The sequence below is a fragment of the Juglans microcarpa x Juglans regia genome, chromosome 5S (assembly GCF_004785595.1).
Source record: "Juglans microcarpa x Juglans regia isolate MS1-56 chromosome 5S, Jm3101_v1.0, whole genome shotgun sequence".
NCBI classification, from domain to species: domain Eukaryota; kingdom Viridiplantae; phylum Streptophyta; class Magnoliopsida; order Fagales; family Juglandaceae; genus Juglans; species Juglans microcarpa x Juglans regia.
Genome location: NC_054603.1, coordinates 13,103,802 through 13,175,890, shown reverse-complemented (window position 1 = coordinate 13,175,890; position 72,089 = coordinate 13,103,802). Strand labels below are relative to the sequence as shown.

The 72,089-nt window shown below is 38.4% G+C and overlaps 2 protein-coding genes across 2 annotated transcripts; both read right to left on the bottom strand.

Moving 5' to 3' along the window:
* Positions 1-20,637: 20,637 nt before the first annotated feature.
* On the bottom strand, positions 20,638-21,287 carry LOC121267115 (60S ribosomal protein L12-like; the record flags this gene model as incomplete). Its single annotated transcript, XM_041170988.1, has 1 exon — positions 20,638-21,287. A coding segment is annotated over one exon (495 nt), but the record flags the coding sequence as incomplete, so codon positions are not given.
* A 22,337-nt stretch (positions 21,288-43,624) lies between these two features.
* Positions 43,625-44,946, bottom strand: LOC121267500 (probable LRR receptor-like serine/threonine-protein kinase At3g47570). Its single transcript, XM_041171388.1, has 2 exons — positions 44,464-44,946; positions 43,625-44,235 (listed from the first exon to the last, which is right to left on the bottom strand). Exons 1-2 carry the CDS (start codon positions 44,900-44,902, stop codon positions 43,883-43,885), a joined length of 792 nt encoding a protein of 263 aa, XP_041027322.1. The 5' UTR covers positions 44,903-44,946; the 3' UTR covers positions 43,625-43,882.
* Between the last annotated feature and the right edge of the window lie 27,143 nt (positions 44,947-72,089).

Sequence of the window (72,089 nt, the reverse complement as noted above, 5' to 3'; positions counted from 1 at the left end):
AAAAGTGACTAGGGCATCTTTTCCACTGCAATGAGTCCACTTAGATATCTGTGGTCCAATGAGTGTGAGGGCAAGACACGAAGGCGTCTACTTCATCACATTTATAGATGATTTTTCACGTTACGGACATGTCTACTTAATCTCCCATAAGTCTGAAGCATTGGATTGATTTAGGTGATATCTAAGAATGGTTGAGAATCAGTTAGATAAGAGTTTAAAAGTTCTAAGAATTGACCGATGACAAGAATATCTCTCTGAGTAATTTAAAAGGCTCTGTGATAAAAAAGGAATCAAAAGACAGTTGATGATGCCGAGTATGCCATAGCAAAATGGCGTGGTGCTACTCGGCGTGGTGGAAAGGAGAAATTGAACACTGCTTCAGATGGTTAGGTCAATGATGACGAAACCTACCAATTTCTTTTTAGGGTGATGCACTTTTGACTATTACCTACATTCTTAACCAAGTGCCCTCCAAATCAGTAACTTCCACCCCATATGAACTATGGACCGGCAGGAAATCCAATTTGAGTAACTTGCGGCCATGGGGTTCAACGGGGTTTGTTCAAGATCTTTCTCATAAGTATGGGAAGTTAGGCCCTAGAGGGAAGAAGTGTATCTTTATAAGGTACTCAGAACACTCTAAAGGGTATGTGTTAATAGGTGAACAATCCGATGAAAGTGTGACTGAGATTGAGTCACGCGATGTGGATTTCATTGAAGATGAGTTTCCAAGTAGAGGTGAGGTTGATAGGAGTTTAGAACTTCATGAGATTGTGGAACAAGAGGAAATTACTCCAAGGAATTTAGTTGAGAATGAGGAAGAAATTCTTCAAACTCCTACAAATTATAAAAAGAATTTGAATACGAGTAGGAGCACACCACTTGTCAATCAATCACAACAACCTCAGCCGTGTAGAAGCACACGTGAAAGTATTCCCCGTCGTCATTTTGAGATTGAAGGGGAAGATTTTATGGTAGCTCCGCATGATGATGACGAACCTAAAACAATTGATGAGGCTCTCTCCACTAAAGATGAGTGGATGAAAGCTCTTAATGATGCGATTGTGTCTATAAAGACTAACCAGGTCTGGGAACTGGTTGATCTACTGACAGGGCGTAAGACTATTGGGAACAAATGTGTTCTTAAGGTCAAAGGCAAGTTAGATGGATCGATAGATAAGTACAAATCTCACTTAATGGAAAAAGGATATACCCAATAGGAGGGTATAGACTATGAGGAAACATTTTCACCAGTGGTGAGGTTTGCCTCAATTCACCTGATTCTAGCTATAGTAGCAAACATGGATTTGAAACTCTACCAGATAGATGTTAAGACAACATTTCTCAATGGAGAACTAGATGAGGAGATCTATATGGATCAACCAACGGGTTTTGTGGTCAAAGGTCAAGAGCGCAAAGTGTGCAAGCTCAAACGATCTATATATGGCCTAAACCAATCATCTAGACAATGGTACCTCAGATTCCATTGAGCCATTCTCTCGAATGGGTTTACGATGATCACAGTGGACCATTGTGTCTATGTCAAAAGATCTAAGAAGAGTTTTATTATGTTGTCATTGTATGTTGACGACATACTACTAACTGGAAATGATAAAGGGTTGATAGTCGCCACAAAAGAGTGGTTATCCTTCAATTTTGAGATGAAGGATATGGGTGAGGCAAAATACATTCTGGGAGTTAAAATCTACAGAGATCGCTCAAGGAGACTTTTGTGTTTGTCTCAACAAACTTACATAAAGAAAGTCCTCGAGCGCTTCCTAATGAGTAGATGTAAACCCGTTGACACCCATGTTGTAAGAAGCGAAAACTTGTCCAAAGAGTTTTGTCCTAAGACTCAAAGAGAAAAGGAATAGATGGCCCGTGTCCTTTGTCCTAATGCTGTGGGGAGTATGATATATGCAATGATGTGTACTCGGCCTAACATATGCTATGTAGTTGGCTTAGTGAGTAGATTCCAATCTAACCCTGGACTGTCTCACTGGAAGGCAGTCAAGAGGATTATGTGATATCTCAAAAGAACTGCGGACTGTGTGCTGTGCTATTAGGGTCCAGATTTGTAGCTGAGAGGTTACAGTGATGCCGACTGGGGCAGTGACCTAGATGAGCGCAAATCAACCACTTGGTATGTCTTTCTACTCAACAAAGGCACCATTACATGGAGCAGCAAGAAACAACCCTATATAGCTTTATCCACCATGGAAGCAGAATACATAGCTTGTTCCATAGTAGTTCAAGAAGCTGTTTGGTTACAGAGATTCCTCAATCATTTAGACATTAGCACGGATACTTCAGATTCGGTGATGATATTTTGCGATAGCATGACAGCTCTCGCATATGATAAGGACTCAAAGTATCATGGAAGAACCAAACACATATATCAGATATCATTACATCAGAGACATGGTAGTACAAAAGGAAGTGGTTCTGAAACACCTTTGTATGAGTCGCATGGTTTCTGATCCCTTAACGAAGCCTATTGCAAGAGATGTCTTTGAGGCTCATGTTAGGAATCTGGGACTGCGTAGACTGTAAATGTAATTTGTATTTCAAATGACATTGAGATGTAACCTTTCATTTGGGATATTAATACAATATGATTAAGTTCTTGTATTTATCGTATTGTTTTTCTAAATACACACACAAAATATATGTCAATAGGCTAAGATCAGCTCACTCACACGAGCGATCACCTCTAGCGCTTGAGTAGCGAGTAGGAATGAGACATTGTATCCCTAGGTACTTGTCCTAAGGGATAAGTTGGTTAATATAAACATATGTCACCTTAGTGGGAGCTAAGATGACGTCCAATGAGAGGACTATGCATGAGTTACTCACCATCCATGTAGTCTGTAGTTAGCTAGATGTGAGATCCTCTTTGACGCCATGGAGGCATGCAAATAGAGGAATTCGGGTTAGACGCTTAAGGAGCGGCTAGACTAAGATCTATACGGTGTTGATATGGACATATGCTCTTTGAGAAAGAGAAATCCACCATAGCATGTGTTTCATATTATATGTGCTTATACGATCATATGAGTAAGTGAGTAAAATGTTCCCCTCTTTTTCACTGTGTAAGTCTCATTTTTTAAAATGTCATTTACTTTTGACTATGTCACGAGATAGAGGTTGTGATGCCTACTACTTTGGCATGTTGTCTATGGCCATGATTGACACGGTCTAAAGAGGCATTGTTGGGAAAGCGGTTCGACCAAAATTGAGTGATATGAGTGCAAAAGAAAGACTCTTCGATATTGTATCTTCGGTAGTGTTTGCTAACATCAAACTATGACGCTACATTTTGGTAGTGGCTAAAGGTTGTGAACACATTGAAATGATTTGAAAGTGGTCAAGCATTGATCTGAGTTTTTTTAGCTCAAGAGGGTTCGAAAATACTTGATCTTGATGCGATCGAATGAGTCTAGGACATGACCAGATACTTTAGGGATTTTACTATGCTAGTCTTCTCTGTGAGAGATTTGGTGTATGTACTCCCACCTTTCTACAGATGTACTTGGTGGTCGCACGATCTATTTATTTGTATGAACAAGATTAAGAACATTAGAGAGATGCAGACCTGGGGTCATGCCCACTGTGTGTGAGTGGGAGATGTTAGACGGAGGGGCACCCACGTGAGGCTGACCCCATCCTTAAAAAGTAATAAATCTGTAAATCAGTTTAAGAGCTTTTGAGTTGAGCTATTTAGATTTCTTTAACTCAAAAAGTTTCTAAAGGTCAAAATATGTACTATATGTTTCCTAAAATGAACAGTTTATATCTATTATATCTTAGTGTAGTCAATTTTTTTCTTTTTCTTTTTTAAAATCTTAATTTTGAAGGGAATTATGAATTTCTCATTTGAAGAGAGAAAATCATACTTTATTATTCATGATCTGTTATTGCCACCACAACATGGGTGAAAGTGAAACAACTTGAATGCTTGTAGTTTCGTTTCAGTACTGACAAACCAATATACATCATATTCAAAATGTTATTAATGGAATAGAAGTTTTGACCCTAAAGAGAGATCATTTCTGGCTCTGTGACTACTATATACACAACTCTAAAATGGGCAATTCCAGATCCCTCAAGGCACCCTAGATTCATGAAGAGTGTAAAATCCAGTAAGGAGACTTACCCAAGCTGCAAAAACCAGGAATATTATTGAGATTCCCAACTTCAACCCCAGTTTGCTTCTCTCATGCAATGTTGGGAGCATGTCTACACACAATGATAGATATGTTACAGTCCAATCAACAGTAAAAGGAGAAGAACCCCTATTATTATTCAACAATGACTTTGTTTTCCTTCATTGCTCTTATATTTGTAGACTTCTATTTGTGTGTATTTTAACAAGGTAATGGGTTAAACAAGTCTCATGAGAGGAATCCCAAGGCTTCTACATTATTTGGGCAGCCTCAAAGACCCAAGATTTGTAAGTAAGGTTGTAACTCATGAACTTGACTTGATTTTTGTCCTTTTAAGAAAAACATAAGTTTTGACAAAAATCTAGGCTCGACTTATGATACAAGTCAAACTCGTATATAAACCTGGACAACTTCAAATTTATTATTTGGTAGATATTATATTAAACTTTATATCAAGCATTCATAAGTATTTAAAAATATAAGAGAGAATCATGTTCTTAGCACCATGATATGATTTTATCATTTGAGTCAATATGAATATTATAAATTATTGTATAGATATGTATTTATAATAACTATATTATTTATATTAATTCAAAGTTGTTTTGACACAGTTTGTAGATAGAGTTAAGAGATTTTGTGTATTCGCGCGCCTTTATTCCTAGAAGTTCAAGGACTTGTTTATGTGCTAGAAGTTCAATAACTTGGAAGCTTACAAGCTGTCCACCTATGTTAGTCTTGGACTTGGGATGGGCATTCCTAGATGTTGGGCTCTAGTGGATTTATCTGGGTCTATAGCTTATGCCCAAAATAGAGCCCTTTTGAAAAAAATTAGGACACCTTCAAAGTTGTAATTTAAGATGTTGGGCTCTATAGTTGTCATTCTAAAGTGATGCATGCAAGTCGAGTCTTATACTTGGAATATAGAAGTACTATAGCTACAAAGAGATTATAAAAAGAATCATACAAATTGATGTGATTTTATGTGATCCGTCAAATTTATTTTACAATAAAAGTAATTTCACAATCTGATAAATCACATTAAGTCAAATCAGTTTGTGGGATTACTTTTGTATAATCTTTTTGTGGCTTGAATATTTATTTTAATTATATATATATATATCTGAATTTAATATAGTTGTGATCTTTGACTGATTGCGGTTGATCTCTTCAATTGGTTTTTTGTCGCTAAAAAACATATGTAAGTGATAGGATGATAACTAAATGTAGCTTCTCTATCAATAATTGAATTTGTTATTCTTAAAAAAAAGATTTGATCTAATGGTGGATATATAGACATGATATCACATCAATACGACATAATACTTATACAAGATATGATATATACCAGTACTCTTTCATCTTATTTTTATCAAGTGTCTGAGTACATCATAAGATACATCTAGAAGGACTATAGGGATGTTACAATAATGTCCGAATGGGTCCATTTGGCAAAGTTTGTAAAGAAATTGACATTTTAGAATAGAGTAATTCTACATACAACCATGAATTGCGTAACCGCCGCGTAATCGCTTTGAAAAAGAGTGGGGTCCACTATTAAAAAATTAATTTTTTTCATGTGGGTCCCATGTTTTATTCATTTTTTTCAAAGCGATTACGCGGTGGTTACGCAATTCACGGTTGTAAGTATCTTTTCTCTTTAGAATAAGGTTACTTTGAACAAAGATTGTTACTCAAATATTTTCTACAATTTAAATCGAGATAAATATAATATGTAGATCATTATAATGTATTTAATATTGAAATTGATATTACTCATGAGTACTAATATATATATATAGTGCTGTGAGCTCGTACATATTTGACTCTACTCGTGAGAAATATGTATGTGTGATGAGGCTTATACTTTTTTGGTCACTGTCAAATTTTTGGTCTCGTCATCTCACAGCTTGCAATTCTTGGACCTGTCCCATTACCGATCTTTATGTGAAAATTCCAAAGCCCTCGACTGCTTGGACTAATTGCCATTTAACGATGAGAATTTCATGGTTGTGTAGCTTTTAGAGAGAGCTTGAGCTGCAATCGAGTTAAGTTGAGTCAAGTTAAAAAAATAATAATATATAATAAAAAAATAAAAAAAAAAGGAGGTAGCTTCTCAAAAGAATAAAAAAATACACTAGTATTTTGGATTGGTATTGGTCGGTATAAACCATTGAGAGATCTTACTAAGGGGCATTTGTGATTGGTATTGGCTGGTATAAACCAGTGTTTTGGACTCCTCCTTTGACTCTTTGACAAACTAGACATCTTTGGCCATATCTAGCTACATCATTCTTCATAGCTGGCAAAAAATATCATTGCTTGGAAAGAGCTTCTATTTTATCTCTTCCAAAGTGTCTTTCTAAGCCTCCAGCATGCAACTCTGCAATAACAAACATCCTCAATGATCATTCGGGAATGCAAAGCTAGTTTCTTTTGAAGAGGTAGCCATTGATCACGTATTGTTTTCATTATTCGACTCTTGCAAGATTTTTGAAAAGAAAACATCCAAGGCTTAATGATCTGATAATAACTCAAAGCCAGTGACTTTAAAAGAAAGAGTAGTGAGCAAAGTGTGGCTTAATGCATCAGTCACTTTGTTAGAACTTACAGGTTTGTGTTGTAAGACAAAGTGGAACTTATCCAAGTATGAAGCCATGCTAGATTTCTTGAATTTAACTTCTTTTGCCCCTTTAAAAATCTCAAAGGCTTATGGTCGGAGTAGACGATGAATTCGACTCCAAACAAATACTGCTCCCAATGCCAAAGTGCTTGCACAATGGCATACAACTCATTGTTATAAGTTGAGTACTTCTACCTTGTACCATTGAGTTTCTCATTAAAATACGCCACTGTGCTCTTCTCTTGCATTAACACAACTCCAATGCCAACATCTGAAGCATCACATTCTACTTGAAAAGGCTTGGAAAAGTTAGGGAGGATTAACATTGAAGCCTCAACTAGCTTGGACTTGAGTTACTCAAAACTTATTGCAACCTCTTTTGTCCAATGGAACTCCTTTTTCACCACTTCCATCATTGGAGCAATGATGGTGCTAAAATTGCAAATGAACCTCCTATAAAAAGAGGCTAAGCCATTGAGCTTGGGGATAGGCCACTCAAGAATAGCCTTCACCTTGTCTTCATCCATATGCATCCCATATGCACTCACAACATATCCTAAGAAAACAACTCAGTTAGTCATGAATGTGCACTTCTTAAGGTTCACAAACAGTTGATTCTCTTGGAGGACTTAGAATGCATTGGTTAAGTGCTCCAAATATTGATCCTGGATTTTATAACACCCCATTCCCGTAGGCTAGGAGTGTCATGTGTTTTTTATAAAACAAATTCGGCAAGAAATATTATATTTAATAACATGAAATTAGCATTTATTTCATAAAAGATTTGTCTAATAAAATGTCTTCTAAAAACTTAAATGTATAAACTGAATAAATTTATGTCATAAAAGCAATTTTATTCTCGGAAGTCTGAAACTAAATCAACTGTTGCTTCTAATCCTGGCATGTTTGCTCGTGTTCATCATCCTCACCTAGGTGGTTAAAAGACATGAAATAAACTAAAATAAGTCGAAGACTCGTAAAGAAATTCATCACAATGTAAACATTATAAACATAAGATTTTCATAAAAGTTTCTATACTAAGAGCTTAAATTCATGACTGTTCATACTGATGTTTATGTTATACATGACTGATTTATCTGAATTAACTGACTGATCTGACTGGCCAACACTCTTAACCCTTTGTGGGAGGTTGTGCACAGGCCCTACGTCCCGCAGCTACGAGAGGAGCCGCTGATAGTATTTTGGCATACTATGGTGGAGCACGCTTGAGTCCGTGGCTTGCACATCCATCCTAAAACTGAATTGCATTTGTACCATGCATCTAAATGACCATCTAATTAACTAATCTGATCTTATATTGCAATTAAACTTAAGATAGCTTACGTGTCTTATGCACATGAGATGCATGACATAATACATAATTATAATTTTTGAATCTAAACATGATGGGGAATGACATGATCGTATGCTATGTTGGATGATATGTTTGCATATGACATGAGTAGTACATAAAAATGGCTATCAAAGAATTGGCGCTAATAATAATCTATATAAGATAAACTGTAATGATCCTAATTTGTGAACAAATTACTTACCTCTTAGCATTGTTTTCTGAATCTCACTTCGTAGCTCGTCACTTATACGAAGTATTATAAGTCACTAAATCTGTCTAGGACCTATGTCCAAATATTCCATTTGACTAAAATCATATTTAATTACACTTGGATTAATACATAATAATATTATTCAAAACTCAACATATTCCTTAATTTTTTTTTTATTTAAGGTATAACATAATAATTTTATTAAAATCCGACTAAATAGACAAAAGGGAATATTAACTAAAATAATAGGCTCAATAGTATACTTTAAAATACATTTCAAATTCCCTAAACATTTTCTTATAAAAATGAGCCCATGACTAATATATTTATTTAAGTAAAAACTCAATTTAAAATATTAAGCTCAACCCAACTGCAAATAAAATAAACAAGCCCACATGAGGAATCAGAAACTCTTGGCCGGATGGGCTTAAGGCCCCAAGGCCCATTAAAATTCTAACGATTGTTCATAGAAACAGAGGGCTCAGGGGTTTACCCAACAAGGGTCAAGGACATCTTTGTAATCTTATTAACATTGTATGTAGTAAACTGAAAACCTAAAAATAAATCTTTATAATATGAAGAGAATTAGAGGCTCGGGAGAGTGGGAGAAAGGCTTGCGGCAGAGCTTACAGAGAGGGAGGAGGAGCACGTGGCTGAGTTGGGTGAGACGACAATGGCTAAACTGAGGTTGGTAGCGCTCGGCGACTGCCTCAGGTCAGGGTGGTGCGACGCTGAGAGAGGGAGAGAGGGTTCTGTCACACCGAAAATCAATCGAGAGAGAGAGGGGGTGACGGAAATGGGTGGCCTGAGAACGTGGTGGTGTGAGGCTGATGTGGAGTGACGTCTTTTTGTGGCTTGTGGCATAATATGTGATGGCTCCCTGTGGTGGCTTCCGGCGTGGGAGAGAAGGCTAGAGTGCTCTATTTAATAGGCGCACAGAGGCGATTTAGGCTCATGGTGGTTGACTTTCGAAGCTGTTAGCGGCGTAGGTTTACGTGGATGGCGGGGTGGAAGAGTTCTTTGGCTACAACTTGTTCGTGGTATAGTGGTTTGATCACAAGTGGCTCACTGTGGTGGTGATCAGCATTTTCCATGGCATGGGCGTGCTTTGTTCCGTGAGTGTAAAAACAAAGACATGCTCTTTTGCTTGTTCCATTTAACGGTGGTTTTCATCTTGGCCTAACGAGGTCGATGGCGCTATTGGTGGGTGCAATGCGGATCGACTTCAACATGGGGGCTTGCTTTTATTCTAGAGGATGTGGTTTGTTGCGAAGAAATATAAAGAGAGCTTGAAAGCTTTCAATGCGGTTGGTTACAGACTGATAAATGTACATATCAACTCAGAACATGCATATCCATGATTCATGAAGAGGAAAAATGTGAGGCGGATCTATTTCACTACATTCATTCTATTAATGGATAATAAAATAACCTCAATTAAAATTATAAATGTTACTAATAGAATTTGATAAATAAAAAATTCATAATAGTAATATATGTTAAAGATAAAATATTTTTTATAATACTTTAAAATTTAAAGAAATAAATAATATACTGTCTAATTTAGGCTTAACATGATACAAATCTAAATAAATAATAGCCCATCAACATCCGATAATAATGACCCATTCCTAATTTAGATCCAATAAGATTATCTATATTCCAACCATAGAAATATTAGTCCGAGTCGTTACAGCTTTTGCTGTGAATTAGTATATCATTGAACTATTCTTCCAAATATTTACCCATTCAGTTTCTCAACACTTTACGATGTGGTACGGTGTCATGGCGACCTTACCTGGCAAGTTATCTATCTTTGTTTTGCTTAATTTGTTCTCATCAAATCCACCAAATCCATTGTATCCATCCTAGTAGATTTTGGGCTACCTCAAGTCGAACACCTTAGGATGTCCAAGACCCCAAGCCTATTCAGATTCCCCACTAAGTCATAACACTAGAAGCTCATCCCACTTGGACTTGCTCCCCACAAAACCCTATTTATAGAACCCTAGAAGTCGGCACATACACTTTGCCTCTCAAGATTTGTGTTGCACCCTTGCACTCAGTACAAGTGACACATTTGGCCACCACAACCTAGCCTTTCCATGCCACCCCATTGCCATAGGCAATTTTTCTTACTTTTCCCTCACACCCACTCACAACATGCCATGAGTTGAACCACTACATACATGAGCACTCACACATATGCCAAGCACAATACCATCCACCACCAACACCATCATCATGGCACCATAACCCTCAACCACAGATCCACTATATGTTCCAGCTACTAAGGTATGGAGTACCTTCTTTACACATAATTTTATAGTAAATTGTAAAGTTTCTTTTTCCAAAAGTATATCTATGTTGAAAATGTTTTACAAAGGTAAATATGTATTTATGAACTCTTCATTGTTTTCCGTTTTTATGAACTCTATGTATGACTCGAGATGTTTTATGATTTAGAATTGCATGACTGATGTGACTAAGTATTATATTATATGAATGTTTATTTTAAGGAATGAAAGGTAAGGCAATGTTAATGTAAAGAAAAGAAAATGAATGGTATGACTGCATGTGTTTGATGAGGTTAATGAAATGACCATATGAGGTTGAGGATGGCAACATGAAGTTGGGGTGAATGGAAACGCTGGAATGCATAATTGGAGGTGCACCTAATGATTACCCATTGTTAAGTTCGATTCTATTCCGCTAGCTACGGCTAAAACCATTGATCGCAAAGGTTGCCAACCCTAACACATGGGGGTTAACAGTGTGTAAACGACCATTGAGGATAAGGTTAAGGTAACAAATGATTTATGATTGCGGTTAAAGAAATGCTTATGCTTCTATGGTTGAGGTAAAAGAATTCTTCTTAAGGCTTTAAGATGAATTTTTAAGGATGCTTAAAGGTAATTTTTCTTAAGAATTTTTTTTTTATCAGTAAAAAGTAATTTTCATTAATATGAATGAAAATAGTCATGGAGTATGTACACAGGGAGTGTACAATAAAAAAACACCTAAATACATTCTTAAAGAGCTAAATTAGAGCTAAGAACGTACACTATTTCCATTAAGAACAAGGGCTGAAAACCATAAGAGTAGAGGTGTAGAAAAAAATTATGAAACTCCTCCATTGTTCACTCCCTATCTTCAAAACACCATGCATTCCTTTCTATCCAAATACACCACATAATACACAACGGGATCATCTTTCAAGCTGTTGCTACCTGGGAACAACCTTGTAGACCCTTCCAACAAGCAAGCTGGTTAGCCACCTTTACCGGCATAACCCAAGCAACATCCACCCTGCTAAATATCCCATTCCACCACTCTCTCATCACCTCATAGTGCAATAGTAAATAGTCCACTGACTCTCCATGTTTTTTGCACAAATAACATCAATCCATTAAAATGAGGCCCCTCTTCCTTAAATTATCCGTGGTTAGAATTTTTCCAAGTGTTGCAGTCCACACAAGAAAAGCCACTTTGGAAGGTACATGTGACCTCCAAACACTTTTCCAAGGGAAATGTGCATTACCTTATGATGCCAGAATTTTATAATATGTCTTGATTGAGAACTTCTTACTGCCCTTGCACCTCCATTGTAACCTATCGTCCTATGCCGTTAATCTTTCTGAAGAGTATATCAAGCTAAAAAATTCTGAAACAGTAGACAACTCCCAATCATAGTTAGCCCAAGTGAATAAGATATTCCACTGATAAGAGTCTTGGGCAAACACAAACAAATCCGTTATTGAATCCTCCTTATTAGCCGCAATGTTATAGAGAGCTAGGTAGGCCCTCTCCAAAGAATGCTCTCCACACCAAACATCCTGTCAAAACCTGATGTGAGGTCCCTGTTCGACTACAAATCTAACAATATTTTCAAAGCATTGCCATCTCCCCCTTATATATCTCCACAAACCCACACCATACCCACCCCCCCTCCCACTTCATTAGTGCACCAACCCCCCCAAGCACCTCCATGTCTAGAGTCTACAACTTCCTTCCACAAAGACTCCCTTTCTTCTTGATACCTCCATAGCCACTTTCCCAAAAGAGCTTTATTGAAAGTCCTCAAATTGCGCACACCCAAACCACCACTCAAAACTAGGGAGCAAACTTTATTCCAATTAACAAGATGGAATTTGGTTTCTTCCCCCATACCACCCCACAAGAAAGCTCGGAATAACTTCTCGATTCGATGCGCCATGCCTACTGGCAACGGGAATAGAGATAGGAAATAAGTTGGGAAGTTAGATAAAGTGCTAGTGATCAATGTGAGTCACCCTCCCTTCGATAGATACAACTGTTTCCACCCAGCTAGCCGTTTCTCCACTCTCTCAATAATCCTTTCCCATATACCTCAAGCTTTGAAAGTGGCCCCCAAAGGAAGGCCCAAATATTTCCTAGGCAAAGAACTCACTTCACACCCCAACGTTTCTGCTAGTGTACTGATATGGGGCACCACACCCACTATCACCATCTCAGATTTGCCCAAGTTTACCTTGTGAACCGTCACGGCCTCGAAGCACAACAAGAGTGCTTGTATGGCTTGTATTTGACCCACCTCCGCTTCACAAAAGAGAAATGTATCATTCGCAAATAAACGATGTGAGATCATGGCAGAACCATAAGTACCATTGTCTGCTGAAAAACCCAATATATAACCTCCATCTACAAGTACCTTCACCATTCGGCCAAGAGCCTTCATAACAGTTACGAATAAAAATGGAGACAATAGGTCCCCTTGCCTCAATCCACAGGAGCTATTAAAAAAAACCCATCGGAGTACCATTAACTAGCACTGAGAAATGCACAACAGTTATGCACTATCGAATCCATGAAATCCACCAGTTACCGAAACCACATCTCCCAAGTAAGTAGAAGAGAAAATCCCAATTTACATGATCATAGGCGTTCTCCATGTCAATCTTACATAGTATGCCTAATTTACCCTCCTTTAATCTCTAATCCAAGCACTCATTGGCAATAAGAATAGAATCAAGTATCTTCCTCCCCTGAACGAAGGCATTTTAAGGCTTCGTAATGATTTGCTCGATTACCACACTTAATCGATTAGCCAGAACCTTCGAGATAATTTTGTAAACCCCAATCACTAGGCTAATAGGATAGAAATCATCAACTTCCAACACTCCCTGTTTCTTCGGAACAAGGGCTATGAACATCACATTGAAGAACTTTTCAAATTTTTGGAAAGCATGGAATTCAATAATGACCCGCATAACATCACATTTCATAATCTCCCAACAATGTTGGAAAAACCCCATCGAAAACCCATCCAGCCCAGGTGCTTTGTCTTTCGCCATGCTTATAATGACCTTATGCACCTCATTTTCTTCAAAAGGTATTTCCAACCAGCTCACACTCTGCATATGAATGGCCTCAAAAGGCAAACCATCGAGCTTTGGCCTCCAACAATTCAACTCCATGGGCAAATTCTCATAGTAGTTCACAATATGGTTCTCTAAATCAGGGGGGAAGAGAGAACTTGATTACCTGCCCTAAGAGACTCAATAGTGTTGTTGCGCCTATGAGAATTGGCCACTCTATGAAAAAACTTCATACATTTATTCCTTTCTTTTAGCCAAAGAACCTTGAATTTTTAGTGCCACGATGTTTCCTCCATCAACAAGACCCTCTCCAATTCAGTCACCACCACACTCTTTCTCAATAATGCATCTTTAGAGGCATTTCCCATCAAACACTGTTTCTCCAAGTCCAGAATCTCCTTCAATAGGATAGTCTTCTAGTTGTCAATATTGCCAAAAACTTCCAAGTTTCACCTCCGTAGGTCTTGCTTTAAAGCCTTAGTCTTCTAGGAGGTCTACCAGGTACAAACTTTCTCAGCAAAACCGTCCACTGCTAACCACATATTTTTGAACTTGAAATACTGGTGACCCCTATTAATGCCTCCACAGTCTAACATAATAGAAAAATGATCCGAGCAACACCGAGCTAGCCTCTTTTGATGTAACTACAAATAGTGGGTTTCCCAAGAAGGAGAAACAAGAAACCTATCCAGTCCCGACCACCCCCAACTAGTAGATCATGTGAACTCTCCCCCAACAAGGTGACGATTCATTAGATCCAAATCAAATCTAAACTCGGAAAACTCCTCCATGGCTAATGAGTGGCGAATATTCCCTGATCACTCGTTTGGAAAATGAGTGATATTGAAATCTCCACTGTGGCGCCCCCAATCCCCCTTATATAAATACACAGGGATCGAGACGCCAGGATGGTGACAACACGGTCACACATCCCAACGAAGTGCCAGTGTGTGTACATGCAACAGTGTACAAATATAATAACGCAGCGGATAGTCAACTAAGTACCAGAATTTAAATACAAATATTTAAAACAATTTATTTTTAAAAAAAATTATACAGTCATCCCAAATATAATACAAAAGGTGAATACATAAACTGATAAAAACACATAACTCACTAAACAGGAGCAATCCCAGATCACTCCTCCAACGGAGCCAAGCTAAGGCTCGACATCATCATCTGCATCAAAATCTGCGATACCATAAAATGGTACCACAGGTAAGTATAAACCAAACAACTCTCGGGATAAAAATACATTAATGCAACCAACAATATAGCAAAATACAGTTAACCATAAAATACCATTTTTTCCCAGAAAAATGATTATTTCCAACACACGCCAAAAATCCCATTTTGGCCCAAAATATCCGTAACACATTTTCCCATAAAATGATTCACACAAACAATCCAGTTATCGGACACTGTAGGCGGGAATCGCAGGCGGGACTCTACCACCGTCCCTGCTTACCACCATCCCTACCGCGTGCACCGTAGGCGGGAATCACAGGCGGGACACAACCACCATCCCTGCTTACCACCATCCCTAACGCGTGCACCGTAGGCGGGAATCACAGGCGGGACTCTACCACCATCCCTGCTTACCACCATCCCTACAGTTCCTTTACACACAATAAATACTTAACAGAGCACTGTAGGCGGGAATCACAGGCGGGACACAACCACCATCCCTGCTTACCACCATCCCTACAGTCTCTTTTCCTTTTACTCACATGAAAATCCAAATCCAATAAATACATGAACATGTATGCAATCATGCGAAAACCCAGTTTTCTTTATAAACATGATCATGCATGCAATATGCGATGTACGTGAACAAGTCATAACCAACAACCAACAACCACAATGCAAACAAACACAACTCCGTCCACAATCCATCCGACCCCCGAAACTCCTCGGACTCAGTCCGGCAAAACAACCCAATTCACAGATAATATGCGTTAGTGCAAAAATATATTTAAATCACGAAAGTTCTTTAAGGAAAATACTTACAGTGCAATATAATAATTTCCGGAGGATCTCGAAGTTGCAAGTGGTGATTTCTGAGCAACACCACAGTGTAAAATACACTGTGGCCGTGGGTCACATTTACCAACTTTTCAACGAGGACAAACGAAGACCCAAGATTGATAGGGTAGGGCCTAGGGAGGTCGGTGAAGCCAATGGTGGTGGTGGTTTGCCGTGGGTGGCGGCGGAATGGGCGGTAGAAGACCAAAATGCCCAAATCGGAAATGTAGTTGGTGGAGCTTCACCGGTGACGGATCGGAGGTGGGGTTGGGTCCAATGGGTTGCCAAGAGGTCGGGGATGAAGTGGTAGGAAGATGGTGGCCAATGGTGGTGCGACGGCGGCGCTACGGCGGAAGGAGTGCCGCGGCTTCGAAGAGCTACTGGTGGTTAACGGCGGCACGGATGGAGGTGAGATTGGTGGGGTGAGGTCGCCGGCGGCTGGGGAAGCTAATGGGCTGGGCGGTGAGGGCCACCGCCGGCTCACGGCGGCGCTGGCGTGAAGGTGGCCCGCGGCTTCGTGGGGGGCGTGTGGGCTACCGTCGGCGAGGTAGGGGCTGAGGTTTGGGAGGTGAGGTCGCCGGAGGGAGGGGGAGCTGGTCGGCTGGGCGGTGTCGCGCACGGCGGCGCGACGGCGGCGCTGGGAGGAGACGAAGGAAACGGGCGGAGGAGAGGAGAGAGAGAGGTCGCGCGGGAGAGGAGAGGAAATAAGGAAAAAAAAGAAAAGAAGAAAAGAAAAAGGAAGGAAAGAAAAAAGGAGGGAAAAGAAATGAGGTCCAATCCTCATAACTTGGGTCACAAAAAAGATCCAACGGAGACGATTTTAAAACCACAAGTTAAATAAAATAATTTAAACGTAATGGTAAAGTCAAATTGAAATAATTAAATCCCACAGTAATTAATTTAAATATTAAAAGCAATTTAAATGCATAACAATAAATAAATATTTAGAAAGCACATAAAATTAATTTTCACCAAATAAAATCATAGAAATAAACTTACTAAAAATCCAACCAATTTTAAAATAAGAGGATAAATTTTTGAACAATCAAAAATAATCCTTCAGTAAAAATACACTGAAATACGGGGCGTTACATCCACCCATACACCACGACACATCTCATAGATAATATACACCCACCAACTCCTCCTACAACCTTCTCCTTTCTCTATCTAGATTTGGTCCATAAATGCTTGCTTATGCCCACTCCCACCCATCTGCTACATTTTTGAATAAATAAGCCACCGAAAATGTCCCAACACACTTCCACCTACTCCACAACTCTTTTATCCCACATCAAAAGCACCCCACCAGACAGTCCTTCCGAATCCTTAGTTTTATTTCTTGAAGACACACCATATCCACCTTCCACATACGCAACAAGGATTTTATGCAAAGGCGCTTGTTGCGATCATTAAGCCCTCGCACGTTCCATGAGAGAATCTTAGGTTTCATGGACAATGGTCACACCTCTTCCTTTCGTTCTATCCCTACCGCCACTTCCCTTCTTCACTTCATAATTTATAGAGCATTGTAGTCTTTTAAGTTCCCCATCTCTCTTTGTAGACGACTTCAATCTACTCTCTTCAATGGCTATAAGAAGAGCCTTAAACTGCTCTTCAAAACCTGTACAAGACACCCCAACACAAACTTGCAACACCTCCACTTTCTTTAATAACCAATCTGGAATAAATCGTTCCGAGTTGGGACTAGGAGGGAGCACTCGTAATGGTTCAACATCTCTTATATCTATGCATTCCCCTTTGCATATGACCAACTGCATATCATCTCCTTTTAACTCCTTCATAAAAGGGTCCTTTGTGGACTAGTCTGAACTTTCTTCTCCATGCTCCCGTAAAGGTGATGGAATTAGATCATCACTGTTTGGGTCCACGACTTCACCAACAACTGGTGCTGATTTCTGCCCAGCAATGATTTCTCCAGCCGCCACTTGAGTTGTGCCTGAGGGGTCGCTGTCAATCCTCGGGAGGTTATGTGCATCCTCCATAGTTGGCCCCTGTAGCAACCCACCCGTGGGAATGAAACCAGTGAAAATATTCCCCTCAATCGCAAACGCTTCAAGCCCTATGGATGTCTTAAAGGTGCCGCCAGCCTCCGTCGCACCTTTTTGTGCGAGGTCCGAGACATTTGCATCAATGACGGTGGAGTTATCGCACACTCTTAGGGCATCAGACACTATAACGATTGCTACTCGAGCCGTTACCTCCACCGTAAGGACTACCCCCTTCGGCAAGGTTGTTTGAGGCAACGCTGGGAGCGGCAGCTCGGCCCCACCCCCCGATGGGCCAGCTTCATCCTCTTGGAAGCTGTGGCCCATGTTCCTCCAGAAAGGGCCAGATCTCTTTTGGGCCTTACTGGGCTGAGGCCCAACTTCATGGCCCGTTATCTTTCCCTTCCCCTTACCTATGGGCTCCCAGGCCCAGTCCCTGGCCCGTTGGTCTTCAACTTCCCGTCCCTGGCCCAGGCCCAACCCCATCATCCCTTTTAGTTCGACACATCATTTTAACCATCCCATTCTATTTGTTAACTCTCCCAACTGCACTTCCAATTCGCATAGAGCCTTCAACATGCTTTCTTCTTTCAACACAGCAAAAACTCTGCCATCTCCATCCCACAATTGATCAGTACCCAAAGAAGTGACAGGAACTTGCTTCAACAGAACTACTTTCTCTACACAGTTCACGTCTCGAGGCCTTTCCACCTCTCTGCTACCTCGAAGAACATCATTGTATGGTCGGAAATCTGAGTTCTGCGAAGTCGTGGGTGGTGATAACAATCGCTCTAAACCATCAACACTTCCAGCTTCCTTCAGCGCCACCACAAGTTTCCTCCAACCCACTCTGTCCTTGTCCCCTAGTATGAAGATGAAGTTTCGGCATCCCCCTCCAATACTCCACCAACGCCATATATTCTCCACTATTCATATTTGCTTCAATATTTCAAAACTCATGTTTAGGCAATAAAGTCTTGTTTGGTTATACAGATGAGATGAAAGTTAAAAATTGAATAAAATATTACTAGAATATAATTTCTTAATATTATTTTTGTTTTAAAATTTAAAAAAGTTCAATTGTTCATTGTATTTTTTTTGAAAGTTTGGAAAAGTTGTAATGATTAGATAAAATGATTTGTGTAAATAAAGTAGGCATTAGATCCATGCTTAGAAGTTGTCTTTACGCACATGGACGCCTTAACCCTCGTTTTACAGGCTATGACCAAAACATGCATGGTCATTTTTCAAGATTTTGCTTGCTATGACAATATACATCATGTTTTCATGCTTTAAAGCATTAAACACAAAATAAATTGCTAAATGTTAGAAAAATGCTAGTGAGATACTTGGGATGTTAGAGGGCTTCCCTCCAAGCTTCCATAGTTGCTCTAGAGCTAAAGAGGCTTGTAATTTGAGATATAAAGATTGTTTCCGTGGTGGTGCGAAAATTGAAAAAAGTGCAAGAAAAATGTGGGAAGGGATGGTCGGCCAAGAAGAGGGAGAAGAAATAGCAAGAGCATTAGAGTGTAAAATGGGATTGTATGGGTTTATAGGGCTGGGCGGATTCCACTATGCATATAGTGAGATTTGCTACCTACCTCATTTACGAAAAACTCTATTTATTATTCTTTTTCTCATCATCTCATGATATTAAATAATAAGTTTACAAATGAAATATAATAAATAATATCTAATCATCTAATGACACATTATAAAATAATGAGAGGATGATTAGAATTGAGATGAGTAGTAACGTTACTCCTCATTTATTGTTGTTATTGTTGTTCCAATTATTATCATTTTTATTGTTATTATGCTAAGTTTAATTTCTAAAATAATTTCCCATCTTTATGATCTGTCTCTTAGTTAATGCAAACAGTAAAAAACTGTTAAAATTAGGGATCCGTGTACGCGGGCCCGTGTCCATATCATTTTTTTAGGGAAAAACGGTAGATTACTACTGTTTTTGACCAAAATGTATGCTACAAATTGCTCCTAACGTTTCTAAATAATTTGGAGAAAAAAAAAAAAAAACAGAGCTTGGACGGGGATAAACGGTTCGATCTCCAACTCAGAGACATTACATTATTGTCTTTCAACTTTGACCTGCTTTAATATATATAATAAGTTATTAAAATTATTAATTAACACCTCAATTAATTATCAAATCCATTAAATTTGGTAAAAATCCGGTCATATGTGTCATTTTTATGGATTTTAACGATTAAATTTGAACTCAGAGTGTAAATTTCTAAACTGTATGTAGTTATGGATATCATTACCAGTTTTACTAGTTTAGAGTACTGAATATTTAAAAAACAGAAATGCTACGTACAACCGACATATACCACCTTTGTGTAACCGGCTGACAATTGGGTCCCACTTCAGCCCTTCCTTCCTCCTATTTCTCTCTCACCCTTTCCCCTTTTTCTTCTGTCACTGAAAAGCTTAAAAACTTGATCAATATTTATCGGTAATTCTACGAGCTTCGCAGCTTCTCTACCTCTCTGTCAGTCCCTCTCTCTCTCTCTCTCTCTCTCTCTCTCGGTCTCTAGTCAAGTCCTCCCTAACCACACTGCACCTTCATCTCTATCTTCGTTTGACTCTATAACCACAGTAACCACCGATTCCACTACCGTTTAGCAACCTGTTTCAATATTCTCATAATTTTGCTTGGAACATAAATAAAATTTCCTCAAGTTTCAGGCAACCTGCATCTCTCTCTCTTGATTTCTTCCCTTCCACTGCCACCACCAGCCAGCCTCAAGCCATGGCAGGCCATCACTCACAAAAGACCCAACTTCACTGCTAACCTCCATCGCAGTAAAATTCAAGTACAAAAACTTATTTTTTTAACAATAATCAATCACCCAGCAAAAGAAATCACACTAACACCATAACTCCATCAACATAATTAAATTAGCATACAAATCCCTGCAAATATTCTAATTTCTAAAACATAGTAAACCATACAATCTCCAAATTATCCAAAAAAAAAAACAAATTAAAACTATATTTGAAAAAAAAAATCCTCAATTGAGAACTCAGTCTAGAGGGATTTCGACATCACCATCAATGATCTCCTGCTGCAAGTCCTTGGGGTCTTTCCCGTCGACTGTACAACCGACGGACACGCACATACCGAGGATCTCCTTGACAGTCCCAGAGAGGTCCTTGGCCATGGACTTGTGCCGCATGACCTTCGCGATCTTGATGACGTCGTCGAGAGAGATGTTCCCGTTATGCTTGATATTCTTCGTCTTCTTACGGTCGCGCTTGAGCTCCTTAAGGGCCTTGATAACAAGGGCAACAGCGGAGGGGACAATGAAGACCTTGGCCTGAAGGTTCTGGATCGTGAGCTTGACCGTGACGCAGAGGCCCTTCCAGTCCTTGCGGTCTCCTTGGCTATGAGTGAACGAAAAAAACTGATAGAGAGAGAGAGAGAGAACGAAATGAGAAAGTGAGAAAAAATAATAATTTTTATGCAACCGGTTACGCGGGGGTTTCCCCAGCCGGTTGCAAGTAGGCTTTTTCTTTAAAAAAAACCATCAAAGTAGCTATTAAATGCAATTTCGTTGAGGAATCAAAGCAACAAAAAAATAAAAATAAAATAAATTAAGAGAAAAATGTAGAAAACTAGACATAATTTTGCATAATCTAATATAACAAAGAAAATCACTCAAAAAGAAAAAAAAAAAAATCTTCCAAACTTGGCTTGATATATGTTATATTGTAATGAAGAGAAATGTATATATTCCATGCAACGTCAGTTGTGATATTGTTCATATCTCCAAAGGAAATCTGGAAAACTTTTTCCCAAACTCCAATCTGCAGGCTTATACTCTACAACAAAGCGTCTAAAATCAAGACTGCAGAAAGCTAACGATGTTTTTGACAAAATTGCTTGAAAAAAGTGCACACTTTAATTCACTTAATTTCGGCATTAAACTTCCATATCTAATTAAGTAATTAATTGTATGCCAAACCTCTATACTTTGTGCCATGTTCTTTATCTTCTCTTTTTGTTCTTGAGATAAGCTTCATTGGATGCTCAAGTTTTATCATGGTATTACAGCAATACCTTCCGCAATTGATCAAGATGTCAAGTTTCTTGTAAAATTCTCTAATGCTTCTCTTCTCTTACTTTACTGTTCTGAATCTTTGTGATGATACTCCAAACTTTTTTTTGTTTTTTTTTTAATCATGGATAAATTCAGAATCTGTGCTGGTCTTTCATTCAGGGAGGCAGTCAGGGACCATTGATTATTGATTGAGATGCATAATTGCATATTTTTATACATTTAGAATAAATATATTTTTAATTATTTTATTACATTATTATTAGTTTTAAGTGGATACATGGTTAAGAGATATAAATTTGAGTTGTGACTTAAATTAGTTAATAACATAATTTATGCTTAATTTTATAACTTGTAATTTAATTATATCTTCACATGCACGACTATTTTTAATATTTTATTCTTTATTTTAAATTTTCTAATTTTTACTTTTTCATATAGGCCAAAGACATGATACAAGAGGGGAGAAAAATAACCAAAAAAAAAGGGAGAATTCGGGAAGCATGCGGTTTGCTTTGATTTACGGAAGCAAAAAAATAAATTAAAAAAACAGACATGCGGGACCCATATGTTTTACAATTCCTTCCATAATGGACTTATAGTTTGTTGAAAGTTTTTATTTTATTTTATTTTATTTTTTAATTATTAAAAAAATTAAAAAATATATAATTTTATTAATAATCAATTCCTTAACTATTAACTAAAAAAAAAAATCAAATACAAAAAAAATAAAAGCTACCGCATAAAACGTTTGAAGGAAAATCCATGCATGATGCCTATTGGGACCCACCTGATAGTCTTTCCATTCCAAGTCTCTCAATTTCGTTGACTTGGGATCGGTCCCAACTTGGCCACCAATGTCTTTATGTAATGAAGGATATAAAGAGCACCTCACGTGGTGTCTGAACCAAAGGAGGAAATAAAAAGCAAGAAACAAGCACTCACGTACGCGGCAAAGAAATAAAAAAATACAGTAAAATCCTGAGTGGTTTGAAATAAGTTAAAATAGTTTGTAAATAATATAATAAAATATTCTTAAAATATTATTTTTTAATATTATTATTATTTTAAAATTTAAAAAAATTAAATTGTTTCTTATATTTTGTATATAAATTTAAAAAAGTTGTAATGATGAGATGAGATGAGTTGAGTTAGATTTTAAATTCAAACGAGATAGAGATCCCTTTTTAGAGAGAGATTCTCTATCTTCTCTCTAAAAAACCTCTGCCATTCGTGAGAGTCAGTACCAGAGAGGAGGGTGGAGCCTCCTCTCATTCTCCTTTACATTTCTGCATTGTGCATACACTTTCAAGTGTTTTTTTCCTCCTCCCTCCATCGGTTCGGTTTTGGTAAGATTTTCCACTCTCCGGCTGCCATTCGACTACATGTGTCCCACCACCCCATCCTACATCCACCAATATGCTGGGATGGAGCGGAGTTGCTCCAAAAAGCTCAGCGCGTAGCCCTCACGCGCGGCTTGTTTCTGTGCATGTTCCTCACGCGCCGCTCAACGACGCTTTCGACAGCTATACGCATCGTACTAGCAACTTCGTCTTGCCAAGATCTTCCAAATCTGGGGCCATCTTGTCTCCATCCCATAGGCACATGGTTGCCATGCGCCATCACAGGAGTACGAGAAATTAGATGATTAGCAGATCAATCCACCTGATGCCGAATTTTCCACTATGTTACTGCTTTCCCTAAACCTTGATCTAGAAGAAGGGTTTGAGGATCTCTCAAAAAATTATCTCAAGACAACAAGCAAAAATGCACCTGCCACTCTCACCGCTTTCAGCGGAGGTTCCACCGCTACTAGTGGTGATTCTATATTCGCAATTTGTTGTGAACAACTTATTTCCGTATTTTAAGACGGCATCCTTTTATGACATGGGAGAAGACCAAAAAATTAGTCTTCAAAACCCGCTTTTTTCTTTTTATCCACCACTTTGCATTCTTGTTATTGTTTTGGGGTGTTTGTTGGAGAACTCCACCCCTCCTCTTATATCATCTTATCTAATGAAATATAATTGCTTGCTTAAAAAAAAAAAAAAAAAAAACTTCTTGGTTTTGGTGAGGAACGGAAGACACAGAGAAACAACTGCACTTAGTGAGACACAAACAATCATGCACATGAAAAACCAGCTGGAGTAATTTCGGGGAGACAGCCATTGCGAACGTGGACGCTGAAAGCAGGCAGTGGAATAAAAATTTGATTGTAAAGGGACGAAGAAATTCATTAGAGTTTTCGGATCAAAGTTCGTCAGTCAGTTTTTATTTTTGGTTTTAGTTTTTCTTTAGTTTGTGGAATAAAAGAGGGCATTTTGGTCTGGGGGAGGAAAGCAGGGCAATGCAATTGTAGAGCTTAAAGCCCAACTGTCGTTGCCCAGCCTTCCTCCTTCCTCCTTCCTCCAAAAAGCAGACATATGAGAGTTAGAGGTGAAGTCTAATGAGTTAGATGTTGTTTTGGATCAATAATAGAGTTTATATTGTGAGTTTGATTGATTGAATGGTGTTATTATTTGATAGTTTGATTATCTATATATTTATCTTGATCCATTGTGATTTCCGAATACATTGGATGCTTGAAAAACTCCTATGATATTCAAATGGGTTTGCGAATGTTTCTATCATCAATTATTCAAATTTAATCTTTAGTAATTAGTTTTGTTGGGCTTAATTATTAAATTTTTCAGTTAGACGGAATTATTATTCTAGTTTAACTGAGCTAAATTGATTGGAAACAATTCTCTAAATTATTAGACGGATCCTCGAAACCTTCGTCATTCTCCATATTGATTTATTTTATCATTCCAGTTATATTTTGTTCCTTTTAAATTTATTCTATTTTTTAATTTTATTCTCTTTATCACATAAGTCAATCTCTATGGATTCGACCCTGTTAGGTACTACAACACCTGTATACTTGCAGGTAAAACTGCTCTAAATTTTGGGTTCACTATTTTGAGTGAAAGTTCAGGTGCAACAATTACTATCCTCTGCTGCATGCTTCGACCAATTATTATCCTGGCTACTCAATTCTCTTTTAAAGACAAATTGCTTCTACTGTCATATATGAATTGCTACTGAAATCTGGAAAGATTTGTTAAAAGTAAAAAATCTGTAAATTAGTTTAAGAGGTTTTGTCTCTAACTCAAAAAGTTTCTAAAGGTCATAACATGGGTGAACGTGAAACAACTTGAATGCTTGTAGTTTTGTTTCTTTATTGACAAACCAATATACATTATATTTAAAAAATTATTAATAAAATAGAAGTTTCGACTCCAAAGAGAGATCATTTCTGGCTCTGTCACTACTAGATACCGCACCGATAGAGCAAGCTGAAGCAGTGGACGACCAGGAGAAATAAAGAGAAAAAATCTTCCAAACTTGGCTTGATATATGTTATATTGTATCTGCCTTATAATGAAGAGAAATGTATATATTCCATGCAATGTCAATTGTGATATACTCAGAAAGCTAATGATGTTTTTGACAAAATTGCTTGAAAAAAGTGCACACTTTAATTCACTTAATTTCGGCATTAAACTCCCAAATTCAGAGTCTTGCAGCACCCGTCGCCCTATCTAATTAAGTGTATGCCAAACCCAGTTGCTCTCATAACAGAATGAAATTCTATTTTTCTTCTCGATCTATTTTTCATTCCTCTGTACTTTGTGCCATGTTCTTTATCTTCTCTTTCATGTCTTGAGATAAGCCTCATTGGATGCTCAAGTTTAATCATTGGTATTAGAGCAATACCTTCGATCCGCAATTGATTGAGATGTCAAATTTCTTGTAAAATTCTCTAATGCTTCTCTTCTCTTACTTTATTGTTCTAAATCTTTGTTAGATGAAATAAATGTCATTATTGAAATTATATATATATTCTCCAATTTTTATTATTAACAAGTTACATTATTTAAATTAATTGGTTAGGTACATTATGTATGAAAATCTTGTAGTCGTAACAATTAAACCATTCATAACTTTTTATCACAAGTTTAGAAGAACTAGAGTACTCGAACGGCTTCCTACATATCTATATATATATATATATCAATGATTAAATTGAGATTTAAATGATTACATGGTATATGGATGATGAGTAGATAAATTCAATTAGTTTAAGAAGAATAAAACCAAAAATAAAATAAAAAATAAAAATAAGTATGGCACGTGGGGTTATGAATAACAAAGCTCATTCCTAAATATTTAGCTAAGCTAATGGCTATAACACCCCGCTCCTTTCTGACTTGCTTTCTTTCTTTTTGACGTAAGGTTCTCTCTTTCAGAAGTAAGCAAGTTCCAAGGATGGAAATTATGTAACCGTCTGCCCTTTCTCTTTAGCGACTGTGAGCCTCGTTATGTGTGCTGAACCTGATGGCGTGTTTCTAAAGATATTATGTGAATTCTAAGAGTACGCCCAATATTTTAAATGTATTGAAAATATTTATATGGGGTATTTCTAGTGTTATTGAACTAAGCTTGATTTTAAATACGATAATCATAATATTTTTTTAAGAGCTCCAAAAATATTATAATTATCGAAAATCATTTTAATATTAATTATTAAAATGATTTCAATTATTTAAAATATTATGATAATTAAATTATGTTGAAAACTCTAATTAAATTAAATAGTTTTATTCTCTTAAAGATATTAAATAAGACTACATCATTTTATTAATGATGAAGGAATATTATTTAATAAACTAAAGTGTAGTTTAAATAATATTCTACCTTAATTTCTCTAAGTGTTTTTAATTAAGTTAATGTTTACGTATTTCCAAATCATTGTTTTAATCTCCCACTGTTAGATCGTTTTGAAGATCCCAAGACGAAGGGATTGGATTAAATACCAAGAACCCTCTCTTTCTCCCTCACTTTTCCCTCCCCTCTCTCTCTCTCCCCCCTCTCCCTCATGTGTACGACGTATGCCTTCCCCCTCTCTCGCCCGATTCATCCATGGCCTAGCTCGACGCCGCCGCACGCCACCTGGCCTCACCGCCACCACCACCGGCGTCCCCTCATGCTGGCGAGCAAGCCAGCTACCTCCAACTGCCCCCACGTGCAACCTTCCCTCTCCTTTCACGGTGAGTAACCGAAATGGGCTTCACCCATTATCTCCTCCTTCCACTGCCGTGCGTAGCCACCCACAGCCACAGAGCACCACCATGTGCTTCTCCTTCCCTCCCCCTTCTGCCTTCACCTAACCCGAGGCCTATAGCCTCCCTCCACTGCACGGGCTCTCTCCCTCACACGCACATGTTCCTTACCCATTTCCCCACCGTGCGCCACCGTGCACAGCTACCCAGGCCACCGCACCTCCACCACCTCACACTGATGACCACCCCGCACGAACCCAAGCCACGACAACCTCCCTCTTCCCCTCCGTCGCACGCACTCACGAATCCCATAAATGGGTTTCACACAGGTTAAGGCCACTAATAGCCCTAACGCCGCCGTGTGCCGGTGTTAGCTCCGCCAAGCACCTACCCTGGCCACCGTGACTCCTCCTCGAGCTCCTACAAGCCAGCCACACTCTCCCTCTATTTTCCCCATATTGAGACCCACGACCTTAGCTCCTCCACGACCCACCGTGTCTCCGACGAGTGCCACCTCGGCACCACCACAAGACCACCACTCCAAGACCACGACCCGACCCTCCTACACCTAGACCCGCACCTCTAGCCACCTCCAAAGGCCAAGGCAGCCACTGTGTGTGGCTAACCGCCATTGTACACGACTAGATATGCCGTGTTATGCCCCTTACTGCTACCACGAGGCCACCACGAGCCCTTCCAAAACCACACCTATCTATCCAAACGCCCAAACAACCACTGTACGTGGGTTAGTCGCCACGCACACCCTTCCGACATCATCAACAGTGACGATCAGCGAACAACGCATGGGTCAATCCCGTTGATGGTATAACTCTCTATTTCCTGTTATTTATGTTAGATGTTAATTAGTTGATTAGGTTGTGGCCTGTGCTATTAGTATTTGTGGAGTTCGTTGTATTGTGATGTGCTATGTATGTGAAGTGTTGGGTGTATCTGTGTAGTGCGCTGTGAAGTGTTGGGCATAGTTGGCATGTGTGGTGCAGTGTTGTGGACTATACTGTGTAGTGTTGTGGACTGTACTGTAATGGTGGCGTGGCATCATGTGGATTGGGAAGAGAGGGTGTACTCTCATGGCGTAGTGTGAGATAAGGAGAGTATATGTAAAATATACCCTCCTGGCGTAATGTGGATTGGGAAGAGTACATGTTGAGTGTACTCTATGTGGTGTAGCATGTATGAAAGGAGTACACGTGGAGTGTAGTCCATGTGATGGAGTGATGCACCATATGCATGTAAGCCATAGTAGTGATGTGGCATAGTGTGTGAGAAGGGAGTATACGTGGAGTGTATTCCATGAGGCATAGCGACATACGTGTGGCGTGTCGCAGAGATAAGGACGGTTGTGTGGTTGATGGGCGTAGAGTGTGGTGAGTAGTATTGGGAACTGTGGAACAGTGTCCCGAGGTAGTTATGATGTGGCCTGTAGTCTAAGGTGACATGTGTGGTACTATTCGACTTATGGCTAGAAGTATGGGTGAAGTAGCAGAACAAGTGTAAGAGTGCGCAGTGGAAGCGTGACGGGGAATGTCACGAAGTGACATGACTATTGGCAGCCGTGCTTTTGATGGGTGATGCGTTAGTTTTGGAGTAGCGTAGAGAAACATGAGGAGATGTCACGATGCGATAGGAGTACATGAGGGACTGTACTCGTGATGAGTTAGGAGCTGGTGTAGAAATGACATAGCGGTATGTCGAGTGACATGACACGGTCACGGTGTAGCTTGGGAGTAGTCTCGAGTTATATGATGTGACATAAGGCATAATTGTGAATAGAGTCTTGTCGTGCTAAGTGTTGGGATGAACTGTCAAAAGGGACAGGTAGCATGAGAGTCAGGCTAGCCGAGTTAAGAGAAGGTTGGTATTGGAGTACGGTGCTTGTTTACACAAGCAGGTGATCAACGTGTTATATGTTGATCTTAGGTGATAAAGGGGTAAGGTACATGTGTAATCTGATGAGACACATGTGCTGGACGGATTCACCATATATAATAGGTAATCTGTTCTAAGCATAGTTACACGGTGCTTAAGCCTCAGAGTTGGCTTAGAGCCGTGTGGCTTGTATGGATGGGAATGAGGATTTAGTGTGAGCTAAGGTGCATGAAGATAGTGACGGGTGTATTGTCTAGGATTGTGATGCATGATTTCATCGGTCGGAATCATGCGTCGGAATGTGGTTAGTAAGAAGAGTAAGATGAAGGTCCTAATGTCTTAATCCTAAGGTGAATCATGGGTTCACTTTAGTGGATGAGCAGTCGACGCAAGACCTTGAGTTGGACGATGTGGTGACCGTAAGTAGATCCTGAAGGTTTTAGCGTAGTAAAGGGCACGTTAGTGCGCGAGATAGAATGAAAGTGTTTTCAAATGAAGTATAGCTCTATTTATAGTTTAAGTTGCTTATGCACTAGATAGAGAATGACGTTAAGGTTATCTGTATGCATGTAAATTGCCAGCTGACACATACATGAATGGACTGCATGATATCCAAGTAGCATGGAGTCCAGGTAAGTATTACATTCATACTCTTCTAGAGTTTTCCAAACTATATGAAAATGAAAACGTAACGCTTTCCATTACGATGCCTTACGAAACGACACGAAATATGTTTTTACGAAAGCATGTTCAGTGTTCAAAGGTATAAGTATGTAAGGCCCCTCCTTGGCAGCTCCTTTTTACGCAACCAATGTATTAATTGTACGTATGTGAATGGATGACTATATGCAGTATCTATTATATGTATTTTTCCAAGAAAAGAAAAGAAATGTGGTGGCCTATGCCTTGAGCTTTAAACTGATGCTTTGATTTACGCAAAGAAAGTGTTTTAAAGGGTCCCCATGAACTGATGTTAAAACATCCCTATGAACTGATACTTTAAGGATGCCATGAAAGATGATGTTTAAACTTTTGCTTTTAAAATGATGATTTTCTATGAATGAACAGTTAAATGAAAAGGTCTGAAAAGGAAATGACTGAACTGAAGTAAAAAGAAAAGACTGAATGAAATGAACTTTTACTGTATGAAAATACGTAACGACCATATGAATGAATGGAAAGGGTACCAATGAATGGATAGATTGCAATGCCTGATAAGTAGTACTAGAAGTGCACCCAGTGCTGTTCCCAATGAAAGGGATTTCCAACCCGTGGCCATGGCAGAGTTCGGGTCCAAAGGAAGACCGCTAACCCCAACACACGGGCCATAACAGTGTGTACCGGCCAATGAAAGTGATAAGAAAGAATGTATGAAGGCATGAACTCTTTAAAAAATTAATTCTTGAAGAAATGAAGACACTGACAGGAGAAACGTTTTATGAAAAGAAAGCTCATTTTCAAAGAAAAATCTCGTCCAGTGATGTTTTCAAAAGAACGTATGTATGCATGTACGTATGGTATGTATAGAATGATGAATGCATGCCCCTCCCCCCACAGGAACCGAATGAAGTACGCGTCAGGACGAACACTGCCCATGGGGAAGAGCACGAAAGTTTAGGCAAGAGAGTTTAAATTTATGAGGCCTTTTTATTGTAAAAATTAATGTTTTCCGTTGTAAACCTCTTTTATTCATAAAGTACATTTTATTTTATAACACCCTAGGTATGGAAGTAAAAAGTTTTAAATCGAACGGTAATTTCCGTCGTCCTTTCTAAAATCATTTTATAAATAGTCTTACTACAAGGACAGGTGTTACAATGGCATAACTAAATCCACGCGGTACAAGATGTCAAAGAAGTAAATTAGACGTCATGGCCGTGGGCACAAATTTCATGGGGCACGATATAGAAGATTTGCATGCCAACAACAACAAATTAACAGGAGAGGTGTCGGCAGAATTTTTCCGTGCTCATGCTTCTAAGTCATTTATGGTGGTTAATGAGATGAGACTTTAGGATGGAATGCTATTATCATCTTCGGAAGAAGTTCATGAAGGGGCGGTAGGTACTTTGAGCAAGTCTTGGCACATAAACAGGTTCATTCTCTTCTTGATGTATCTTCTATAGTTAGTAAGACCATTTCTGAGTGTGATAATGATATGATATATCAGCTCCCTTCAATCCAAGTTATTAAAGATGCACTTTTTACATCCCTGTGAATAATAGTCTTGGCCAGATGGATTTGGGTCAGGTTTTTTCAAGCTTGTTGGAGTATTGTGGAGAGGGATTTTGTTTGTTTGTGCATGATTTTTTTCAAGGAGTGGAATTGCCTTCTTTTTTTTACTTCATCAGCTCTAGTACTTATTCCAAAGGTTGAAAACCCGATGACCTTTTATATGTTTAGGCTGATTAGTTTATGTTCTGTGTTTTATAAAGTGTGCTCCAATATTCTTGTAGATCGTTTGGCTACTATTTTGCCGTGCATTATATCCCAGGAACAATGTGTTTTTATTAAAGAAAATAGTATATTTGAGAATATTAGTCTTACTCAGGAGATGGTCCATTGTATTAACAAATTTGTGAGGGATGGAAATATTATCCTTAAAATTGATATGGCTAAAGTTTATGATAGTGTAGATTGAGAGTTTTCGTTCCATGTGTTGGAGGGTTTTGGTTTTTCTGAGTTGGTGTGTGATTGAGCTTCATTATTGTATATTTTATTCACTTAAAACCAATAAATTTTTAATTATTTCATTATTTTATTATTAGTTTTAGATGGAAAAATAATTAAGAGGGATAATTCTGAATTTTGATTTAAACTAATTAGTGGAATAGTTTATGCTTGATTTTAATACTTGTGATTTAATTTGATAATGTTTCTTCACATGCACATTCAATACACCTTTAATATTTTTCATTTTGTTTTTGTCAAGTTTTATTTTTGTCTTTATTTATTTATTTTATTTTTGTTTATCTAGTTTTATTTTTGTTTTTATTTATTTATTCATTTTTTTTGTTTGTTTAGTTCTATTTTTGTTTGTCTTGCAGCTAATCTAACACACGGGCGCACCACCAGCAACGGTGCACCTCCACGGTTGCTCCAACACAACCCGTGAACCATGCATGCACCATTGCGCAACTGCAGCCCTGGTAGCACCTCCACGTAAAAGCTACATCACCACGAAGCAACCTCCTCCACACGGCCTCCACCCGTTGCCTAGCACCAACTCACACGAAGCCATCGCCACCACCTTACCTCCACGATGCATTGCATGCACACGTCCTTTGCCCAATCCATCCACTGCCGCAACACTTCCAACAGTTCACTACCTCTGCGAACCCACAAGCATGGCCAAAAACCACAGTGCACCTCCTCCCATCGAAGCTCCATGCACAGCACAGCTGCACCTGTCCACCAGCCTTGAACCACCTTGCCTGCAGCGAACTCCTCCTCCGCGTGAAAACATCCGATGCGTTGCACCGCGTACACAACAGCACAACCGTGAGCCAGCTGTGAGTTTCTCCTCTTTTTTTCTACCCTAAAACAGAGTATTTCATTTTCCTCCGTGAGTCGCTACGCCTTCCATGAGCTTCTGCACCTTCTGCCCACTGATACGTGGTGACGACGTCGCTAACTCAAGAACCACCCAGTTGTCCATGAGCTCCACCTTCCCCAGCCCCACGTTGCATGCATGAAGCAGAAACTCCTCTCGCGCTCGCCACTGTTGCCAAAACAATTAGCCCTCAGTTTATCCCCCTACGTAAACTGATGCAAAGGATCCGAGTGATATGATGCTGAGTTGTCTGCATGTTAACTGCGCTGAAATACCTTGAGGTAATAGATCGATCTTTTCTTAATTGGGATAGTTTTGGGCACTCAATATATTGTCTATAACTTTAGCTACGTGTATCATAACTGCACATATAACTCCAATTTGGAAAGCTTTTTTCAGCACGCAAGTTGTGGGCACCAAGCTATGCTCAATCATTTATTTTTCCTTGCACCTTGAATTTCTGTTTATTTAAATTACTGTCATTTATTTTTCTTGCACTTTTAATTCCGTTATTTAAATTAATGTCATTTATTTTCTTGCAACTTCAATTCCTGCTATTTAAATTAATGTAATTTATTTTTCTTTTTCCTTTAAATTTCAGTCTATTAATTTTAGCAATTTTAATTTACTTTCTTACATTTTAATTCCTTACTTTTTATCGCTACACTCAAATCCAACAAATATGAATCTGGTTCACGATTAGTAAATTTTCATTTTCATTGCACTCCTCAATTCATTGTACATATCACCTCTTTTATTTTTTATTTTCTCTTTATAAATATTTTCACCATTTCACACGAGTTTGATTTTTAAGCACATTTCCAAAGGAGACAATCTAGGAATTTAATTCTAATTATTACACTACACTCTCCTGCACTTGGAATAACCTTTGTACTACTCATTTTTTAATGATTCAAGGTTTTGGTTTCGTTGTCGGGGAATAGTTGCTTGGCATAAATCTAAACTTGTGATTTTATTTTAATTTTTATTCGTTGTCCTCCTTATTAATAAAAAAAAAACATTTTCACCTACAACTCTGTCACTTGAATCTTCCCTTTACTATTTGGACTGATGTTTCATGTCTTGGGTGAGTAACAGTTCAAATAGATTGTGTAGAGTTGCATCATGCACTGAAAGTAATTTACACAGCTTAGAGATAATACCCTTTCTGTCTCTCCTACAAGCGACAACTCTGAAACCGAACAAGCCACGGTTGCACCTACACCACGCACTCTTAGAGATTATTTGTAGCCCACTCACACCTCTACACTTTCATGCATCGTGTTACCTAATGATGCACCTAATTTCTCTATAAAGCATGGCATGATGTCTGTAATACCTCAGTTCCACGGGATGGATTCTGAGAGTCCTTACCAACACCTGTCGGATTTTGAGCTGGCTTGCACGAGTTTCATCAATAGGACCAATACTGATGAATACAATAGACTTCATTTATTTCCTTTCTCTCTAAAGGACAAAGCAAAAATTTGGTTTAATTCTTTGAGGTCTAATTCTATTTCTAACTAGTATGATATGCAACATGAAGTTTTATAGAAATTCTTCATTTTTAAGAGAATTGAGTTGATATAAGAGAAAATCAGCCAGTTCAATCAAAGACCCGACAAAACTTTTTAGAACAGCTGGGAAAGATTTAAGGATTTGATAAATATCTGCCCACATCACAATTTTGAATCCTGGAGGTTGGAGAATTATTTTTATACCAGTCTCACTCCAGAATGCAAGCAATTTGTCCAAATCATATGCAACGGAGAATTCTTTAGCAAGGAACCTAATGAAGGACTATCATTTTTTGACTATCTTGCCGGAAGTGCCCAACAATGAAACACTCAGACTGATCGAGTTTCATCGACCGCACAACCACTGAGGGCAATTGCCGGTGGAGGCAGATATGAGCTAAAGGAGGACACTGATGTTGAAGCCCGAATAGTTGCATTAACCAGAAGATTGGAGGTCATGGAAATGGAAATGGAAAAAGTAAAGGTCGTGAAAGCTGTAGAGGCTTGCTCTTTATGCGCGGATTCCCACAAGACCCAATGCTGCCCAATCATGCCAGTATTTCAAGAGAATGGGCCTGAACAGATGCAATTAGCTAACTGGGTCAACAGAGCACAAAATCAACCATTCTCAAATACATAGAATCCTGGGTGAAGGAATCACCCAAATTTCTCATGAAGGAATGATTAGCCAAGCCGGTCTCCACCATATTCTGAGCAGGCATTTCATCAGGTTGTTCTTCACCTCCAGTAGCAACCATATCAGATTCTTCAAAGTTATCCTTTTGCAGCACCTCCTGGATTTCAGTCTCATGCCACTGCACACTGCAAAGAGTTCTTAGCTTCAATCATCTGTGAAGAAGTCTCTAGACGACAGATGGCACAGATGACCAGTACGCTTAAGCAATTCATGCATATCCAAGCCACCACAAATAATCAAAACCCTCAGGCCATAAATGAATTGTGAGGCACCATAAGTAAGATGAATACACCACTGAGAACTCTGGAGAAAGGGAAGTTTCTGGCACAGTCTCAACCTAATCCTCAAGTGTCTAGGCAACAACCACATGTACATAATGTCTCAGGGGATGTTATTGAGACAACAAAGGTCGTTCTTACTTTCGGAAGTGGAAAGGAAGTCCCTAACCAAAAATGATAATGGATAGACAAGAAGTTGCCCTTACACCTGAAGATGTAACGGAGCCTGAAGAAGTTGAAAAGGAAGCAGAGGTGGTGAGACTGGAGTCGAAGAAGCTTGAAATTGCCCAAGCTGAAACAAGTTGAGGGTACCAACCTGTGGTTCCCTATCCTCAGAGATTGACAGCTGGCCAAAAGAATAAATATCACACTGAGATCCATGAAATCTTCAAACAAGTGAGGATTAATATTCCACTATTGGAAGCCATACAACAAGTTCATTCATATGCAAAATTACTAAATGACTTATGCACAGTGAAGATGAAGCTTAATGTAAAAAAGAAAGCTTTCCTAACAGAACAAGTCTATGCATTGATAATGAACGAGACTCCTCAAAAGTTTGGTAATCCCAACTCTCCCAGCATTTCCATTATGATCGGTGAGTCACACATTGGGAGAGCTTTACTTGATTTGGAGAGTAGTATGAACTTTCTACCGTTCTCGGTATATGAGCAGCTGGGACTGGAGGAGCTGAGAAAGACCTCCATCATGCTATAGTTGGCTCATGCAAGGTGGAAGGAAAATGTCAACGGTTCAATACTACAATTCCAACAATCTTATGTGGCATTCGTACTGTAAAACTCGCAATTCCATTTAGTAAGGCACCGAGTGAACAAATGGGAATTGTAGAGTGGAAGCGAAACGTCAAGCGATACAAAAGAAAATATATTCCACTATAAAATGAAAACCAACGTTGGATTGCTCTTCTGATTCCATACTATCATCCTCTCTTCATTTTTGGATTTCCATTTTTCGCTACTATGGTAGCGAAGTTCTTGATATGACTATGGTAGCAAAACATTCAACACATGAACAACAATGACCCATAAAGAAAGATAAAAAAAGAGTAGAGAGAAAGCAAAACCTCCTTATTCAAAAGAGAGACCCTCTTGCTACCGGAGGAAACAATTGAATTTGAGGTCCAATCCAAGTGCTGCTTCTTGCCTATCAAAGAAGGGGATGTGTGTTCCATGGGAAATGATGGTGCGTCAGAAAGAAAGTGGTTGGTAGAGTGAATGAGGTCAAAACCACTCGGGGACAAAGATCTTCATTAGCTAACAGTTTTTAACCAACCTTTTGGATCTAAGATAGTGTCTTGGATGAACAAACATAAAATACAATGGTTTTTTTTTAGTACATGTAGATATTATTTCAGAGAATTATCAGATGACACCCCCGCCAAACTACTTCGGAACCTAAAGAGAAGTGAGAAATGAGAATCCAACCCTCCCCACGTAAATCTAAAAGATACCAAACATGGCGCGTGATTTTCTTATAGAAGATATATTCTTCTATCCTCTCTCTGTGGTCGAGTGAGAGCGTTTCCTTAAATTTGAATAATTTGTCAGTCCTAGACTCCAAATGCTCTAATGTTGTCACATCTTAACGATAAGCTCTATGCAAACTCTCTCAAGTATAGGTTCATGTTCGGCTGAGAGTCCGCCTGCAAGGAGCTCGGTGACTTGATTGAAAAGGTTCACCGCGGAAACACTGATTCTGTTACTTCTTTTTCTTTGCTTGAAAAATAGATTGACTGGTGCATAGCATAGCAATTGCATACACCTCCTTTAGCTCGCCTTTTCTTATTGAATCCCAAAACTCAGTCACCGACATACAAATTACCAACTCCCCTCTCTTTATCTTCCTCAAAGTCACGATTTTTCATCACATTTTGACATGGGTATGTGAAGTCTTTGAGTTTGATTGAGGATTATTGGTGTCTTCCAAGGCTTCTTTTGGGTTACCCTTTACAAATGGGGATCTGGGTGTGGTAGAACACGGATGTTATATGCAATTTCTCTCCAAATCTGTGTCTGGGGTACTGTAATCTTATCTGGGTGTTAGTGATTTCGACGACAAATGCGGAGTGAATGCATATATTAAATAGAAATAGATTTATGTGTTGAATAATTTAAAGTTAAACTAATCGTTACATCTTCTATTTGTACACACACATACTATTTTCTAGATATGTATTTGAATTTTAAGATATATCCAGTATATGTATTATTTTCAAGATATGAGAAATCGAAAAAACTAACGGGAAAGAGATCTACCATTGGCACATTTGTTTTTTGGATTAAATTAATAGTTTTAAGTTTGTGACTATTTCTATTCGTTAGTAAAACTAAAAATGGAAAATTCTAGACTAGAATGTCGTAGAAGACGAATGATTATAAATGATTTGTGCCACTACTATTGATAAAATAGTTATAAGTTATTTAATTTATAACTTAAATAAATTAATTGTTTTAAGTTTGTAACTATTTCTATTCTTCAGTAAAATTAAAAATGAAAATGCTAGACTAGCACGTCGCAGAAGACGAAGGATTATAAATTATATAGGAAGTGGAGGAAGAATGTGTCTTGTTGGTAAACAAAGTAGTGAGAATATAAGTGATGACATAGTCGTGCAACGTTGAAGACGAACGATAATGGATGATATAGGAAGTGCAACAAGAATGTGTGTTGATGGTGAACGAAGCAGAGATATTGCAATAGAAGAATATCTAAATATATATCTATAAAATCCAACATAAATAACGGTCTGCGCATTGTGCGGGTTATAGGCTCGTAAATATAAAGTTTGGGATACACCCATGTGATGCATCTGCAAATTTGTTAACTAATCATACACAGGTGTTGTCTCCATTTTGTGACACGTGTGTAGACGATGCACATAAATGAATCGATTTTGTAATTTGAATAATACTAGATATAGTTATAAATTGTGTCGTATTCTTATTTTGAAAAAAAAAAGTTTACTACTAAAAAAATTATTTTTTTACATAGGTCTCATATTTATTCATTTTTTTAAGAAAAGATTACACGATGGGCACTCCGTGATTGTAAATATTATTTCTGTTATAATTTATCCAAAGAAATAGTAAAAAATTAAACAAAAAGATACAAAAGGTTCATGCTTTACATAAAAAGAGAAAGAAAAAGAGAAAAAGGGTAGCTCTAATTAGTTGCATTTTAAAATGAATCTCATTGCAAAAATTTCTTCTACATGGATTACTTAAACTTTTAATTACAATTTTATTTACAAGACTCATTTTATTAGTTTTCTTTTGAATTTCAAATTTTGAATTTCAAATTTCATGATTTTCAGCATATCAATAATTGACATGTGAAGAAGTAAGTTTTTTGTAAGTTTTTCTTAAGTAAATTTAGCATTTTCCTTCTTTTTCACGTAACTCATAAGAGTTTCCTCTGCTTTGCATAGATTTCTTGGAATTAAGAAGCTAGAATTATTCTTCGGTTTTGTCATTCTTTTTATTTGGTTTGAAAGTAGGTGAGGATGGATTGGGCTAAATAATGACCACAACCCAATGCAAGATTCCTGAAGCCCAGATAGCTGTAATAAATTCTAGCCAATGAAAGGAGAAAACATCTTCTATTCCTCTGAAAGGAAAAAGACCACAAAAGTTAGAAAGTAGAGGATTAACACTCAGCAGCGATAGACTACTGAGACTACTACATGAGAGAGACACAACTACAAGATGGAGGGTATAATACCAGGCAGGGGTGGCAATATGTGACACGATCTATTAACCTAATATGAACACGATACGAGCGAGTTTGAATTTAGTCTTAACGGGTTTGAGTCAAAACAAGTTAACTCATGAAGACATAACTGCTTAACAGGTTGATAACGAGTCAATCTTGCGGAAGTTATAGCCCTACGAAGAGGGATTGAGCATTGTAAAAGATTGGGACTTAATAATATAATTATTGAAATGGACTCACTTTTGGTTGTTAAATTGGTTCAGAAAGGAAGTTATAGTCTTTGGTACTTAGAGGATTTTTGGGAAGACATTTTGAATATGTTGGCAGAGATGAATTTTTCCATTAAGCATATCTATCAGGAAGGGAATAAGGCTGCAGATTTTTTTGTGCGGCTGGGCAGTAATGGGGTCTCTCATAAGTGGTTTGGGCAGATGGAAGTTCCTCATCTATTAAGAGGTATACTTAAAACATATTCATGTGGGTTGGGTTATCTCAGGAAGTGTGGATGTCTTTAGCATGGGTAATACATTTTAGGAAGGACGGTATGCGTGTTAGTTGGATAAGTTTTTTATATTGTCTGGTTAAAACCTTTATATAGGCATGTGTAATTTGTTTTGGTACAAGTATAGGCTTGGTTATATTGTTTGAATTGTTTTGGTATCTGGTGCTTGGGGCTTAATTAGTCTTTCATATTACTGTAAAACCCGAGTACATTGATTGTTACCACGGTATTCATCTACCACAAGTGACTACTCACTCTTTAATATATATAAAAAAAATAAACTTGGGTGGAGGTCACTATTGGACAGGTGACTACTCACTCTTTAATATATATAAAAAAAATAAAAAAATTCTGTTTTGATTTGTTATAACTCGTTATGACACGTTAAGAAAGTTAAAGTTACAAATATACCATTATACCTAAAAGTAAAATTGTTGGGATTTTAATTTTGATATTTTTATTGTTTGAATTGTAATTTTGGACTTGTAGTTAGTTTTATAATTTTTTTTTATAGATATTATGATTTTAATATTTATATAAAATTATGCTATACTTAATTAGGTTAAACAGGTTAATTCGGGTTTGTTCGACTTATTTACATAAACGGGTTGAAACGAGTTAGGTCGTGTTGTATTAAAATATTTATTAGTATTCACTAACAGATCAAAATGGGTCGTGTCGTGTCAACCTATTGTATTAATGGGTTAGGTTAGGATTTGAGATTTTGATATGATAAGCTTAACGGGTCGTGTTCGGGTTGACGCATATAATATAATATACATGCCAAGACACGATACGAAGTCAACCTGTTAACACGATTTGACACCTCTAAATTACTAGGAGTGTTGGATCTATAAAGAAATTCATTTCTCTGGTTTAATTTGATATGTCATATCCACTTTATAATAAAAAAAATATTTTATTATATAACATATCATTTTATAAATTTTTAAATTTTTTTATAAGATTTTTTAATAAATCAAGCATTTTTCATAATCAAAAGACTCAGTAACAGAAAAAATGATCCAAACTAGTGTACCAAAGACTGTATAAATGTGTAAGAGTGGCATTGGGAAAACTCCCTCCCTATTATAAGACTATGCTAAGAGTTAGTTTGGGAACACATATATTCTCAAATATTTTCATATATTTCCTCTCAAACATCATTCAAATGCAAAATATTTTTCAATTTCAAATTTTTATTTCTTTCATCTAATCATTATTGAGCTATTACAATTTTCACAAACTTTCAAACAAAATACAAAAAGAAATACTACTTTTTCAAATTTCAAAATAATAATAATATTAATAACTATATTAATTATATATATATCACTACAAGAAAAACAAGTATTTGCGACAGATTATTTGCGACGAGAATAACTATTTGTGATGAAAACGTAGTCATTTTAGTAGAAAATAATCATTTTTGCAAGAAATAGCTGCCCACAAATAAGTAATTTTTTGTTCAATTTTTTCTCTCATTTCCTAAAACTTAACTAAACATCATAACTAAAAATCATTTTATTACTATTCATAAATAATTTTATTACTATTTATAGATATTTTGAAATATTCTAAGTGTCCAAACTAGGCCTAAGTGTCGACTTGATTTATGTTTTAGATGAGTACGACTTTTTTATCCAGTTTGATTTAAAATATCGCATATATTGTCCAAGCTTCAACTATTGCTAGGAACATTTACATTATTGTAATAGAAAGGTTCATTTGCCGGTTGGCTTGTCGTTTGCAACAAACTAGCAAGAAACTTGATGAAGCTTATCAATGAGAGGCCGGCGTTTCAGGTTGATAATAATGAAGCTGAAATTATGTTTAAAGTAGCTTTATTGTGCACTAATGTATCTCCATCACTTAGGCCGGTCGTGTATGTATGCAGTTAATTTATGTTTAAACTAGCTTTATGGAAGGATAAATGATTGTTTTGGACCTAACCCCAGTGGCAAACATTAGTATAGTGAAGATCTGAGGCTTAAGGCCATGCGAGACCTCCACTGTGGCGCCCCCGACCCCCTTTAAATAAAAACACGGGGATCGAGACGCCCAAATGGTAACAGCACGGTCACACCACACTGGTGTACAACAAAAATAACGCAGCGGATAGTCAACTAAGTACCAGAATTTAGATTCAATGTAAACATCAGTAGAGGTTTAATTAGTAATTATATAGTCATCCAAAAATTAAAATACAATGCATTAAAATAAATTAGTCAAGTGAGTGATCCCAGATCACTCGTCGGGCGGAGCCGTCCCCTCAGGCTCTCCCTCATCCTCCTCTGCATCAAAATCTGCGTTACCAAACTTGGTACCGCAGGTAAGTACAAACCAAACAGTCCTCAGGAATAAAATGCATTTAAGACAACCAACATGCATGCACATGATAGAATATGCAATATTCTCAAAAACGTCATTTTCCCCGAAAATGAATAATTCCAACGCACAACAAAATCCCAGTTGGCCAAAATATCCGTAAAACATTTTCCCAGAAAATGGTTTACACAAAATCCAACACACGCTATTTTCCCAGAAAATAGTCTATTTTTAGTGTATGCACCATGATCTCCCCTATAGGTCATCCGCACACTCTGGCTTCGTAGCAATGCCCACTTACGCGCCAAACACGTTCGGGGGAAACATCAACTACACAACGAGCGATGTCCAGTTCCGCGCCCAGCGCGTACGTGGCCAAGCATCCTCTAGTCCCCACCAGCAGAAGGACCACGGAGTCGGCACGAGACCCTCTCGTCCGATCGGATTGTCGCCCGGCGACAATCCAGGGGATGTCACTTAGTATATTACGCTCCCGAGTGATCAGAGGAGCTCCACCGAGATAATACCCCATCTCGGCTTGGGGTTCATGATACACACGCACCCAAAAATATTCTCACATAAAGTTATAACGTTTCAAACCACACATGAGCATGAATGCAATACACGAAAACCCAGTTTTCTTTACAAACATGATCATGCATGAAATAATGATATGTACATGCACCAACACTGATCTAACATCCATCAATAAACAATCCCAACAATTCCAATCAAACAACTCATCAACAACCAATACCAATTCAACCAAACCAACCAAACAACTCCAAACACAAATCCATCCGACCCCCGAACTCCTCGGACTCAGTCCGGCATGCCAAATAAATGCAGTGAAATGGGTTAGTGCAAAAATACATAAAATTCATGAGAATTCTTTGGAAAATACCTACAGCGCTATATAATAATTTCTGGAGTATCACGGGTGCGCCCGAAGTGGAAAAACAGCTGCCGAACAGTGTAAAATACACTGTGGCCATGGGTCACAAATACCCACTTTTCAACGGGTGCAAATGAAGACCCAAGATTGGTAGGGTAGGGCCTAGGGAGGTCGGTGAAGCTAGTGGTGGTGGTGGTTTGCCGTGGGTGGCGGCGCAGGGGGTGTTTTTAGGCCAAAAATACCCAAAACTAAAATGGAGTTGGATGTGCTTCACCGGTGACGGATCGGAGGTGGTGTTGGGTCCAATGGGTTGCTAGGAGGTCGAGGATGATGTGGTGAAGAGATGGTAGCCGGAGGTGGCGCAACAGCGGCGCAGTGGTGCAAGGAATGCTGCGGCTTCAATGGGCTCGTGGTGGCTAACGGCGGCACAAGGGAGGCTGAAAATGGAGGGGGGTGATAGCCGCGGCAGGGGGAGCGGAGGAACCGGGCGGTGTCGACCACCGCCGGCGGACGGCGGCGGGCTGGGGGAGAGAAGGTTCGGACGGAGAGAAGGAGAGAGAGAGCTCGCGCGGGAGAGAGGAAGTAGAAGAAAGAAAAAGAAAAGAAAGAAAAAAGATAAAAGAAGAAAAAGAAAAGAAAAGGAAAAGGAAAAGAAAAAATATAGGGAAAGAAATGAGGTCCAATCCTCACATCTTGGGTCACAAAAATGATGCAACGGAAACGATTTTAAAACCACAAGTTAAATGAAATAATTTAAACGTAATGGTAAAGTGAAATTAAATAATTTAAATCCATAGTAATTAATTTAGAATAAAGAGATTTTAAACGTATAACAATAATTTAATAATAAGAAAGTACTTCAAAATATAATTTTCACAAACTAAAAATCATAAAAATAACCCACTAAAATCCAACAATTTTAAAATAAGAGAATAAATTTTTGAATCTATAAAAATAATTCCTTTAGTAAAAATACACTAAAATACGGGGTGTTACATCCACTAATAGAGGAAAAATTAGAATTTTTGGGTTGTCCTATTTTTAAAACTTGGTTGCCTAGTGTAAACAGAGGGGCTATATATAGCCCCCTCCCTTCAGATGATTGGTACAAATAGAGTCTCTCTCACATGTGTGTATCTCTCTAATCTCGACATTTGAGCAGTGGAATATGTAAGTGTTGTTGTAGTTTTACCACGTGATACATTCCACCATCAATGATGACGATTTCAGGCAAACAACTATGATGGAGAAGTTTGTGGAACATCTTGACTAGATCTGCGATTTGGTAATATCGCTTCCTCTGTGTATTTTGATATAGTTTTTCTAGCACCTAGATTTACAAGAGATAGATGACACGATACATTTATAAGATTAATTGACAGAAAAAGTTGTCGTTTGGGGATAAAATGACAACTTGGATAGTTCCATGACAATATTGCAAAAGAACTAAGAGTTTATGGTGTAAATTGTAATTTTGTCTAAAAACAATGAAGCATAATGCCTAAACCCAAACATAAGAGGCACAAACATGAGGGAGTTGTAAGCAAACTTGACACTCAACTTAGCCTCTTCTACTATCTGGTACAAACTTTAATTTGACCTGATTGAGTTTCGCTGAAACATCTTTTATGTCAATTCTTTGTGTAGGTGACTCTGCACAACAATCCAAAGCCAATCTCATAACTGAAGATATGCAGTCCTCCATGGCAGCATGTTCTTTCTCATTTCTCAACAAATTGGCACCAACAATATCGAGTATTGAAGAGAGTAGTGATTCATCCACCCAATGCTTCAAGGTCAATTCTCCAATAAACAAGCTATCTGTAGGCTTTTTTCTTGTGAAAGTTTCCATTAGTAAAATGCCATAACTGTACACATCGCCACTTGTAGAAACAACTCCTTCTAATCCATACTCTGTGGATAACATTCTAACTCATCATATATACTTTCTTATTTTATAATAGTGAACAAACAAATCTGAACAAAAAAAACTAGCACTTGTAGATCAAGACTCAATATATAAATATATATATATATATATATATATATATATATATATACTCTGGACTCAAGATATTTAATTGCCTGTGAATGAGTCAAAGCATGAACTAAAACTTGAAATGGAAAAGGTTTGAAATTTACCTGGTGCCATGTACCCAAAAGTAGCAAGAGTCATGGTATGCATCATAGAGTCCCTATCATCTAAGAGTTTGGCCATGCCAAAATCAACAACATGTGCAACCATTTCTTCATCTAATAAGATATTGCTAGGCTTCAAATCACAATGAATAATTGCTGTTGAATAACCATGATGAAGGTATTCTAATGCTGATGCGATATCAATCATGATATTTAGCCTTTGTAAGATATTCAGATAGTGATCTTGAGAGTGCAACCATTTCTCTAAGTTTCCATTAGGCATGTATTCCAATACAAGGGCTTTGAAGTCAATATTGCTACAAATGGTGATGATTTTGACAAGATTTCGATGACGAATATTTCGTAGCACCTCACACTCTGCATCAAAACTTTTGAATGCCCCTTTCACTTGCAAGTTCATAATTTTGATTGCAATATTCATCCCATCTGAAAGTGTTCCTTGATATATTGATCCAAAACTTCCTTCACCAAGTAAATTATTAGAGTTGAATCCATTCGTTGCTTGTACAAGTTGTTGGTGAGAAATTCTTCTCCATGTAACTAGAGGGAACAAGTCTGCTTGAGCATGAGATTTTGGATTCCTCTTTTTCCATCTTTTCCAAGTAAATGCAAGGGTCAGTGCAAGCATTATAAACCCAATTGCTGGCAATACATACCTTAGCATATGTGACCATGTTGTCTTTTTGTTTTTTAGGATCACCTTCTTTACATGGGGGAACTTTCAATCGAGTTGCACCACAAAGTGCGTTGTTTGACATAAATGATGCAGCTGAGAAGTTTAGAAATGGTCCACTTGTGGGAATTTCTCCTTGTAGTTTATTGAATGAGAGATTTAGATATTTAAGGTAATGGAGTCCTTCTAAGGACTTGGGAATTTCTCCAGATAAATTGTTATCGGAAAGATCCAAGAACTCCAAGCTTGCCAATTCACCAAAAGATACAGGAATTGAACCTTGTAGTCGATTTATTGACAAGGAGAGATTAGCCAAATCTTTGAGACCACCAATTTTTTTGGGGATATCACCTGATAGTTGATTTCTTGACAAATTCAATATCCTCAAGACCTTCATTTTCTCGATCTCAGATGAAAGAGAGCCACTTAAAGAATTGGATGAGAAGTCGACCTCCAAGAGATCTGTAAGCCTCCACAAGCTTAATGGAATCACAGAAGTTAATTGATTGAAGCCTAAGTAGAGAGCTCTTAGCGAAGTCATATTATCTATGCATCTAGGAATGTGTCCAGACAGATCGTTACCAACTAAAAGTAATTGAAACAAGCTCCTTAGATAACATAGTTCTGGTGGTATGTTTCCTTTTAGTCTATTACCATCAAGGCCCAAACTTTGAAGCATGCGCAAACTTCCTACTGTGGTCGGAACAAGTCCTCTCAATTTGTTGCTGGATAAGGTCAACGTAGTCAAACCACTTAAATTCCCGATCTCTATTGGAATGCTACCCTTAAGTTTGCAATTATCTAGGCGAAGTGTTTGAAGAGAAAGAGAGAGGTTTCCAATGGACCTGGGAAGGAATCCGTTCAAGTGATTTTTGCTCAAAGCTAAATCAACGAGATTTATACAACTTGACAAATAGGAGAAAATACTCAATTCTGGAGATTCAACCGTCAAATCATTAACTTCTAAGTTGAGCCACTGGAGGAATCTTAAATTTCCAAGCGATTTTGGAATTAAGCCCGAGAATGAGTTCCCAGATAAGTCTATGTCAAGGAGCTGTGAAGCATTAGAGATAGAGTTGGGAATTTTTCTGCTCAATTTATTTGACCCAAGATAAAGTCGTTGAAGATTTGGAAGGAAGAGACCCATATTTGATGGAAGATGGCCTGATAGGGTATTTAACGCCATCCCAATCCAGCTTATTGTTGAGATATTGAAGATCCCAAATGGAATTGTGCCAAAAAAACCATTGGCTCCAATACCGAAAAACACTAGATTTTGTAGATTACCAATTTGATTTGGTATTAAACCTGTCACAATAAGAAAAGTCATTTGTATTTTCTATTCAAGATGATGAAGAAGATATAATGAACCTAGAATACTCATTAGCAGTAAGAAAATAACCATGACCTCAAATATCATGCATGGGGCTGGGCTGGCACATTTCAGGTTGAATTCTAGCTCCTCTACCAGTTCAAATTATACCATGGAGGTGTCACAAATAGTTATAAATGTTTCTGGGTCCTCTTGTGATTTTGTTACTAGACTTGTTGAAATCTTCTGGTTTCAATATATTTAGAACAAAGTATTTGTACTTCAAATTGAAATTTATTGTTCAATTAGAGATGATCATAGAACATGTATACTAAATCAATAATGGTCGATGTAATTTACTTATATAAGACTATATAAGCATGCCTTCAAAGTATAATCAGAGAACATGTCTGCTAAATCAATAGTCTTATCTGTGTAATTGACTCAAATAAGACTAAGAATATATACCTTCAAAGTTGTTGTAGGTAAGGTCTAACTCCATAAGCATGGTTAAGTTTCCTATTTTTGCGGGTAGTCTTCCTGAAAATTTATTAGTCAATAAATATAGAATTTGCTATTGTTTATATTTGAACAAAAAGGATAACTATATATTGGAGGTTGATAGCTGACTAAACATACCTTCAAAGTTGTTGTCACCAAGGTATAGCATTGTAAGCAAAGTTAAATTCCCTATTTCTAGGGGTAGTCTTCCTGTAAATTTATTAGTCAATAAATATAGAATTTGCTAATGTTAGTATTTGAACAAAAAGGATAACTATATATTGGAGGTTGATAGCCGACTAAACATACCTTCAAAATTGTTGTCTTCAAGGTAATAGCTCTGTAAGCATAGTTAAATTCCCTATTTTTGGGAGTTCACCTGACAATTGATTACTAGAAATAGAAAGATACTGTAGATTGGGAAGATGATCAAACATATGTGTAGATAGTCCACCATATAGCATATTGTAGCCAAGTTCAATGGCTTGTAGTGAAGATATGTTGAAGAAAATGGAGGACATCAGTCCTGAAAGCTTGTTCGCTCCAAGATAAATTTCTTGCAAGGAAGATATGTTGAAGATAGAGGAAGGTATGGTGCCTGAAAGCAGATTTTGTCCAAGACTAATAACTTGCAATGAAGATATGTTAGGCAGAGATAGTGGAATAGTACCTGTGAAATTGTTAGTGTTAAGATACAATATTCTAAGTTTAGTTAGCAATCCCATTTGTGATGGAATTGCTCCATTGAATTCATTGTATCCAATGTCAAAGAATTTCAAATGAGTAAGATGAGACAACTCAATTGGGATTGAGCCATGAAAACTATTGTTTTGGATGCTTAGGCTCACAAGAAATGAAAGGTTTCCGATATGCGGAGGAATGGTACCTACAAGGCCCATGAAAGAAAGGTTTAAGACCCTGACTCGGTAATGTCTAGAACCACAGATGACACCTACCCAATTGCAAATGGAAGTATTAGTAGACCAGTTTTTTGTCAAATGATTTTTGGGATCAAAAGAAATATGAGCCTTCAAGGCAAGAAGAGCAGATTGATCCGTGGTAATGTTGGGAGCTGCTGCCAAGGCAATGCTAAACCCGCACACAAAATAAAGCATCAGGAAACTTGTTGGGGTAGCCATGTGAAGTGTATGTCGGTTTAGGCACTCAAATTGAGGATTAACAAGTGAGACAGATGTTTAAAAGATATTGCAGCCAAAGAGGGAGGGAGGGAGAGGGTGGTTTGCGCGTTGTTGCCATCATTGACTTGTGCGGTAAAGTTAACGTGGAAAGACCGCCAATTCTGGAAAACTTTTTTCCAAACTCCAATCAGGCTTGTACTCTACAAGCAAGCGTCTAAAAGCAAGACTTTAGAAAGTTAATAATGTGACGATTAGAGTCTTTTTTTTATTTATTTATAAATTTATTATCTAATACTACATTATGGGATGATGAGAGGATGATGAGAATTAGGATGATGATTAGAAATTATTTATTATATTTTATTTGTATACCTATTATCTAAAATATTTTATATTTAAATGATATTTCAGAAATAATAAAATTGTGAAACATTTTGAGATGTTTTAAGAATTTTGGTGGTGTGCAAATAATGCATTAATTTTTAAAATTTTTTTAAAACATGTCCTGATAAGGTTGTTGATCACATGTAATGGAGGTTGCAAAAGACATGCCCATTAATTAAAAGTTGTGGTTGATTTTGAGTGGAATATCTATAATATTTTCTGACCCCTTAAATGGTGCACGGCAACCTTAAAGTCGAGTTAACTCGGTCTTGTTAGTTGGAAACTGCATGTTTCCACATGTACGATGGTGACGTCCCTGCTATAGGGCAAAGAACCTATTGGCCGTCGGCTTGATTTTATCCACTTCGAGTAGTACTATACGCATTGAAAAAGTCTATAATTTAAAAAAGACTGTTATAATCATAAAAAAAATTATATAAAAATAATTTTATTAATTAACGTGACTTTATATAATTTATTAGTTTTATTTTATAATAAAAATAATTTTATAATTAATAATTTTATATAAAAATTATTTTATTATAATTTAATTATAGACTTTTCAGCTTCAAAAATATATCGTAGGGATGGATGGATCCTCAAAGAGTACTCAGATTTCCTGGCATCATTAGTGAGTGACAGCTTACATGCAAGGCGGCCCGAACATCATCTCACAAATTGGTGAGTTGGAATTCATAATACTTGAAAAATTCATATCGATGGCATTTCTATTGAGACGACAATACTAGCTACATATTACACCATCATTCGATTTTTCTAAATATGTTAACGCGGAAATTATCCATTATTTTTTTAAAATCGAGTTAATATAAAACCTGATACATATTGATGTCACATTCGCTAAGTGATATGAAGAATGAAATGTAGATTTATAATTACTTGTAGATTTTCTATAATTAGAATCGAGAAAAATATAATATATGGACCACACTGTATTTAATCCTGAAATTCGTATTATTTATGAGTACTAATATTCAATGCCGTGAACTATATATTATTTATTATTTTTGAATCTTTTTAAAATATCTAAATTATAAAATTATAAAAATCTATTGTTCTGGTCATCACAATTTGTCATGTGCGGTCTTTAATTAGACGAAAGTTGTTGATGACATGCCAGTAATGCGTTTACTTTAATTAATCGGACTAGACTACTTACTCCAATAATGCGTTTTTAGACCTCTAGTCAATGCAAAGGACATGATGCCAATTAATTAGTCATGGTTGATTTGTCATTGGAATCATGTCTACATTTTCTAGCCCCTTAAATGGTGCACGGCAACCTTAATGTCGAGCTAGCTCGGTCTTAATCGTTAGTTGAAAACTGCATCATGTTTCCACATGTTGGTGACCCTGCTCTTGGGCAAAGAACCAATTGACCGTTCGCTTGAGTTTATCAACTTCGTGTAGCTAGTATACGCACTCTAAAAAACAATTCGTTTTTTCCATCTCATTTAGTTATAATTAGCCTCAAATTTCCATGACAAAGAAATCAATAATAATTTGTCATTGAACTTTACGACTAATTGTAGAGATTTCATGAGCTTCAAAACCCATGATGTTTCGTAGTGATGGCGATGGATCCTCAAGGCCAGACTCGGATTTTCTGCCATTATATATCATTGTTAGTGGGTGACAGTTTCCAAACATCATCTCACAGATTACTGAGCTTGCAATTCTTGGACCTGTCCCATTAAATGAATACTATTTGGGTTTTTCATATAACGATGAGAATTTCGTATTGTTGTAATTTTGCCGAAAGTCTTTTTAGAGAGACAGCTTGAGCTGTAATGGAGTTAAATTGAGTTGGTTTATTATTGGATTTTATTTCATATATTTATAAATAATTTTTTTAACGAATTTGAATTTATTGTTCAAGAATTGTTTAGTTGATTTATTATTTGGAAGATGAAATAAATGTCATTATTGAAATTATATATATATTTTCTCCAATTTTTATTATTAACGAGTTACATTATTTAAATTAATTAGTTAGGTAAATTATGTATAAAAATCTTATAGTCGTAACAATTAAACCACTCGTAACTTTTTGCACAAGTTTAGACGAACTAGAGTGCTTGATCGGCTTTCTACGTAAATTTTTACCTACATATCTATATCAATGAATAAATTTAAATTCAAATTATTACATATATCGTGCTACTGTTTTTATCTTTTTATATATTTAAGCTTTATCAATATTTTATGACAGCAACAGAAGAGACACGAAATTTTTTTATGCTATGGGATTATAATTATGATATGATAGCGGTCATATGGGAAGAGATTGTCAGTAGCGCAGGAAAGAAAAAAGAGGTATTTAGGCCATAGATGCGAGGAGCTACATTTCAAATCCAGAGGCTAAGTATTCTTTAAGATAATCCCAATGAAATGGGTAATGAGATATGGAAAGAAAGAAACAAATTGAGCTCTAGATATATTGAACTATTCGAGAAATTGGAAAAAGTCGGAACTATTGTCACAACGAATGTCTCCAATACAAGATGTACTCCACATGTCTATGCTACGAAAGTACATCTCCGATCCTTCGCATGTATTGGAGTACGCACTGCTCAAAGTCCAAGAGGATTTCACATATGAAGAGACACTTACAAATATTTTAGAACGGAGAGAACAATCATTGCACAACAAAATGATCTCGATAGTGATGATATATGGGAATAATGATTTTGAATGTGGTGCCACCTGGGAGTGAGAGGACATGAGGAGTATGGATGTAATTGATTCCGTTATGTCTGATTTTATTAATTTTTTAGAATAGAATTAGTATATATCAGTTTTTAAAAATTTAAGTACTGATAACAGACTAATTTACTATCAAAACTGGAGTATCAGGTTTTTTAGGTTTCAATCTGATTTTCTTGGTTTTACGAATCATCTATATTAGTAATAATATGATATTTACATATATTAAACTGTTAATCTATTTATATTATAGTACAAGTATATTATTTTATAATAATTAACACATACTAGTATAGTATTGAATTTAACTAGAGTCTATATAAGTTCTAGACTTTTTATATAAATATATATGATCAAATGTGTAGAAATGTATTTACAAAAAGAATATATATATATTATAATTTATTATGCCAAATATATATATTATATATCAAAAGTATGTTTATATTAATAACTTAATATTAATGTATATTGTGAGGGAGGGGCCCATCCCAGAGAGGCCCAGGCCAAGTAGGTCAACTTACAAAACCCCATGCCCTTACACAAGATCCTGACATGGGCTAAGAGCTCGGGCTAGCAGACCGCGTGCCGAGCCCATGACCACAAACCACCTCAGGAAGGCCTTTCGGCATCGAGCCCGGATATGCCAAGGAGAGCGTCTCGGAACTGGGCAACCTACCAAGCCCTACCGTACGGGACTGCGTGTCAAGCCCGAGCTTGGAGTAGGCCAACGGGAGTGTGTCGAGACTGGGCAAACTATCGAGTCCTATCGTATGGCACCGTGCAGGATGCCCTACTCTACGCTAACGACTGGATGTGCCACATCAAGGCCTCATCAGACTCAAGGCATGTCGCATTCGATTTATGTATTAGAAGGCCCGACACGCTACGTACGTAGGACGGCTCGACCACGGTCTAACATGCCACGATCTCCCTAGGTCGCCAAAGCTGCGGATTGACCCACTGTTGCAGCAGGGAATGAGTGGCAGTAGGTCTAACTCAGGTATGACCTGACACGCCACGATCTCCCTCTGCTGTGGATCTTGAATTAGTTTTAAATAACAACCATCTCTTCTACAAGAGGCCTCTCTCTCTCTCTTGAAACCCTTTTACTATTCCTTTTAGTATTCTTAACTTTTCTCTTTACTAGAGGATTATTTACTAACTTTGGCATTGGAGTGACTCCAGACGTCACCGGAGCCTTTCCTCCCCCTTAGTTGTAGGTGGTGTGAGCTTGGTCGTTGCGATACTGCTTGGGCTACGAAATACGACATTAACAGTGGCGTCGTCTATGAGATTTGTTTTTCCATAAAGGCATGTATTTCGCATGCCAGCAGGAATGCGGTCCCAAACTACACGAATGGGAGACCACTAGGAGGGAACGATGGAAGCAAGACTCTAGAGCATGGAGGAGACAATAAGGAAACTAGGAAGCTCCGCTAGGAGAATGCGGCCCCTAAGTGCACTAATGAGGAGCTAGTGGGGGAGGAGAACCAAGCAGCAACGAACATGTGGACTCATGGCAGGTCCCTACAGATGCCGTGGCAGAAGAGGAGAGATGCAAGATGCACCTCCAAATCCGAGAGCTTGAGGACAAATGAGTAGAAATGCCTAAGAAAATAGACATGTCATCCATTGTAGACCAGCTGGTCATCAGTACCGACCTCCCGTACAGCGCAGGAGTCATGTCAGTGCCACTTCTCCCCAAGTTCAAGGTCCCCCAGATGGAGATGTATGATGGGTCCAAACGTTGTCGTCAAGAAAGGTAGATAGCTGCGAGGAACTCGCCCACCTCTTCATGATGTAGTTAGCAGCTTACCTCATTACTAACAAACAAAAAGATGGTGAAAATCTGAAGTCGTATCTCTCGAAGTTCAATCAGGAGCTTATAACCACCGACGACTAAGACGAGAAGATCACATTGGCAGCCCTCCTGGGGGAATCTGGCCTTGGAATCTGTTCATGACAGAAATAGCATGAAAGACCCCTACTACACTGAGGGAGTTCATGGACTGACCAGATGGGTTCATCAAAGCTGAAGATTCACTCTTGGCCTTGACTGCCCCACAACGGTTCGAGGTGGAGCAAGCGGATCTAAAGGCATCAGGGCAACAAGGAGGTCGCGTCCATAGAGGAGGAAAGAAAGGAGCACCAGATACGAAGAGAAGGGGGAAGTGTCGGCTCAGCCCCAGGGGGGAACCACGCCCACATAAACTTGACCGTGGAAGGGAATCAATGCCCGAGCCCCCAAAGGGAACAACCCTGAGATGTGGAAAACCACCTGAATTGTGAGTATCACATGAACAATCGACATAGCACCAGAGTCTTCTATGTGCTGGAGAGAAAAAAGGAGGAAGACTAGCGTAGCTGAAAGCGCCTGTCAGAGGACCAGACAGATCGTCGCAGAGGGAGGCGCCCAAGTTCCCAGCGGGGTAGGAGCCAGAAAAGGCAAGAAGCAAGGGATGAGATGCGAAGGAGCCCTCCGGTGGAAAACAGACCACTTGGGGAGATCAACACAATCACCGGATGATATGACAGGGTAGAGCCATTTCGTCTGCCTGAAAGGCACATGCCCGAAGGGCACGCTATGAGGAAGTGTTCACCATTGAAAGGGCCGCAAGTAGGCCCTTACAACATCCTCGTACAATGCTATACTAGAGCGCCCCACCTTGAACAGCTTGAGGGCAGTGACACCCACTTACTACCTCAAAATGAAGTTCCCCACCGACTTGGGGGTGGACGAAGTCCACGACGAGCAGGTCCTAGCCCGGGAATGCTATGACCGAGAGTTGAGGCACGATGTCAAAGTAATCGAGACCATCGAAAGGATGGGAGAAGCGCCCAAGCCAGTTCACCCCTGCCCTGACTGAATGGGATGAAGCACTTCGCGATGAAGAGGCCTTACTACAGGCAGAACTCAACTAGCCTTTGGAGTTGGTTCCAGTAGATTAGTAGAGATTGAAATGAAAGGCCCGGGTCGGGACTAAGTTTGACCCAGGAATGAGAGGGGCACAAATATCTCTTTTTCTTTAACACCGAGACGTGTTCACCTGGAGCTATGAGGATATGCCTGGGATCGACAACTCCATCATTGAGCATTAGCTTTGCGTCGATCCAGCTGCTCGAAAAGTCAAGTAGAAATGGCGAAGCTTCAGTGCCTAGAAGTATGGGGCGATAGCTGAGGAGGTAGACCACCTCCTAGTGGCAGGATTCATCTGGGAGGTCTATTTCCCAAAATGGTTATCTATTGTAGTCCTGGTGAAGAAGGCCAACGGGAAGTGGCGGATGTGCGTCAACTTCACTGACTTGAATAAAGCCTACTCGAAAGACACCTTCCCTTACCACGCATCGACCTAATCGTGGACTCGATGGTAGGACATCCCCTCCTTAGCTTTAAGGACGCCTACTCTAGGTACAACTAGATCAGGATTAACCCAGGTGATGAAGAGATGACAACGTTCGTAACGGACCGAGGTATCTATTATTACAAAGTAATGTCGTTCAGCCCCAAGAATGTGGGGGCCACATACCAATAGCTAGTCAACCGAAATATGGAAGTATACATAGACGACTTGTTGGTGAAGAGCAAAGAGCCTGGACGTCATTTGGCAGATCTTCGAGAAGTATTCTCCATCCTCCGGCAATATCAGATGAAGCTCAACCTGCTGAAGTGTGCGTTTAGAGTGGAGACAGGTAAGTTCCTTGGGTTCATGGTCTCCGAAAGAGGGATTGAGGTGAAACCCGAAAAGCTGGAAGTAGTGATAGGAATGTCTACCCGTCGCATGAAGTCTAGAGGTTGACTAGATGAGTAGCAGCCTTGAACTGCTTCATCACTCGATCAACCGATCGGTGCCTACCATTCTTCAAAGTCATGAGGAAGGCCCAGGAGTGAGATGAGACTTGCGAAAAAACCTTTGTCGATTTGAAGTTGTAGCTGAGCCACCCCCCACTGCTAAGCCAAACAAGACCTGGGGAGACCTTGACTTTGTACCTAACAGTGTCCCCTTATGTCGTATTAGCCGTACTTGTCCAAGGAATAGAAGAAGGAGTAGCGACTCATCTACTACATGCGCCAGGCCTTCCGCGGAGCATAGGCAAGGTACCTCCAGACAGAAATGTTGGTATTCACCCTAATCATTGCGACTAGAAGATTAAGGCCGTATTTCCAGGCCCACCCGATGAAAGTGCTCACCGATCTCCAGCTCAAGAAAGTGCTGCAGAAGCCAGACACCTTGGAACAACTCGCTAGATGGGTGATCAAGCTCAGTGAATTAGATAAGGAGTACCTGTCCTGAGCCACGGTCAGAGGATAAGTGTTGGCAGATTTCGTTGTCGAGTTCACTAGCTTCCCGGAGGAAGTCTCGAGTGCACCCGAAGGAAAGCCCTGGCAGGTCTACGCAGATGGCTCGTCCTACCGGGTTGGTGGGGGAGCGGGAGTGCACATTGTCATCGAGCAGAGAGAGGAGCTCGATTATGCAGTCAAGCTGGCCTTTAAAGCGACCAACAATGAAGCTGAGTATAAAGCACTCTTAGCCAGAATGTTAGTCTCATTGTTACTAGGAGCTGAAGAAATAGAAATGAGGGTTGATTCCCAATTGTTAGTTAGCTAAGTACTGGGGCAGTTCTCCATGAAAGGAGAAAGGCCGAAGAAGTATCTCCAACTGGTTTGCAAAGAGCGTGACCGCTTCCGCTACTTCAGCATTCAACAGGTACCAAGAGGAGAAAATCAGAAGGCAGACCATCTGGCGAGGGCTACATCGGGGCAGGAAGAATCCCCCTACTAGAACACATCGTCGTCAGAGTTGTCGATGCCCCATCCATTGGGAAGAAAGTGTCTGTTACAATCCTAGCACCTCCCGTATGGGCAACGGACATCCAGAAATTCCAACAGGAATGGCAGCTGCCTAGTAACCTGGAAAAAGCATTAAAGGTCAGGAACAGGGCAGCCTAGTTCACCCTACTGGAATGAGTTCTATACAAAAGAGGTTTCTCTGAGCCACTTCTTAGGTGCCTCTCACCAGATGAAACCTAATACGTGCTAGCAGAGATTCACGAAGAAATTTGTGGGAGCCACTTGAAAGGGAAGGCGCTGGAAGCAAGAGTAAATCGGGCTAGAGTAACTTGGAAGGGAGGGCGCTAGGAGCACGGGCCGATTCCGCATTGCTCAGTGGGAGAGCTAACATCAATCACAACCCCGTGGCCTTTCGCCCAATGGGGTCTGGACCTAATAGGCCTGTTCGGGGGAGGGGAAGTCAGGTCCAGAGTGCGTAAGTCCAACCCAGGGTTCTGATGCAGGTGTTCATGTTCGTTCAAGACCTTCCTAGTTATCGTATGACCAGGTAGCATCCTGAATACCATTGGTATTTGCGATACAGGACCGGATCTCCCCTACAAGCTACACGACTCCTTCCAGTTGAGACCTCAAGCCGTAAACCTCCATGTCACGTGCAAGGAGATCGAGATTCTTCTGGATCCCTGTGTGAGAGAGCTCACCAATGCATTCCTTAGCCCTTCATAGTTGCTCCCTTAGATGTTGAGCTTCTTGGGCAAGTTTGAAGTGCCCATACAATAGCTTGGAGCTCTGTCCTGTGGCCAAGCCCCGACTCTACTCGGACTCCTTCAATTTTTCTCGGGTTGACTCCAATTCCACCTCTTGAGTAATGAGGTTTCGTTCAGCCGCAGCACAGGCCTCTTCGATGCGTTGATTCCGGGACGACCACTAGCAGATATCTTCCTTGGTATTGTGCAGCAGACCTTTGAGGACCTTCTTCCTCTACCGACGCCTCTCGGTGATGGACTCCAACTCTTGGTTATGCTCCTTCAGGAGTACCACCTAGTTGATCAACTCTTTGCGCTCAACCTTAAGGCCCTTGATCCTCTGGGCCAGTTGCTTCATCTTGTAGTACCCAAAGCGGCTCAGTGTCTTGAGTTCTCGGTTGGCCACCTCCAGCTCCCCCAGCTCCTCCCCAATCTTAACAGCCAGCAGACCTGTGGCCTACAGCAAAGGGGACATTGAGAAATGTCAAGGCAAAGGTTCAAAAAAACAAAAGATTTGGTGGAAGGAAGTCTTACCTGGGTGAAAAGAGGATCTAGCATCTGTGCCTTCCACTTAGTGGTAGCAGCCCTGGCTTGGTCTAGGCTTGGAGACAGAGCCCGGTCTTCGACATCCCCACCAGAAGAGGACGGGCCGGCAACTAAAAGCTGCCAAGAAAAGTTCAAGAGTGACCCCCAACTCTTGGTGCATGAGCCAAGGGCGACAGAAGACAGAGACTCTAAATCATCGTCGTCACTTAACTCAATGATGGGTGGATCCAGGGAACCCCCCATAGGATCGGCCATACTTGGCCCCTCAGAAGAAGGGGGGGAGCGGTACGAGCCACCGCCCCCCCAGAGCATCTTCAAAGACCATGAACAACTCGAATGTGTTGGGTCTGTGAGGAGGGGGCGTGCAAAGGATCTAAAAAAGTGCTCCTGGAGGTCACACTCTTCCAATTTTTCCTCCGAAACTAGCAGGGGGTCGAGGAGGAATGCAGAAGAAGCAAGCTGGGGATACGTCGTAGTAGAAGGCTCGGTGGATGAATGTGAATTGCCTAAAACTGATGTGGTTCCCCACGACGGAGGAACGAAAATCCTTGGGAGCGCGGGTTCCTGACCTTGGGAGGCCCCGACTTGGCTTCCCGATTCCCCGGCACGATTGTGGGGAGAAAAAGAACCCCCGACCTCATTGCTTTGCCTCTCCTACAGCAAATGATGACATACCTTCGATGGCATATGAGCGATCAGACCGGACAGGTAATTGTGGATGTTCTCATCTAAGGATTAGATCAGTCTGCAACTTGTCAGGATTGGCCCGCACCCAAGCTGTCACCAACTCCAAGCGAGCCTCTTCCATCCAATTGAGGGTGAGTTCTAGGCTCTTCACAGAAAGGGGGGAATCCCTAACACGCCTGAATAGGATACTCCTTTTGGGTAGCCTTCCCCTCGAGGAATTCCCAATCCAAGCCTGACAAGAAGAAAAATTTTTGAGACCGCTCATTTATGCTTGAGTGACGCTGCTCGAGCGAGACGATCTTCCTACCTGAAGACTGGGTTGGAAATTGCAGTTGCTTCCTGGCTGGTAGTTGAGGCAATATACGTACAAGAACTTCTGAGATGTCAGATCGGGGTATTCCTTGGGGATCATGCTAAGTACCCTCTGGAAGTTGATACAACTAGATATCAGGAGCTGCCACGCATTAGGATGGAGCTGCGCTAGAGCCAGCCCAAGATAACTTAGAACCTCATGAACTTGACGGCAAAACAAGAGGTAGAGACCATTGAAGAACATTAACTAGAAAATAGCCACCCTCATCGCTGTGCCATTACGATTCACCGCATGCTCACTCCCCCGAGGAATCTCCAGAACAGCAGAAGGAAGAATTTTGTACTTGGAGCAGAACACCCTAAGGTTGTCACTAGAGGCGAAGGAAACCTAGCATTTCCCCTTGAAAAACAGAGGAACGAGATCGGCCTTGGGTGCCATAACAGTGGTAGGAACACGGTGGATGGAAGTAGGAGGAAAAAGGGTCACAGTGAGGAAGGAAAAAGAAGGGGTGGTGAACGCGACAACTTGGAACATGGTGGCCTGAGAAAGAAAGTGGAGAAAAACCCAATGACTGGAGAGAGAATTGGAGAAATGACAGGAACACGATGGATGAACGAAGGAGGAAATGGGTGAAGAAGAAAGGGAAGTGAGCTTTATATAGTGGAGGAAGGATGGAGAGCATGTGGGAAACGAAACGACCCTGACAGCAGCAACGTTAGTAAGCGCCGAGAGGCACATGGCATCTGAAGTGGCAGCAGGAATGGCAGTCGTCATGTCAGAAGAATTGGGGGCACAAACCAATGAGGTCCCAGGATATGAAGGAAAGCGGGTCGGCATTTCCAATCGATCGTCGGGAGAAGGGACGACCTCAGGAGAGGAACAGAGGCGCCCATTGAATGGGTGAATGACCTCGAGAACTTGAAGCAACGGAAGCCAAACGAGCGGCAACATAATTAATGGTGTTATGAATTCCCACCACATGTCCGTGATAGGAATTCACTAGATACTATGAAGGAGGGGCCCATCCCAGAGAGGCCCAGGCCCAAGGAGGTCAAGTTACGGAACCCCAAGCCCTTAGATGAGATCCCGTGGGCTAAAAGCCCGAACCAGAGGACCGTGTGCTGAGCCCATAAACACAAACCTACCCTGGAAGGCCTTTAGGCATCAAGCCTGGATATGCCAAGGAGAGCGTCTCAGAACTTAGCAACCTACCAAGCCATACCGTACAGGACTACGTGCCATGCCCATAATTGCAAACCTAGCTAGGAATGCCTTTCGGGGCACCAAGCTTGGAGTAGGCCAATGAGAGTGTCTTGGGACTCAACAACCTACCGAGACCTACCGTATGGCACCGTGCAGGACACCCTACTCTATGCTAACGACTGGACATGCCCCATCATGGCCTCGTCAAACTCAAAACACCAGAGTACACAGGACGACTTAGCCACGAGTTGACACCCAACCCTCGCAAAAAGGTGGCAGTAGGTCTGACCAAGCACAACTTGACACGCCACGATCTCCCTCAGCTGTCAAAGCTGCGGACTGACACACTATTGCAGCAGGGAATGAGTGGTAACAAGTCCGACTCAGGTACAACCTGACACTCCACGATCTCCCTCAGTTGCGGATCCCAAATCAAGTATAAATAACAGCCATCCCTTCTACGGGAGGCCTTTCTCTCTCTCTTGAAACCTTTTTACTATTCTTTCTAATTTTCTTCGCTTTTCTCGTCACTGGAGGATTATTTACTGACTTTGGCATCAGAGTGACCCTGAATGTCATCGGAGCCTTTCCGCCCTCTTAGTTGTAGGTGGAGTGAGCTTGGTTCTCGCAGTACTTCTCGGGCTGTGAAACACGACATTAACATATATGTTTAAGATTAAAATTTTATGTTATATTAATTTTATAGTATAAGATTGAAATTTATATATTATATCAAATGTTATATTAAAAGTTACAAAATTAATTTTAGGTTATATCACTTGTTCTATTAATTTTATATTATAAGATTAATAGAATTGAATGATAATATTAGAATTTCAAGTTATATTAATTAGCAATTTAGCGTATAATCTACCGGTCCGACTAGGTATAGACTAGTTTTCAAAATATGAAAACCAATACTACGTCGGACCACTTACAAACCAGACCAAACCCCAGTCCAGGCCGATTCAATTGGTTTTTGTAATTTTTTAATAATGAATGTGCACTTCTTAAGGTTCACAAAAAATTGATTATCTTGGAGGATCTGAAATACATTGGTTGAGTGCTCCAAATATTGATCTTGGCTTTTGCTGTAAATTAGTATATCTATGTTCTTCCAAATATTTACCCATTAAGTTTCTCAACACTTTACGATGTGGTACAGTGACATGGACTTGACCTAGCAAGTTATTTATCTTTGTTTTGCTTCATTTGTTTTCATCAAAATCTACCAAATCCATTTGTATTCATCCTTGTAGATTTCAGGCTGCATCAACTCAAACACCTTACGATGTCCAAGACCCCAAGCCTATTCAAATTCCTCACTAAGTCATAACACTAGAAGCTCATCCCACTTGGACTTACTTGCCACAAAACCCTATTTATAGAACCTAGAAGTCAGCACATACACTTTGCCTCCCAAGATTTGTGTCGCACCCTTGCACTCACTACAAGTCACTCATTTAGCCATCACACCCACTCACAACATGCCATTAGTTGAGCCACTACATACATGAGCACTCACACATATGCCGAACAACTCTCTCTTCAAACCATTCGCATTTAAAACCCAAAACAGCCACCTTTTATTAACCTATTTAATTCCTCAAAACCTAAAATTCTCATAATTCCCAAAATACCCTCATTTTCCCAAAACCATCAATATCCACCTAAACAAATTCGTAACAAAAAAGAACTTAATCAAGCAAGTGTTAAGACAATTACGGAACTCAATAAAAAATAATATTTAAAATATCGAAATAAGTGGTTGATTAGATATTTACGGGAATTACATGATTATTTTATAGGTGACGATTGTTAATTAATTGACATTTTGAGGAAAATTCTGAAAAGCTAAGAAGTCCAGGTAAGCGGGGTTCCTATGCTAAACTTTGCATTAAATAAAATGAACTGAGGTCCTTTTTGAAAAATGTGCATGTTTTGCTATGAAAAGAAATCTGAAAACAACCTCAGATATTTGTTCTGCATTACTCATGAGATTCTGTTTAAGAAGAAAGTATTTTCTGTCACGACTGGTGTAAACATGAGCTTATTTTTTACATTCTGCTTCTGAACTTTGAAAACGAAGAGCAAATATCAAATTTGTGCATAAATTATGTTGTGATATGATTTTGTTCTGTTATGAAGATTTTGTTCATTACCCTGTTTGGATAAGACGTGATTTCTGAAAACCTTTGGCATGACTCTTTGATTCTGAATTTGATTATGTTTCCACTCTGTTCAGTTACAGCCCTGCCACGGGTGATAATAGTGGCATACGGCCCAACCACGGGTTACAATAGTAGATATGGCCCAACCACGGGTTACAATAGTGGATACGGCCCAACCACGGGTTATAATAGTGGATACGGCCCTCCCACGAGTTATAGTAGTGGTCTCTATTTTGAGTGCACACCTTGGTGACAGAGTGATTTATGTTCTGCTCGGCTATCCGCAGATGCACAACCCCACCACGGAGGTTATATATGGCCTCTGTTCTGATATGATGTTCTGATGATGATGATGATCATTTCTGCTATGCCAAAGAATCTTCGCTCTGATATTTTGAATCAAATTATTTCTAAATTATTTCTAAATCTTTACTCTGATATTTTGATAACAAGTTTTGCTTCCACACTCTGAAAATGAAAATGTTTTGTTCTGCATTCTGATTTCTGTAAATGCTCATAGTTTCACACTGGTATATGTTATCTGCTTACTGAGTTGTTGATAACTCACCCCTTATCTCCATATTTTTTTCAGATAATTTTGATGGTTCAACTGAAGAACAAGAGTAGAAAGTTTACCAAGGTGTGATGATCGTAGTGGAATAAGTGTCTGAGGGTACAAATGCTTATTTGAGGGTCGTAGTTAGTAAACTGATTTGTTTTTCGGGTATTTGATTTGATGAGTTGAGGATGTCTTTGAGTTTTTAGAGAATTTCTAATTTACGGTTTTGGAGATTTCTTTATTGTCGCCATGGAGGAACTTAGATTTTTGGATTGATTAAGTGGATTAATATTTTATGAGATTTTCTGGATTTTATAGTTGTGTTATTTAAGTTAATTTTAAGTATTAAGAGCTAACTCTCCGGACTTCCGGGAACGGGACGTTACCCGTATTTTAGCGTATTTATTTATTTTATGTGGAAGATTTTTTTTAATTGATTTAAATATTATTGTTCTTGTTTTAAAATTTATCGAATTTTCTTGTTGGATTTATTTTATAATTCTTAAGTTGTGAAATTTACTTTGATGTTCTTTGGTGATATTAATTAGTGTTTGTTTTTAAATTTGCTTTTTGCTTTAATGAATAATTTTATTATTGGACTTTAATTATTATTGTTTTATTTATTTATTTTATTTTCCCACGCACGGCACTACCCCCATGCACGTCTATCTCTTTTCTTTCTCTAGGGTTTTTTTTTTCTTAGCACCCATATAAATATACATTTTCATCCTATACCTTCGAAAATTGCCCTGTTTCATCGCTGCAACCAGCCTCCAAAACCACCTAGGCCCTCCTAGCGACGCCAACCTCCACTCACGTAAAACCGACGCCCTTACCCTCCACCGTTAGCGTCCTTCACTAAGGCTCAACGCGTCACTGTGCGCCATCACCTCCGTCTCGACCTCAGCCACAATAGCATGCCATTGCCGTGAGAACTTCCCGCTCATACGTGGAGGTCAGCAATCGCGGGCAACCATTGCACCACGTGAGACGCTGAGCACGCGGATCGCACGGCAAGAGACTCGCCCGCGCACGGCCAAAATCCATCCTACACCTTCATGGTTTTACCCAACCGTCTCCTTGAAAATGCAGCCTCCCAAGGAGGTCAAGTCGCCGCATGCTCCTCTTCAACGCTGCCATATGCCGCCAGTGTGACCCAGCCGTGAACCCAGCAGTGTAGCCTTCGATAGCCATCCCGCAAGCCTCTATTTTTCACTACCGAAACAGAGGATGTTTTTCCTCCTACCTTGAGCCATTACAACCACTAACCACTGAGAGCTCCTTCACGTTGCGGCTCCAGAAACTGCCGGCAAAGTTTTCCGTCACCCCAGGTCCGCCTCTTGCCACCCCGCTGCACGGTAATCTCCCTCTCTGTTTTCTGTCTCTCACATTCGGTTTGCTCTCCCGTAAGCTCTCTCTCTCCGTTATTTCTCTCACCATGCATCTCTCTCTCTCTTTCTCGTCGAGTGCATAGCCACCGAGTGCACCACCTCCCGTTGCAGATTGCATCGTCGCACTTTACCATCTCGGTGAGTCCCTACCGCCACTGCATTTTTTTCTTTTATTCTTTTGTATGTTTATCATTTGTTTTATGTATAGGGTGTTTATATATATATATATTTATATATATGTGTGTGTGTGTATATTTATAAGTAAAGTTTTAACTTGGGCACTTACTAGTTTTAACCTAATATATATATGGAAAGTTCACGGGTTGAGTTTTCGGCTGAGAAGTATTTTTTTTTGTGTTGAGTTTATATTTAAATAGGATTTTGTTTTAATTTTTAATAAATATTATATTGTATTTTGATAATATTGTTAGTTAAAGTAAGTAAATCTATTTTTCTTAAGAGGTGAGTTTTTCATGAATTATTTTAGGAAAACTTTAGCAACCAATGTATTCTTTTTATTTATAAAATATTGTTGGTATTTTAGATATTTTGAATATTAATTTTTATTGAGTTCTATAATTATCATAATACTTATTCGATAAATTTTCTTCTTCAGTACGAATTCGATTAAGTGGATATTGATGGTCTTAGAAAATGTTGGTATTTTAGGTATTATGAGAATTTTCGGTTTTGAGGTTCTTAAAATAGGTTCTTTTAGCATTTTTAAGTTTTAATATCGAAATACGTGATTGGTTGGAAATTTATGGAAGTTACATGATTATTTTTATAGGTGACGATTAATATTTGTTCGTCATTTTTGAGAAAAATTCTGAAAAGCTAAGAAGTCCAAGTAAACGGGGTTCCTATGCTAGACTTTGCATTAAAATAAAATGAACTGAGGTCCTACTTGAAAAATGTCCATGTTTTGTTATGAAAAGAAATCTAAAAACAACCTCAGATAATTGTTCTGCATTACTCATGAGATTCTGTTTAAGAAGAAAGTATTTTCTGTCATGGCTGGTGTAGACATGAGCTTATTTTTGACATTCTGTTTCTAAACTTTGAAAAAGAGAGCGAATATGAAATTTTGTGCATAAAGTATGTTTTGTGATCTGATGCTGTTCTGGTTTGTACTTTGTTATGATGTGGCATCTGAAAAACCTTTGGCATGACTTTCTGACCCTGATATGGTGATTCTGATTCTGTTTTGCTCTGATATATGGCCCTGTCACGGGATATAATAGTGACCTCTGGCCCTGTCATGGGATACAATAGTGACCTCTGGCCCTGTCACGGGAGATAATAGTGACCTCTGGCCCTGTCACGGAAGATAATAGTGACCTCTGGCCCGCCACGGGATATAATTGTGGTTTTCTGTTCTGAGTGCAATTGCCTTGGTAACATGGTGATTTATGTTTTGCTTGGCTTTCTGCAGGATGCACAACCCTACCACGGGGGTTAAATATGATCTTTGTTCTGATATGATGCTCTGATATAATATGATAAGACAAAGATGTTCAGTCATGTTGTGCCAAAGGAGTCTTTGAATATGAAAAGTTGGTTTCTGAATATGGAATGTTTGAAAAGTCGCTCTGATTTTATGATAATATGTATTTTTTTAGATTTGCATACTGATACTGAAATGTTTTGTTTCTGCATTCTGAACTCTGTGAAAATGCTCATGTTTACACACTAGTATATGTCCTCTGCTTATTGAGTTGTTGATAACTCACCCCTTATCTCCAATTATTTTTCAGATGATTTTTTAATAGACCAGCTAAGGATCAAGATTATGGAGTATCGGTGAGATGATTATTTAAGCATAGTGGATTACTCATAGAAGATTTCTGAGAAGTGGCGGATTTTATTAAGAGACTTTGTAGTATTATGATGACGTTATATTTTGGAGTCTATAAATATATTGATGAATTGTGAGTTTTAAGTTATAGGGAGTAACTCTTCGATCACTGCGGGACCGGGGCGTTACTCTAACTGTCATCGGCATGACATTTTCTCAATCAGTAAACGCAAATTGTTCTTCTCATTTTCTTATTTTGGTTTATTTCATCATATATGATAATTTGAAAGTTGTTACATAAAAAACAATGTACTACATGAGTGTGTGTTTTTTGGGTCAATTTGTTCAGCTTTGTTTTTGCCAGTTTCAATTCGTCTACTGAATCTACTTAACGTGGAAACAGAAATTTTGAAAGCCATCTCTACCAAAAAAAAAGGGGTTTAATTTTGGGGAATTTCTGTATCAAGCTTAATTTAAACCCCTGATGCCTCAACTTTGAAATATGGGTTGGAATTAAGCACTTCCGCTCTAATACTATGTTAAAGTATCATTTGTACCAAAAACTTAAACCCATGGAAAGAGATTATTCAAACTACTTATATTATAGCTTAACACAACATAATGTTCGACAGATAATGCCACTCTCAGAACCGAATGGATATGTTAATAAAATTTATCTCTTCTTGTTGTCTCTCTTTTTTTTTTTTTTTTTTGTCCAAATTATATTCAATGGCAAGCGGAACCCTTCGGCTCATATTCAATGGGCACCAGAACTTTTTCGCAGGAACATTGCCCTCGGGGTCTGAAGTGCAGTCTTTTGTGCTGGAATTCATAATCACATTCTACCTCATGTTTGTAATATCCGGTGTTGCCACCGACGATAGAGGTAGCTGTCACTGCAAGAAATAGGCATTTTCCCAGCGATTGTATATCTGCTGCAAAAGAAATCGCCGCAATAAGATATTATTGCCAGCGATTAAGAATTCGTCGCACGTTTTAAAATCCAATCCTCATAAAAACACCGGGCCGGTCCCAAATTAAGTAATTGCAGCGATTTAATAGATTTTAACTGCGAAAACAATCGACGGGATATAAAATCACATGTTGTAGCGACATGAAATCGACGGGATAGCTCTGGGCGCCAAATCTAATTTATTTCCCCCTTTCCCTCCCGTCTCAAACCTTACCCATTTCTAAAATCATCTCCGTTCTTCCCCAGTACTTCCACGTTCTTCCCCAGATCGGCTACCTGCAATTAAATCCACCCACTTCACACACACGACTTCATCTCCATTTTCAAATACGCCCCAAAGCTTCTGCTCTGACCTCCACTTCATTTTCCTTCCCCATAGAAGCGAGGGTCGTAATTTTTGGAGTGACTTCTTCTGGGATCAAGTATCAGAGGGCAAGCATATTCCACCAAGACTCTTGGAGTGAATTCCTTTAGTGAACAGAGGTATTGCTTGGCCTAATTTCTCTATCTCTCCACCTTCATATGTAGACTGGTTGCTTTACAACAATCGGTGCATTTTTCTTGTAGACTAATTTCCATCTGTTTGAGTCAGAAAGCTTGATGCTTTTTGCACGAAAATGCCACCTTTATATTTGCATTTGTGTAGGTGTTGATGTGGGTATTAGATGTTAGTAATTTTTGGGTGATATTTTTAATTTGCACACCATAGATACATATATATATATATATATTATATACATGTCCAACCAGGAAATAAATTAAATTGATTTGTTGGTCTGATAATTACACCCTCTAGCTAGGCTGCTAGTGTTATAAAGTCATGCAAGTTATTTGGGTGTCCAAAACTGGCTATCTCACAGCCCTGAAGTTTTGGACACTTAAAATTATGCATGATGATGATATATTAGAAAGACTTCCATAAATATGTATTTAGAAAGTATATATATATATATATATATATATCATTATAAGAATATAATTTGAGCCTTTGGAATTAAACAATAGTTTAGCAGCTTGGACTTTTCTGGACAAGTAAGAATACTGTATATGTATACCATTATAAGAAAAATTGTATTCAGGCGCAGGGCCAGGATTATAATATTACCCCAAACAATACCACATATGGAAAATCAATTAGGAGGGTAAGATCACTACAAGAAAAGTCAGCTTTCTCCATCATGTGTACACCATACCAGACTCTACTCTGAATGAAATTTACAAGTGAAAATTTGGTCCTTCATTTGGTTGTGATCTTCTCATGAATTTACCCCTTCGATCGTAAATGCATAAACAATCATTTTCTGAAACCAGCAAAAACGTTGCTGGTGCTATATGCATGGGATGCCTTCCATTTAATTTTTTATTATTAATCATTGAGTTTTTTTTTGGATAGAGTAATTGTAAAATATGAAAAAAAAAATTAAAAATATTATTATTAAAAAAATATTATATTATTATTTTGATGAATCTAATGGTTAATCCAATGCGAAGGGCTATGGATAAAGAAGATTTGGAATTATAAAAAATATGTACTTTTTATTAAATTTTGAAAATGACTTTAATGAAATCAATGTCAATGCCCCGATGACAGAGGTTAAAAAGTTAAAAGGTTTGGGGGAAGATCAATTGATCAGAAAAGAATAAAATTGTCTTATAATGCATGCATGTACGTGTGTACGTTGTGCAATATATAATGGAGTGGCGTTTTGTACGTTGTGCAAATATCATCTTTAATGAATACAACAAATTATTGGCTGGTAGTTGTGAAAATGAATATGACTATTAAGCAATGAGTGTCAAATTGTAATATGAGTAACCTATCCAATAACTGGATGAAGATTATTGTCAGAGAAAATCAGCTCAATCCATGAAAGCTTTGAAGATTTCCTTGGGTGCTTCTGGAAATTCCTCCCAATATTCTGCCTGCATGTTCTCTGCAGCTAGCGAGCAATTAAGGATCTAATTAATTTGTTAAGCATTTTTAAGCCAAATATATATATGCATGTGGCATTTTCAGTTGGTGTGAGGGTTTGTGCCCAGTTTTAATACTTTATATATATATATATATATATATATATTATAATTGCATTAGTCTAAACAGTACTAATATATGAAAAACAGACATCCACGTTATAAATGTTGGAATGATAACTGCATGCACGATTTCAGTACCACAACTAGAAATAGAAAGCTAGAAGATTTACACGAACATATATATATATATACATATTATATATATTAGTTTCTTCTCTAAAGTTCTGCTTGATATATATATTCTCAACTAAGGCATTAAAAACATCTTGCTGCTATATACAGACCAAGGCATTAATAATCAGGCCCATAATTATTTTGCTTTTTTCTGATGCTCTCAACTTTATATATAGACCTTAGATCGATCTGGGCATGCAGCATTGTAGACTTTGTTCAAGGAGTTTGGTCCCTTTTAGTATCCTTCCTTATACTAAAAGGTTTGTGTATGGTTCCCTGGTGATTATGGCCCATGTGATTTCAGGATTTAAAGGATTAAAAATTTTAGTGGATCATGCAAGCATGAACATGATCTTATATATATAGGCATCTTAGACAGAATTATATATATTGGTTGAGGCCTTTTAAGTATAATGAACTACTCCTCTAGCTAGCTAGCTAGGCTCCATATGGTTATAGTCCATATATATCCTCCATTTAAAGAACAAATAACGTATGTACACAACCTGCAGGCACGTATTTAATGCAGTTTATTGTTAGAGGTAATTAATCATGAGGAATCTGATCCCTAGCTAATGGACTAGGGCTTCTCAAAACAGTGTCATCTTTTACTCATGCTATCGTGTTAAATGTAGGCTTATTGAATATTGATATTTATTTATACTCTTTTTAATATTGAGAAGATCTTTTGTTTTAAATATTGAGTTTGAATCATGTTTTGACTATGTTTAACCCTTTATGACTATGTGTTAAACTAGTGGAGATGAGAATGTATTATTTTTAACACTTTTCTTCAAGATAATAGCCTATGTAAGCAACCGATGATTTTATTCAAACTAGTAGGTTCGATTAGAATTTTCTGGTTTGTCAAGAGCTACTCTTGTATGGGTGTTCTATGCTTTCACACAAAAATGATGTGAATTCTCAGGTTTTCTTCAAATCTAGTATGCTTGGGTTGTATAGTTGAGATTGTGGTTAAATGGGGGATGTTTAAGAGCATGAATGTACTAAAGCTGCTAGCTGTCCATGGTAGTGCAGAAAATTCTGCACTGCACTCTGTTTTGCTTCTTCAACCAGTCCATTTCATTCCCATTTTTCATTTGCATCTTTTGCTCAACCAAAGTTATTTCTTTGTATGAAAAACTGTTGAAAAACAAGGGACAAAAACCAGCCATCTTGTAAGCTTTAAGCTTTAGCTTTTCTGTACTAAATATTGAGGCAAATATTATTTCCCTTGGGGAATTCGATCAAGTTCTTTTTGCATATAGAGATTAATTTATCTTACAATATAAAAAGCTGATCAATTAATTAATTTATCACAGCAAACTATATAAATTTATATTAAGGGTGTATATATAAGTAGGTATGTATTTCAGTTTGTATGACAACTATTTGTAATTTCTGTTTGTGATCAACCAAACATTTATCTTTGTATGTGATCTATAAACATATACTTTTATTTGCAAAATGAAGTTGTACTAGGCTATTTGTGTTATTACTTTTAAGAATGAAGCTCAACTATATGAATCTTTTATCCCAACATATTTGTGTTATTACTTCTAATATTTAGTCTATAAAGCCACCACCCGGCCAATTTTGTAACTACTAATTAAATGAAAACTAAATAATATATAGCAAAGAGTTAAATTTATCAACTAAAATATAATACATCAAACAAATAAAAATCTTGTTTAAAGTTAAAATTTATTAAAGGAAAAAAAATTGGGAGCGGTATCATCTAAGTTATAATGATATATATATATATATATATATATATATTATATCTTATCTTCCATATTGGAGCTAATTGTCAAACAATATTGTATTAATGTAACGGAGATCATGATGATGATGGGATCTCTGGTATGTTCAGTTAATCACATTGGTACTACATTATTTACATAGTACTAAACTTATGCATTATAATATATATATATATATATATATATATATATATATATAGTCCATTCATTACGTATTTTTTGCTCAACTTATTATATATATATATATCCACATATATATATGAAGCAGTACTACTAGCTTATAAACAGAATCAACTATCACTGATTGATCAACTAATACCTAAAATTTTCCATTTCCATATTCTGCCTTATGAGCACATACGTACCATCCATAATGCTTTAGTTCTAATATATTTTTTTATTTGTTTGAACCATAATTTGAAAGGGAAAGGAGCTAGACTTGACTGGGGATCAGTAATTGTTAAATGTGATCAAACCCACTAAAACCAATAACATTATATAATAGTTTTTTTTTCTTTTTTTTTTGGGTGCTAATTAAGAAGGGATATTGGAGGTGCATGGAAAATGCATAGGTGAATATGTTATATTATATATAGTGTGTGTGTATGTGATAGAGAGAGAGAGAGAGAGAGAGAGCGGATATAGGCATATCAAGTCATTTCATTGAGAGAGGATATAGGCATAAACTAACTTTCAATATGTTTGCATGCATGAATAGCAGCCACTCTCAAGAGACGCTTTGAAGTGTATTATTAGATAATCACTCTAAGTCAAGTGTATTCTACTTACCAAACTCTCTTGGTATTTGGTTTTTTGTTTTGGGTGATATTGTTCATTTGTAAGTCTATATATATCTTGTGTATATCTCATACCTATCCACACACACACACACACTCATGGATATATATATATATATACATGAGAGTGAAGGGGCTTAGACATTTAGTTGGCCATGGTTGGTTATTACTATCACAATCAAACATATAAGGTCCAGTATTGATAAAGACATAATTATATATATATATCAATACACCTTACTTTATTAAGAGGGGACAGCTAGGGACTACGTAGCTAGCGTCCTCATGAGGTAATATCGCTTCCATCGTGTATTCTGGGCAAGTTTTTCTAGCACCTAGATATACAAGAGATAGATGACACGATACATTCATAACATTAATTGACATAAAAGTTGTAGTTTGGGGATAAAATGACAACTTGGACGGTTCCACAATAATATTGCAAAAGAACTAATAGTTTAAGGTGTAAATTGTAATTTTTTCTAAAAACAATAAAGCACAACACCTAAATCCCAAACATAAGAGGCACAAACATGAGGGAGTTGTAAGTGAACCTGACACTCAACTTAGCCTCTTCTACTATCTAGTACAAACTTTAATTTGACCTTATTGAGTTTCGCTGAAATATTTTTTATGTCAATTCTTTGTGTAGGTGACTCTGCACAACAATCCAAAGCCAATCTCATAACTGAAGATATGTAGTCCACCATGGCAGCACGTTCTTAAGTCATTTCTCAACAAATTGGCATCAACAATATCGAGTATTGAAGTGAGTAGTGATTCATCCACCCAATGCTGGCGGGGACTAGAGGATGTCTGGCCACGTACGCGCTAGATGCAGAACTGGGCATCGCTCGTTGCGCAGTGTGGATGCTTGGCCATGTACGCGCCGGGTGCGGAACTGAGCACCGCTACGAAGCCAGGA

Coding starts and splice junctions, on each gene's coding strand:
- LOC121267500 (XM_041171388.1), bottom strand. CDS start 44,902: ATGAATATTGCAATCAAAATTATGAACTTGCAAGTGAAAGGGGCATTC. Junction 44,236..44,463: donor TTTTGGGTACATGGCACCAG/GTAAATTTCAAA, acceptor TGTTATCCACAG/AGTATGGATTAGAAGGAGTT.